Here is a 71,140-nt window from a genome sequence, read left to right as displayed (position 1 = left end):
CAATGGGTTTCACCTGGACTCACGGATCACCCATCATTCTACTTCCAGGGTTACTTCTTGACAGCCATGGCTTTGTTCTTCAAACCTCAGGTTACAGGCGAAATCCACTGAATTTCTGGGGCCTCGCCAGGAGCTACAGAAACTGTAAACCACTTCTCATGTGGATCCCGGGTAAGGGCTTATCCAAAAGAAATAAATGTCCTCCACTGACCAGGCTTATTAGCATGTCTGACAAAACACAGCAGTGGCTACATTTCCTCTTCTTTATGGAATGAGTTTTGAGGTGGTGGCAGTTGTCTCGCTCCCTCTGTAATCTTGGCCAGCACTGCAAAACAGTGCCAGCTCTAATCCTCTACTTTGAATGGGATTAAAATGGAATGGGCCAGGTAAAAAATGAATGAGGGAAGGCAATTGGATGAAATGTTGCTATTATTACCTTATATTTTATTATTTTTTCCTCTTTAGATAAAATCCATACAACCATCATTTTAAAGTAAACAATTTAGTTTACATTTCCTGATTAATAATCACAGGACCTGGAAAGGTGGGTACATAGTCCTTTTTGGAGAAAGCTCAGTTATGATCCTCCACAGGCAATGGACTTGTGGTTTTGGATACACTGGGCCAGAATTTCCTTTTGCTATTTTTTGTAAGAAAATATTTATTAAAAAAATTTTATTTATTCAAGAGACAGAGAGAGAGAGAGGCAGAGACATAGGCAGAGGAAGAAGCAGGTTCCATGCAGGGAGCCTGATGTGGGACTCAATCTCAGGACCCCAGGATCACCACCTGAGCCAAAGGCAGATGCTCAACTACTGAGCCACCCAGGTGTCCCTCCTCTTGCTATTGTATTGGAATATTGATGGGTCACACAAGCAAGGTATTCTTTGAGAAGTGAAGGGCTAAGAGACTGGTTTGAAAAGAAAGCTCTCTACCTCAGGAGGTACTATAGCATTTATTAAACATGTAACATTTACTCAAATGTAGCACTCGCTTGAATATGTAAATTAAGTCAGAAACAAAATATACTTCAGATATTTTTTATTTCTTCAAATTTATTTATCAGGAGTGACTGAAATAAAAAATATAATTGAGTCCCATCATCATGGAAATGGCTTTAAGAGAAAACTGGTCAGATGAATATTATTGCTTCCCATTTTCAACCAGTAAATAGTTGCCATTGATAAACAGACAGCCAGCAGTCTGTCAAGAATGCTCAAGATATGTTATATAATACAACATGCCTGTTCACAGGGGGAAAAACTAGGAAATAACTTATGTGAACTTCTTGATTTCATCATACAATACAAGCACAAAAGCACCACCCATGCCTCTGAGAACATTGGACCATGCCCCCTTGAAAAAAGCTTTGCCTCCTTCATCACGGGCAATCTTCCTCCAGCAGTCGAGCGTGCCTGTGTACATGATGTCAGCTGCAAAGAATAAAGACACGGAGTTGGTGACCAAAGGCTGAGGAGAGTCCCAGGATTTACTAAACTGGAGCCCCGCCTCCAAGAATGAATGGTAGTTCTAGGAAACCCAACATTTTGCACATTTCATGTGGGCGATCCTGAAATATTAATGGAGTGAATAGAGAACAATGGGGCTATGTATGTAGACTACTTATTGGTTTTAACCTCTATTATCATTTAAGCACCCTCATTCATAGGCATCCAAAGGGCCCACAGAGGGGCGGACACAATCAACCCCATTCTGGCCATTAGAACAGACTGCATTTTTAAAGTCAGGCATCACTAGCTTGTGGCCACAGCCTGTCAAGGGCCGCATCTTTATCTTTTTGCTCAAGTGGAACTTACTTCCTTTGCGCCCTGACTGCATCATCATCCGGCGACGAACAGTGTCAAATGGGTAGGAAGTCAACCCAGCCACTGCTGTGACGGATTGTGCGATCATCCAGCTGATGAAAATGTGAGTATTCTTGGGATCTGGAAGCATTCCTGAGGACAGGAAAGAAGATGCTTTTACTAGAAAGCAGAGTTTCAGTGGCTTGTTGATTTCTACACCCCATCCCCATCCCCACATCTCATCTGTACACTAAGTTTGCACTAGGTGACCATGACTTCCTACAGCAATTACAGAAAATCTGTGACTCTGGAAAATGAGAATGGTATTAATGATCTTTTAGATGAAAGAAACACAGCTTCGAAGCACATGGCAAGCTTACCCTTTGCAGTGTCATAGATACCGAAGTAGGCAGCTCGGTAGATGATAATACCCTGCACAGATACGTTAAAGCCTTGGTACAGGCCCCTAATCCCATCAGACTTGTAGATCTTAACCAGGCAGTCACCGAGCCCTCTGAATTCTCTTTCAGCTCCAGCTTTGCCCACATCAGCTGCTAGACGGGTTCGGGCAAAATCGAGAGGATACACAAAACACAAGGATGTGGCCCCAGCGGCGCCACCTGACGCCAGGTTCCCTGCAAAGTAGCGCCAAAACTGGGTTCTCTTGTCCACACCACCCAGGAAAATCTGCTTGTATTTATCTTTGAAGGCGAAGTTGAGAGCCTGGGTGGGGAAGTATCTGATGACATTGGCCAGGTTACCACGCCAGAAGGACAGGACTCCCTGCTCCTTGGGAATACGAACCACGCAGTCTATAATGCCCTTGTATTGCTTATCTGCAGTGATTTGCTTGCTGGCGTGCTGCACCTGAGAGACAAGAAGGAGGCCAACAGGGAGATTTACAACCACGGAGAAGGGGAAAAAGGAAGAGTATTATCCTGTCTCGCTGACCGCGCTTTAAGGTTTGCTACTTCCCGAATCTAATCTTCTAGATCCTAACCCTCTGAGGCCATCACCGAGGAAGTGCTCAGCACCCTTAGAAGGCATTAAGCCTCCGCCCCTTCGGGTGGGGAGGGGGCACGCTGGGGCGGACCCGTGACCTTTAGACCTGGGAGAAAGGTCATTACCTCAGGACCAGGTTCAGAGGCACCTGGGCCTGTCCCACGTAGGGCGCGGCCACCGAGGTGACCGTGTCCTAGGCCTCGGGTCCCGGGAGCTGCTTCCCTCCGGCTCCGCCCCTGCTCTCTCCTAGAGGTGACCCGCGGGCCACCACCCCTGCGCCCGTGCGGGCGCGCCCTCTAGAGCCGGAGCGGGCGAGAGCGCGACGCAGGGAGGCGGGCGGCGGGGACGCGCCGGCGGCTGCGCGGGGGCGGACGCAGCAGGCACACGCGCTTCCCGGCGCCGGCTTCCGGCCCCGCGTGGGGAGAGCGCGGCCGCCGGCAGCGCGGCCCCTCGACCTGCCGCATGGCCTCCGCGAGCCCGTTATCCCCTTGCCGCGACCTTGAGGCCTTCCGCACGGCCGGGCGTCCCTCCCTCCAGCACCTGCTTCCAGGCTTCGCCCTTGCCCTCCGCGCCCCGGGAAGACGGCCACTGCCGGGCCGCCCCCTCCCAGCTCGCGGTCCCCGGGATGCCAAGGCCCTGGGCCCCCTCGCCTCCCTGCGCCCCGACCGCGTCGTAGCTCCAGAAGTTCGGGTCACTAAAGCGCCTCCCTCGACTTGGCCTTTCGGCCCGCCTCCTCCGCCACCCCTGCCCGCACCGGGCCGCTTGCCGCCCGTCAGGCCGAAGAGTTGGCCCCCCTCCAGCCCCGGAACAGAGGCTTTCCGCGCGCCCCCTCCCCCACTTCCTGGGTCGGACTCTCCAGTCCCGGGACGTACCTGCAGCAGCAGCTTGACCCGCTCGATGGGCGCGACCGCCGTCTTGGAGATGGCAGCGGCCACTCCACCCGCCAGGAAGTCCTTGGCGAAGGACACAGCGGCATCTGTCATATTGAAAGGAACGAGCCGGGCGCCTGCGGGACTGCGGTAGGAACCGGCTGGGACTCCGGGACTCTGGGGCGGAGCGACACAAATGGCCGATTTATATAGGGCGAGCCGGCGCCCGGGCGGCCGGCGTCGGGGGCGGGCCGGGGCGGGCCGGGGCGGGCGCCGAGCCCCAGCGCGCGGGCCGGCGGGTGGCTGAGTGGCTCGGCGCGCGGGGGGCGGAGCCGTGAGTCGGGCCGGGGCCGCCCTCCGCGCCCGCCGCCTGCCGTGGCACCTGACCTGGCCCCGGGACCGGCGGCCCCAGGGGATACCCGGGCCCGGCAGCTGGGCTCCGGGAGAGCCCTGTGAGTGGGGAGGGCGGGTGAGGTCCTGGCGTGCCCGCCTAGAGACCTCTGCAGTATTTAAGGGGACGCCGACAAAATCTCGGCAACTAACAGAAATAATATTTAATGCAGTGTCTCTAAAAAGGATGTGGGCAGACTACGCCTGTCGCCTGTTTCTGTTAATTAAGTTGAATTGGAGCCCCAGGGTTGGGAGTAGGGTGAGGCCGTAGAGGCAGGGTCCTGCCAGTGCAGGGTGCGATCCTGTATTTTAAATTTTGAGAATTTGCTCATCATGGAGTTTTGCCATACTTTTTGACTTTTTAAAAATGGTGCACTAAAAATGGTCTGCTTTGATGACTGAGTTGTTTGGCACCTCTTTGGTGCCCCTCATTCTTTTCACTCTAGACCTGGCACTGCTCTGGAGCTTCCCCGGTGAAGCCAGAGGAAATTGAGGGAACAGCAGAGTTGGGACACTGTCAGCGTGCCCCAGACTCTGGTTTGCAAAAACTAACGCAAATCTTACCCGAAATTGGCGGAGGAGAGTCCAGAGGACTCGGCTGGGGGTGGGAAAAGTATTTTAGCCATAAGCCAAATAAAGAGGTTGTACCAGGAAGGTTAAGAGGCTGTGTGAACCAGGTTGGCATTTAGCTCCTTGGACGCAAAGTAAAGTGCTCTTGGATTGAGTAGCTCCTGAACTCCAGAAGCTTTTAGAGGAATCAATAGAATTTGATTGACAGCCATTGTGTCAATGGACAAGTGCTTAGTGAGCCCCTTAATCCCTGCAGTGGGTAAGCATTTGCCAGACAAGTCCTTAAAAACCTACTTGCCAGCTTGAGTGCACTCTCTTGGGTTCAGAACAGTAGCTGGGAATGTAATCACATATCATATATCTAAGTAATCACAACAGTGTTTATGGAAAATGAGGATACTGTTGCAGACTGCAACTGCTGCGGATGGGGAAGTGCCCAGCACACTGAAGACACGCAGGCGTATTCCTCCCTTTCCTTTTCTGCCTTTTCCCACCTTCTCCGGATCTGCCCATGGAAAGGCCCAATTCTAGGGTTCCTCTAGGAACATCAGGTCCTTCATTTAATGATACTTTGCATTTTGTAAGTCTTCCCAGGAATCTGAAGTGGTGAGCACACGCTGAGAGAGTTGAAAGAAGAGCAGTCTTGAATCCAGCTTTGCTGATCCTGGGTGAAATCTTGACCTGTGATCATGAGAAGCGGCTCTGTTTCTCATTAGTTGATTAGAACGGTGATGCAGCTGGATACAGAAATGACCTTGCTGTAGAGTTTCGGTGATGAAGTATATTCTCTGAAAGTGATAGTGAGTCCTCTTACCTTTACTGGTGAGAGAATTAACAGCCGAAACAAAACTCTATGGAGCATTTTATTTAGAGGGAGGTGGTTTTTTGTTTAATTTTATTTATTTATTTATGATAGTCAGAGAGAGAGAGAGAGAGAGAGAGAGAGAGAGGCAGAGACACAGGCAGAGGGATAAGCAGGCTCCATGCACCAGGAGCCCGATGTGGGATTTGATCCTGGGTCTCCAGGATCGCGCCCCAGGCCAAAGGCAGGCACCAAACCACTGCGCCACCCAGGGATCCCAAGAGAGGTGGTTTTTATTTTTTTTTATTTTTTCTTTTTTTTAAATGTTTATTTATTTATGATAGTCACAGAGAGAGAAAGAGAGAGAGAGAGAGGCAGAGACACAGGCAGAGGGAGAAGCAGGCTCCATGCACCGGAAGCCCGATGTGGGATTCGATCCCGGGTCTCCAGGATCGCGCCCTGGGCCAAAGGCAGGCGCCAAACCCCTGCGCCACCCGGGGATCCCGAGAGGTGGTTTTTAGAATGCATTTCAAACTACAATTCAGGGATGCCTTGGTGGCTCAGTGATTGAGCTTCTACCTTCTTTCTGCTTAGGGTGTGATCCTGAGGTCCTGGGATCAAGTTCCATATGGAGCCTCCTTCTCCCTCTGCCTGTGTCTCTGCCTCTCTCTCTCTCTGTCACTCATGAATAAATAAATAAAATCTTAAAAAAAAGAAGCTACAATTCAGAACCTTTCCAGTTTGAACTCTTGGCATTCTGATTAATGCATTTTTATTGAAAAATTAAATTACTCTATGATACCCCTCACCAGTCACTTAGGTGCCCTTCTTCTGTCTTACACTGGCCACATCTGCTATTCCCTTTGAGCATGATGTCCCTACTGTTTTCTTTTTTAAGATTTTATTTATTTATTCATGAGAGACACACAGAGAGAGGCAGAGACACAGGCAGAAGGAGGAGCAGGCGCCCTGTGGGGAACCCAATATGTGACTCAATCCCAGGACCCTGGAATCACAACCTGAGCCAAAGGCAGAGGCTCAATCATTGAGCCACCCAGGTGCCCCTTCCTACTGCTTTCTTTTATTTTTTTAAAGATTTATTTATTTATTCATGAGAGACACAGAGAGGCAGAGACATAGAGGGAGAAGCAGGCTCCTCGCAGGGAGCCCGATGCGGGGCTCGATCCTGGATCCCGGGATCATGACCTGAGCCAAAGGCAGACAGATGCTCAACCACTGAGCCACCCAGGGGTCCCTCCCTACTGCTTTCTATTCCAAAACTCTTTTGCTGTTTCAAGCACTTTCACATTTACTGTTCTGTCAGATTTCTGTCTTACCGCAAAAAGATGATCAAATAATGTCATAGAATTCGTCCCTTTTCAGTCTTTGGGTGCCTAAGTGTAGTTTTATTGAAGATGATATAAAAGGTCATTTCAAAGCAGCTTCATGATTTGGTATTTTGCTAGATCTACTGTAGGCAGGAGCTTTCTTAGTTACTTATGACTTCAAGGAGTTGCTTAGTTGCTTCAAGGAGTCAGAAAGATGTTCTCAAAAGTGTCGAGGTCATAAAAGACAAAGAAATACTGAGGAATTGTCACAGATTAGGGGAGGAGAATGACAGCTTAATGCAATGTGTGATCCCAGGTTGGATCCTGGACCAGAAAAAGGACATTGATGGTACTATTGGTGAAATTTGAATATCTGTAGATTAGTTACTAGCATTCTACCAATACTGTTCTCAGTTACAGTGATTATGTAAGATGTTAACATTTGGAAAAGCTGAGTGAAGGAAATATAGAAATTCTTTATACTTTGTGTGTGTGTGGGCAAAATGTTCATGTCTGAAAGTTAAAAAAAAATTAAAAGAAAAAAGAGAAAAAAAAAAAGGAAGAAACCAGGAGCAGGAGCACAGGAAAAATAGAGACTAATATTAATGATAATGATGATGTTGATGGTAATATATGGCTGGTCAATTCATTAAAAACTCCTCCAGTGAAGCATTGGTGGGGGCTCTGCATTAGTAACTACTGTGTCTCTGGAAGATCTTCAGAATACATGTATAATTAAGAAAGAGGAACTAAAACTAAGGCAATGCCTAGTAATTCTCAAGAAAAAAACTAGGAAGGTCAGAAATGATACAGAAGGCCTCAGACACACACCCAGAATAGGTAATAAAGTGAATGTAAAATGTTAATACAAGCAAGAAAACCCAATTTATAGGTATCCTGCAAACTTGGTAGATCAGGACTTCTGACTGGTATCTGGAAAAGGAGGAGGAGGCCTGGTTCAGAGAGATACCATGTAGAAGGAGAGCAGAGTAGTAACATATCAAGAAGGCATAACCAGTAATTCATTGGCTGGAGGGGAAAAAGCATCCAGTGAAAATGAAAGGGAGAAATGAAAGTGGTTGTGGTCGTGGAAGTATACAAGGAACTGCCTGGTTAGATAACAGCTATGAATAATACTTCATAAAATCGTCACATAGCTGAGAGATGGGGATCAGAAGCAGAAACCATCCGAATACAGGCTGGAAGTTTCATTATTCTGATAGCAGTACATTGGATATGTTCTGGACTCTCTTGTTGATAATTACAGTTCTCAGAAGACAGAAGAATCAGTGAGGTAAATTGCTAAACTGGGCTTAATCCTGACAATAAATAAGGAAGATCCAGTTAGCAAAGTGAAAGTGACAAGAATCTTGGGGAAACTGCCCATACCATCTGGATTTGTTAAGCAGAAGAATTCTGGGCATGGTCAGAGAGGTTAACTAATGTGTGTGTGTGTTGGGGGTGAGGGGGCAGGTAGACATCAAAAAGATCAAAGATAAATAGATTCCCTGGCTAAATACCAAAAGAGAAAAAGGGAAAGAGATTCTAAAGATAAAATTCAAACCTATACACTTCAGAAAAATTCCAATGAGAAATTACAAAGGGAGAGATGAATGTAAGTGTCCTTATAGATTATTCTCTGATGAGCTCAGATTTTAAAAGTGCATACATATATAGATGACAGGAGGGCTGGACTTCCAAGGATAAAGACCAAAGAATATCACAAACCTCTAGGAACTGAGTCAGAAGGGCTAAAGTCCAGAGTAAACCCAGGCTTATAAAATAGGATGGACCACAATAAAGGGTTCTAATGTTCTATTTATTGCAAGACAGTTAAGGGATGAGGCCCTAGAGCTTAGTGGTAGCATGTATGGTAAAGAATTGGGGTGGGGGGAGTCTTCATTGACTATGAGTTGGCAATGCCAAAAATTGGTAATGAGTCTTGCGTTGGGCCAAGAGGATGGTGGTGAACAGATCAGGGCCTCTGCTGGCCATCCCAGAGAGATTTATGCTTACTTCTGGATGCCGTGTTTAAGATGACATCAACGAACTAGAACATATTCATAGAAGGCATTAGGCAATAGAAGTGCTTATAAATCATGTCGCATGAGAAATGGCTGAATGAATGAGATACTAGGAGAGTTTTAGGTCAAGGAGGGACATCGTGACTGTGTTTGTGGGGTGCCTGACGGGCTCAGTGGGAGGAGCATGCAACTCTTGATCTCAGGTTGTGAATTTCGAGCCTCATGTTGGGTATAGCAATTAGTTAGATAAACTTAAAAAAAAAAACTGTGTTCATAATGAAGGACTATCAGGTAGAAGATGATTAGACATTTTATATGGTCAGTCAACACCAGCCTGGTATCATGAAGGTAGACTTCAGCTGAATAAGAAATAACTTCCTAAAATATGAGTTATTTATGGGTACCTAGGTGGCTCAGTTGGTTAAGCATCTGTCTTCAGTTCAGGTTGGGATCTTGGGGTCCTGGGATTGAGCCCCTGCATGGAGCTCTCTGCTCAGCAGGGAGCCCGCTTCTCCCTTTCCTTCTGATGCTCCCCCTGCTTGTGCTCTCTCTGTCAAATAAATACAATCTTTAAAAAATAAAATAAAATATGAACTACTTAAAGGTGGAATGGATTGCTTTAGGATGTGGGGAACTTCTCATCGCTGGAGATGTTAATAGTTGAGGCAGAATGGTCACTTGTTAGGGACACTGTAGAGATTGTGTTGATTGAAAAGAGTACTGCCCTCTTCCAATTCTAAGAGTCTATGTATCTAATTCTTATGTTTCTATCTATCTTATGTAGTCTTTGAATCTATACATTTGAATGGCTTTGAGCATCTAAGTTAGGGACTCTGAGGCAAAATAGGGAGAGAGAGGTAATTTAGCCCAGTGGTGGGAGGGTGGGCTCTGGAGACACTGCTAGAATTCAAATCTGGTTCTCTCACTTGATGTCAGGCCTTGGGTAAGTTGCTTAAACCATCCAAACTTATTTATTCTGGTGTAAAATGGTAATGATAACAGTACCTATATCTCAAAGTATTAAAGGATTTCTTTTTCTTTGTGCCCATGATTCTCGGTTATGCTGCTTCAGAGAATAAAGAGGTAGGCTAGACAGAGTGGTGGGCAGCAAAGCAAAGCTTGCTGAGTGATGCTACAAAGCTCTGGAAGAGGGAGAGGACCCCAGAGAATTGCCACCAGAGTTTGGAAGTCTGTTTTTTTTTTTTTTTATGGGCTTGTTGGTGGGCTGTTTTAATCTGATTAACCCTCATGGGCCTGTCACCCAATCAGGTTTTTGTCATCTACCTGTCACGTGGGAAAGGGCGGAGGGCTCCTTCCAGGGTGCTATAAAGTCCTTTTAAGGGTGGTTTCCTCTTAGGGCGGGGCCCCTTGTCCCTGCTTGCCTTTCTTCCAGCTATCCTTCATTAGAAGGACATAGGGACAATTAAATGAAATAATGTATGCACAAACAGTCTGGTACATAGAGAGCATTCAGTACATGTTAGATTTTGTAAATACTAAAAAAACACTGGGCACCTGACTGGCTCAGTTGGTAGAGTGTGTGATTCTTGATCTCCGGTTTGGGAGTTCAAGCCCCACATTGGGCATACAGTTCACTTATAAAAAATAGAAGGTTAAAAAAATACTAAGAAAAATACTAATAAAAAAAAAGGTTGAGTAACTCTGAGTTTTAATGGACAAATCACTCCTTGCTTAAGTAGGGCAGTAAGCCAGTTCTTAGTCCCAGATAAGGACCCTACCTATAATCTGGTAACCATATCAGAGACCATTTAAACAGCATTTGAGTGCCTAAGAGGTACCCAGAAGAAGCACTCTCAGTTTTGCCACCTGGCTTGCATTTGTACTATGGAAGACTGTAATATCAATCACACTGGTGTTTGCCATGCAGTTAGGAGAAAACAATGCTCACTGTCGGCCAATCTTCTTGTCTCTAGTCTCTCATTACTACTTCAGCTTCGGGAACAGTCTTGCTCACATCCAGCTTGCTTTCTTTCTTTTTCTTTCTTTCTTTCTTTCTTTCTTTCTTTCTTTCTTTCTTTCTTTCTTTCTTTCTTTTTCTTTCTTCTTTCTTTCTGAGAGAGAAAGACAGCAGAACAGAGTGAGCAGACAAGTTGGGGAGAGAGGCAGAGGGAGAGGGAAAAGCAGGCTCCCCGCTGAGCAGGGATTCCCAACTCAGGGCTTGATCCCAGGACTGCAGGATCATGACCTGAGGTGAAGGCAGACACTTTACCAACTGAGCCCTGCAGACACCACGAAATCCAATTTTTATCACATCTCTTGTGTTGTTGAAGAAATAAGTGACTCCTCCCTCCTTGCTTCGTGGGTCAAACCTAAACTCTTCCACTTAGCGTTTGAAGCCTTTTTCATTCCCATGCCCACCAAGGATTTTATTTCTAGCTCCCCTGGACAGGCTTAGAAAGAATTTGATGGATTCTAGCCCTGGGGTAGCTGCTTAAGACAAAAAGCAAAACAATCTTATTGAGATATAATTGTCATACGATAAAACTGTACTTATTTATTTATTTTTAAAGATTTTATTTATTTATTTATTTTTATTTTAAATATTTTATTTATTTATTCATGAGAGACACAGAGAGAGGCAGAGACACAGGCAGAGGGAGAAGCAGGTTCCATGCAGGGAGCCCAATGTGGGACTCAATCCTGGGTCTCTAGGATCACGACCTGAGCCAAAGGCAGACACTTTAACCGCTGAGCCACCCAGGCATCCCAAGATTTTAATTTATTCATGAGAGACAGAGAAAGAGAAGCAGAGACATAGGCAGAGGGAGAAGCAGGCTCCCTGCGGGGAGCCAGATGTGGGACTCAATCCCAGGACTCTGGGATCACGCTCTGGGCCAAAGGCAGAAGCTCAAACACTGAGCCCCCCAGGCATCCCCAAAACTGTACTTATTTAAAGCATACAGTTTGATATGTTTTTTACACATGTGTACATCTATGAAATCATCACAATTAAGATAGTGAATGTTTCCATCACCACACTCACAAGTGAATGTTTCCATCACCACACATCACAAGTTCTCCCTCTTTCCCCCAAACAAGCACTGATCTGCTTTCTATCACTATAGTTTGCATTTTCCTAGAATTTCATATAAAACAGAATCATAATGGGGCAGCCTGGTTGGTTCAATGGAAAGAGCATGTGACTCTTGATCTCAGGGTCATGGGTTCGAGCCCCCACATTACTAGAGATTACTAAACAAAATAAACTTAAAAAAATCAATGGTTGGGGCACCTGGGGGGCTCAGTCGATTAAGTGTTCGACTTGATTTCAGCTCAGGTCATGATCCCGGGGTCGTGAGATCGAGCCCAGTGTCAGGCTCTGTGCTGGGTGTGGAGCCTGCATAAGATTCTCTTTCTCTCCCTCTGCCCCCTTACTCTGCTCCTCATGCACACACTCTCTCTAAATAAATAAATAAACCAACAAATAAATAAATGGAACAATACAGTATGTACCATTTTTTTGGGGGGGGCTCTGCCTCTCTCACTTGAAATCAATATATCAATATCTATGTATATATATTTTCTGGACTCATCTGTGCTTTTTTGTGATTCAGTAGCCAGTTCCCTTTCATCGCAAAGTAGTATTTGACTGGATGGATATGCCACATTTTGTTATCTATTCATCAGCGGATAGACATTTGGGTCATTTCCACCTTTTGCCCGTTATGAATGATGCTGCTATAAACATTCCTGTACAGGTTTTTGTGTGGCCCTCTTTTCATTTCTCTGGGGTACATACCTAGAAGTGGAATTGTCAGACTGTCTGTTCCCGCTGCAGGGATGCCACCCTATGGGCTGGTAAGGAAGGGGTGGAAGCCCTCCAGCCCTGCACAATGGAGAACTCAGCCAGAATGTGAGGCTCCTGGACACAGGACTCAAAGTTCCTCTCCACCTTGCTCTCCTGTTCCTGGGAGCCTTTCCCCATACCTGCCAGGGACTTGGCCAGAGGAGGCCCTGGAAGGTGGGAAGGGGCTGGGGAGGAGTAGGCGGGGGTTGGGGGGTGGGGGCGTCAACCTGCTGTTCTTCCTTTAGCAAAGCCCTACCCTTAGCTCCTGGCTTCCTGGCTTCCTGGGAGAAGGCTATCCCAGGAGTGAAGAAAGTCTCTGGGGAGAGAGTATTCTTGTGGCCTGCTGGGAGCCCCACTTGGAGTAGGAGGGAAGTAGGAGCTTGTGCCCTTGCCCTATGGGGCCCAGTGCCTCTGATATTCTGGGGGGAAGGTAGAAATAAAATTGGGTACTTGCTCCAGGAAAAAAAAACCGGGAATGATTGTACCATTTCACATCCCCAACAGCAGAGTACAAGAATTCCAGTTCCTTCCCAGCGTGAGGTCTTAGCCACCACCTCTTCAGTGTCATTTCTTGTTGCCTCCCCCTCCACCAGGACTTTCTATCCATCCACTCCTTCGGTGGCATCTTACAGTCTCTTGGTTTTAAAAGCCATCTATATGTTGATAACACCCAGATTTCTCTCTCCAGCCACGAGTCTCCCTGCACTCCACCCAGACTTGTCCAGATTTGCCCAGGACAGTCCTGGTTTATGTGTTATTATTCTGACATAATTATTAATACTGTTATGACGTATTACTTTCCTACTGCAGCTGTAACAAATTACCACAGACTCAGTGGCTTAGGCAACACAATGATTATCTTACAGTTCTATAGGTCAGAAGTCTGACATGGTACTTACTGGGCTAAAATCAAGGGGTTCTAGCATAGAGGCCCTTTCTGGAGGCCCTACGGGAGTGCCTGTTTCCTGGCTCATTCAGGTTGTGGCTGAATACAACTCCCTGTGGTTGTAAGACTAGAATCCTCTTTCCTTGCTTGTAGTCAGCTAAGGGTTATTCTCAGCTTCTAGAGGCCACCCTATGCCCTGGCTCATGGGCACCTTTGTCTTCAAAGTCAGCAGCAATGAGTCGAGTCCTCCTCATGCCCCATTCCTTCTGCCCCTTTTTCATCTTTCTGACCTCTCTTCACCACCTCCGTCTTCCATGGTTAAGGACTCGCATGATTAGATTGGGCCCACCTAGATAAACCATGATAATCTCTCCATCTCAATGTCCTTAACCTTAATCACATCTGCAAAGTCCCTCTCACCATGTGAGATAAATGGTCACAGGCTTTAGGGATAAGGATGTGGATACCCTTGAGTGGGGAATCATTATTCACAACTGGTCGGACAGTTACATGGCTAGCCTATGCTCTAGCCAGCTGTCTGCTTGACTTCTCTATTTGGATATTTCATGGGCATTTCGAATTTAACTTGTCCAAAAGAGAATTTTTAATTCCTTCCCCCACCAAAAGTCTACCCTACGTTATCAAATGGCAACATTGTCTACCTTGTTAATCAAATCAAAACCCAAAAACCTAAGTGCCATCTTTGATTGCTTCTTTTTATTCCCTACATTCACTTGCTCCTCAAATCCTGCTGAGTTCAACTCAAAAATATGTCTTGAACCCATTCTCAGCCTTTCTTCTCTCTAATCTATTATCCACACAGTACCCAGAGGGATATTTTTAAAATGAAAATCAGATTATATTGCTTCTATACATAAACCCTTCAATGACTCCTGACTGCATTAATTTTTAAAAATATTTTATTTATTCATGAGAGACAGAGAGAGAGAGAGGCAGAGACACAGGCAGAGGGAGAAGCAGGCTCCGTGCAGGGAGCCTGACGTGGGACTCAACCCTGGGTCTCCAGGATCACGCCCTGGGCCAAAGGCGACGCTAAACCGCTTAGCCACCCGGGCTGTCCCTCCTGACTGCATTTAGAATAAAATCTAACTTCTTTTTCTGAGATATTTTATTTATTGGACAGAGAGCTCATGAGCAGTGGGGAGTGGAAGAAGCAGGCTCCTCACTGAGCAGGGAGCCTGATGTGTGGCTCAATCCCAGCACCCCGAGATTAAGACCTGAGCCAGAGGCAGATGCTTAACCAACTGAGCTACCCAGGTGCCCTAAAATCTGACTTTCTTCCATGGTGCCAAGGCCACATATAATCTCAAATATCACCTCTCAGAGCAGCCTTTCCTTACTCCCTGACTTAAAATATTTCCCTCATCCCTGCAGAATTCTCTGTTAAAGCATCCTGTTTATTCCCCTCACAACATTACAGTCTATAATTACCTGACTTGCAGATTACTTTTTTTTAAAAAAGATTTATTTATTCATGAAAGACACACAGAGAGAGGCAGAGACATAGGCGGAAGGAGAAGCAGGCTCCCTGTGGGGAGCACGATGTGGGACTCGATCCCAGGGCCCCGGGATCACAACCTGAGCCAAAGGCAGACACACAAGCACTGAGCCACCCAGGTGCCCCAGAGATACTTTTTTATTGACTGTCACCCTCCTAGATCATAACCTCCATGAGGGCAAGGACCTTGTCTGCTTCATGTACCACTGTGTCCAGAGGGCCTAACAGTTGTTGAATCGATGTGCGAAACCCAGTCTTCTTACTGTATTCCACTTTTTGCTTGCTTCCATGTGTGTGACACCACCTAGGTCCTACCTTCAACCTGCAATCTCTCTGTGGCTTATTCTACCTCCAACCTATTCTTGACCAACTAATATCTTCTCCCCTCCTTCAAAACTTAATTCAAGACTCATTACTAGCTTCTCTCACCTATGATGACCCCTTTCTTTCTTTTTTTTTTTTTTTTTTAAGTAGGCTCCGGAGCCCAACATAGGGCTTGAACTCATGACCCTGAGATCAAGACCTGAGCTGAGATCAAGAATAAGACACTCAGCGAGCTGAGCCACCCAGGTGCTCCTTTGATGATCCCTTTAATCCTTGATTCAGTAGGTATACAGGGAGCCCCTTGGTGGTCTTATTAGATAGACAGTTGTTACCACATTATCATGTCTTCACTTGTATTTGCTTTGTAATCAGAGTCCTTTCCTGTATGTAGGGATGTTTTGTCCTTAAAACTGTGCTGCTCCTGGGTTAATATTGTATCACATGTCTTTCTAATCCTCCTAAAGTACTTAGTCCAGTTTAGTGTACTCTGCCAATCATAAAGCAGAAAAGCAGAACACTCCTTTCATACCCCTGAGAAAATGAAAATAAGCTGGAAGTTTTTTTTAGGAACAAAACTAGAATTTTTTTAAAGTTAATTAATTAATTATTATTATTTTTTAGTAATCTCTATACCCACCATGGGGCTTGAACTCATGACTCTGAGATCAAGAGTCGCACGGTATTCCAACTGAGCCAGCCAGGTGCCCCCAAAACTAGAGTTTTAAGAGTTGTCCTGAAATTAGAAAAAACGAGGCATTCCTTTTTCCCCACTTAACTTTATTGAAAAAGCCAAAACTACAGCTCAGAAAACATTCCTGTGTGTGATAGTAGCTGGAGCGTGGCTGTCCCTCTCATATATGGGTTGAAGAATACACAGAAGATATTAATGTGATGTAAGTAACCTGAGTTAGGATTTTAGATCTAGTATAAAAACATATTTTTTTTCCTGCAGATTTCAGAACTTTAAAAAACCTGTTCACTGAAAGGAAAATGAAGAGTTAATAAATATGGCTATCCGCTGTGGGTAAAGAATGTGCCACCCTCCCAACTGTAACAGATTGGGCTACAGATGAGATCTTCCTGTGTGTATTAACTGCTATTCCTCTGCTATCACTTACCTTAGGTATCAAATGACCAAACAACATTTTTCTTTGGAAAATAAATTTAACATGGAAAAATACTTTCAACATACTGAAAGCCCGTGTGTGTGTGTGTGTGTGTGTGTAAATTAAAAATTTAATATTATTGTTTTTAATGCATAGGTAAGTATTTGAAAGTATGGTTATATAAACTTGACATGGGGGGATCCCTGGGTGGCGCAGCGGTTTGGCCCCTGCCTTTGGCCCAGGGCGCAATCCTGGAGACCCAGGATCAAGTCCCACATCGGGCTCCCGGTGCTTGGAGCCTGCTTCTCCCTCTGCCTATGTCTCTGCCTCTCTCTCTCTCTGTGACTATCATAAAAAATAAAAAAATAAAAAAAATAAACCTGACATGGAGTTCTCAAGGTGGAACAATCTAAAATTTGATTTTTAAAGCATCGAGTAGAGATGATTAGCCTGAAGTGTTTCTGTTCAGTTCCATTTCTCTTTCTGATATGTGTGTCAAATGTTCTATTTGATCCTTTCTAGGCAATTGGGACATCTTGTGAGAATAACTTAAGTTGACTAATTTATTTTCAGGTTAGGCTTGCAAAGCACGTTAAAAAGGCAGAGAATAAAGGCCACTTCAACTGTACATGACTTCAATTGGAAGAAGGTCTTTGGGGGCATTAAGTGGTCAGGGTAAAAACTGCCTTCCTGAAAAAAGATTGAGATGCTTCAAATTTAAATACAGAAGAACCACCGTTCTACGATGACAGTGATGACTTTTAAATGTTAAATGCTTTAATTCAGTTTCTGATAAGGCATAATTTACACTATAGTGTATGCACTCAGAACTCCTCAAAGATTAGGACTTTCAGAACAACTGTATTAGGAGGACTTGGGTCAAATAGAGCAAAACTAGGCCAGTGTGGGTTAGTTAGTTCAAGCTGTGACCATGTGGCTGAGCTCATGATGTGGTATTTGCTCAGCCACTTCTTTTTTTTTTTTTAAGATTTTTTTTATTCATGAGAGACACAGAGAGATAGGCAGAGGGAGAAGCAGGCTCCATGCAGGGAGCCTGATGTGGGACTTGATCCCAGGACTCCAGGATCATGCCCCGGGCCAAAGGCAGGCGCTAAACCGCTGAGCCACCCAGGGATCCCTGCTCAGCCACTTCAACTGCATGTCACTTTGAGGTCATGGCGATGCCCTTTCTTTGGTGTCCTGTGAGTTGCACATTTACAGAGTGTAAATTGCACATTTCGTGAATGCTAGATTTTATTATAAAATCTGGTGGAATGCCGCCACGAAACAGTCCTGTTGGGAAGCTTTCCTGTGGCACGGGTGTGCACCAGGTCATCAGCTTGGAGCTTGGAGCTGGTATGTGGCTGAATCTTCTCATTTCCAAGAGCAGCAGATGGGCATATTCTCTTGTCATTCCATGAACACAGGATTATGAAGCTACATTTTTGTATGATTGTAACATGCCCTAACTGTGCTTCTTGTTCCATTCAGTTTTAAAGGGTTGGTTTTTTAGACTTTAGCTGTCCAGTTTTGAAGAACTTTTTAAATTCCCGTAATTCCTGGGGCTTCAAACTCTGATCCACCCCTGGGGTCAATTTATAGCTCAGAGGAGACACAATGTAACCATTTTGGTAAAGACAGATTCTCTTGCAGAACTCAAAGGTGCCAAACATAACTCCAAAATATGGAACTATCTGTTTAAAAAGAAATGAAAATCATGTTGAAATCTTAAAAAGACAACTGTCAGTGCATCTGCAGTCAATCTGGACCATGGTAAATGAAGGCAAAGGCTGTGGACAATTCTTTTTGGCATCAGGGAAGATGGCAGAATGAAAGCTGGCACAGTGTGGGTGGGGGGAGAGGAAGGGCAGAGGTTAAAGGGCATGCATGGCCAGGATGAATATGCCTGAAGACAATCTGATACTTGTGTAAGGTTAGTCCAAAGTTCTTAACCTTTTTTTTGTGGGGAGGGAGGGTGGGTCATGAAATTCTTTGGGAATGTGATGAAAGCTATGGATCCTCTCCCCAGAGAGATGCACATAGGCACATAACTACACGTTTCTGCATACAATGTTGGGCTGGGGGATTAGGTTCCCCTTAGGAGTCCATGAGCCCCCATGTCGGGAACCTCTACACTAAATGCTCAGTTCCTCTGGGATGGGGTGTCAAATGCCCCACCACTGCACAGGGTCCCCCTGTCTCAGGGCTGACCCCCAGCCTGCACTCATGGGCCTTGTGCCTCCATCAGTGCTAGACGGGGGGTCTCCAGGCCACCTGTAGGGGAGTGGCAAGGGAACAGGCTAGCATTGGAAGCAAGAGACTGACCACCCTTCTCACCTTCAGCAAGTTGGCTGTCAGTCCATTCCAGAGGGCCAGGACTCCTTGGGCTTTGACTATCTGCCGGAAGCAGTCCACTGCTCCTGAGAAATGGACATCCACTCCTCCGTGGTGGGGAAGGTGTGGGCTCTGAGCCTGGCAGGAAACATAGAAGATGGGACATAGTGATTTTGTCACCAGGAAATAAATGTTCTAGTCCAAGAAGCCAGGGACTCGAGTCTGGGATCTGCTTGCTGTGTACCTGGCCCAGATGCTGGCCAAGAATGGCTGCCACAGGGCGCTTGCTTAATGGGCTCAGAATGAATATTACCACACAGTGAAGTCACGACACTCCGTTCACATATTTGTGGCCTATTTTGCTTGGAAGGAAGCAATAATTCAGGACAGACAAGCTTCATACTTAAAGTTGGTTCCCAAACTATGCCCCCCTGGACGTGATAAACATTCTCCTACGCCCTTAACCTTTTTAAAGGGCCCTCGCCCCAGGTCTCCTTTTCTTAACTGATGCCTCCTCTGTGACGCTCTCAAGAGTGGGCTGCTCATTTCTCCACACCACAGGAGGTCCCAGGGTGAAGAGCAGAGTGACAGCAGCATTCTTCTAGCTTCTTGCTGTCCCCGGACTCCTTACTCCTTCACGCTCATGCCAGAATTCTCCGCTGTGGCTCATGGCCCTCAGCCACACTCCTTGTTGCTGCCATGTGACTCTGGGCACATACCTAACCCTCCAGATCCTCAGTTTCCTTCAACCTGCTTCATGGGGCTGTTGTGAGAATTCAATGAGATATGCATGTAAAGCGATCAGCAGTGTCAGGCACATGGTAGGGATCAGTAAGTATGAGCTAGCATTGCTATTACTATTACATAGATAGTATGCCAAATCGGGGTGCCTGGGTGGCTCCCTTGGTGAAGCGTCTGCCTTCGGCTCAGGTCATGATCTCAGGGTCCTGGGATTGAGCCCCCATGTCTGGCTCCCTGCTGAGTGAGATATCTGCTTCTCCCTCTCCCTTTGCTGCTCCCCCTGCTTCTATGCTCTCTTTCTTTCTCTCTCTCTCAAATAAATAAAATAAAATCTTAAAAAATTCAGTATGATAAATAGCAACACAATACCTTACCTAAAGGACTAGTCCTCCACACCCACCTCTGAAATCTTGCACTTCAGAACCTCTGGGTCCACAGTGTCCTCATCCATCGGCCCCCTCCCTTGCTGGTTCCTGTTTTTCATTAAGGTTAGATCATTAAGCCCCCAGGCACTTGCCTCCTCATGTATCCCCCAGGGCACCAGTTCCCTGCTGGCTTCAGTGGCTTCCTTTTCCAATCTTAGCTGTTTTTTGTGCTCCTACCCTCCAGATCCTTTCCCCTGGTCCTTCAGTTGCTCTCATCCACACATGCCTTCTCTGCCCCAAGCCACTGAAGACGAATCCACAACAGGGTACATGGGCACCACTAAAGTTTCAAAGTTGCCAACCTATGCTGGGCCTTCATACTGTGAACTAAACCTTCAAAGCTTCCTTGCCTGTTCCTCAAGGTGGCTCCACCAAGCCTTCCCACACCCCTTGATGCCCAGCACCCCGCACCCGTTCCTCTGCTCTAGGTAGGTGACCTGGTCTCCTGGTTCATAGAGAAAACAGATTGTACAGGGACGCAACTTTTGCTTCTTTGCATAAATATCTTTTCTTCCCACCTCTGCCCTGGACTTCATACCTTTGTCTTTTTGTTTTGTTTTGTTTTGTTTTAGATTTTATTTATTTGAGAGAGAGAGAGACAGACAGGCAGGCAGACAGACAGACACAGAGCATGAGCAGGAGGAGGAGGCAGAGAGAGAGGGAGAAGTGGACTCTCCACTGCGAAGGAAGCGTGATGTGGGACTTGATCCCAGAACCCTGAGGTGATGACCTGAACTGAAGGTAGACGCCTGCCTAATTGACTGAGCCACCCAGGTGCCTGATCTCATACCTTTGAACTCCTCTTGGGCATTCTTCCCTAGAGACCTGACTTTTCTCCTTAGCAAATGCATAAACACAAGTCCCTCTCATTTACAAACTCCTGCCTCCAATCTTTATCCTTTAGATACAGTCCAACCTCTCATTCCCACATTAATATATAGTAAAATTATCTTCCTGCAGGGTAGAGTTCTAAGAGTTTTAACACACATACAGTTATGTGACCACCATCACAATCAGGACACAGAATTGCTCCTTCTGCCCCCACAGTTCTCATGAACTGCCCCTTTGCTGTCAAGGCCTCCCCCATCCCCAGTCCTGGGAAGCCACTGGTCTCTTCTCTGTCCCTATCATTTTGCCTTTTGAGACTATCATCTAAATGGAAGCATATAGCATGTGACCTTTTGAGACTGGCTTCTTTAAGTGGTTTTTTGAAAGTCTTATTTATTTAATTGATCTTTACACTCCATGTGGGGCTTGAACTCACGATCCTGAGATCAAGAGTCATACACTTTTCTGACTGAGCCAGCCAGGCCCCCCCTTGAGACTGGCTACCTTCACTCAGCACGTTTCTGAGATTCATCCATGTTGTGGTCATCAATAGTTTCTTCCTTTTTATTGCCGAGTAGTATTCTGTTGTGTGGCCGTAGCACCGTGTGTTTGGCCACTCATCTGGTAATGGACATCCATTCCTCTTATTGTTTGCGCTTCTTCTTGAAACAACAGTAGACTCTGGCTGACTCCACTTCCGCCCTCCCTACTCACTGCTCTACTCACTGCAGTCTGGCATCTGTGCCCATTACTCTGCTTGCTGTTTCCAGCCAGGCCTGCATTATTTCCCTGACTTTCTTTTTTTCCAGAGCACTCACTGCCTTGTAAGATTTGGTATTATTTACTCATTTCTTTTCTTATTTGTCTGCTCCTCCAACTAGAATTTTAGCTCTCTGGGAGAGGGGATGATTGAGTGTTTGGTTCACTACGTGTATTTCAGTCTCCTTAACACATAGCAAGTGTTCAAGGAGTATTTGAATAAATGAAATATATTCACTTAGGGCCTCTTACCTGCCAAATTCAGTAGATGGTTTTTTGTGGATATTTTCGTATTGGATTTTTGGGGCAGTGTTTGGCACGAATAACCAGTGACTTTTTGTCCTCCTCAGTTTATACAACTTCTCTAGGAAATGCTACCATAGCCATGGCTTTAGGTACCATCTACAGTTAGATGACTTCCAGGTCTTTCTCTTTGGCCCTGACCTCCCACCCTGAGCTCCATAATCAAGCATCCAGTTGCCTGCTGGACATCTCCACCTGTATAGCACACAGGTTCTCAACACTTGACACACCTAGAACTCATTGTTGCCTTTCACCTTGGCCACATCAAATTTATGCTTTCTTCTGTACTTCTATCCAGCTAGCTAGCTAGCTCCATGCCCAGCACGGAGCCCAGTGTGGGGCTCAAACTCATGACCATGAGATTAAGCCCAGAGCCAAGGTCAAGAATCAGACACTTAACTGACTGAGCCACCCAGGCACCCCTCTTCTGTATTTATCTCAGTAAATGGTACCACTGTTCAACCTGCTACCCCAGGCCAGGGACTTGGGATTTGCTCACTTTAACTGCCCTAGCCAATCAATCATCAAGTACAATCAATGTTATCTTTTAGGGGTACCTGGGTAGCTCAGTCAGTTGGGCATCTGCCTTTAGCTCAGGTCATGATCCCAGCATCCTGGGATCGAGCCCCACATCAGGCTCCCTGCTCAGCAAGGAGTCTGCTTTTCCCTCTCCCTGCTCGTGTGCTCTGGCGCCTTCTCTCTCTCTCCCTCTCAAATAAATAAATAAAATCTTAAAAATAAATTTCATCTTCTAAATACAGTACTTCTCAGATCCATTCCTTTTTCTACATTCTCAGCTGCCACTCTCTTAGTTCAGGCTACCACTATCTCATGCATCTCATGCATGGATCACTGCAGCAGTCTCTTCCTGGCCTCCTGGACCCACTCCTGACCTTTCCAGTGCATTCAGAATGCATTTCTAACATTTCAGTAGGGACCACTGACTCCTTCACTGACTTTTCTACCACCTATAGGATAAAATCCAAGTTCCTTAGAATGACATACAAAGCCCTTAAATGACTTTTCCTAGCATTAAAAGCATTGTTCACCCCCTGCACTCCTTTGTAATATTTCTGTACTTCTATTAGCTCCCATTATCCCCTATGAAGACTTTTCATTTATTCAAATGTTTATTGAGCACCTACTATGTGCCAGGCACTGAGGATAGAGCAGTGAACCAAACAGGCAAAAGTCCCTGTTCCCCACAGAGCTGAAATTCTAGTTTTTTTGGGGGAACAGACAAAATAAATAATGATACCAAATATTAAAAGGCAGTGAATGCTCTGAAGAAAATAAAGGCAGGGAAAACATGCAGGGAGTGCCTTGAGAGTGTTGAAGTCTTTATTAGGGTGGTCAGGGAATACTCAGCAAGAAGATGACATTTGAGTAAAGAGCCAAAGGAAGAGAATTGTATAGTTATCTGCAAGGGTCCTGGGGCAGGAACATGCCTGGGATGTTAGACAAAAAGGAAGCCAATGTGGTGGGGATGGAATGAACAAAAGAGAGAGTAATCAGACATGGCATCAGAAAAGTAACTGACGACTAGATCATGACCGGATTACGATTGCATCACGACTGGATCCCATAAGGCTGGTAGGCCGTTGTAAGTATTTCAATTTAATGAGTGAGAATGGGAGATGCTGCTGGGTTTTCAATAGAAGAGTGACATAGCCTACTTAATATTTTAATAGGATCACTTTGGCTGCTGTGTTGAGAAGATTCAAGGCTGGGGTAAAGGGTAGAAGGATTGAGAGAGACTGGTTAGGAGATTATAAGCAGGGGTAGATGACTTCAAAGTTTCTGGAGTCAGTGGGGGTTTATGACTCCTGAGCAACTGGTAGATGGAAGCACCATTAACCAAGATGGGAAAAACTGGGAGAAGCAGGTTTTTCTTGGGAGGGTGTGTGGAGACATCAGGAGCTCAATTGTGTGATACCTCTGACATCTAAATGGAGATAGGGAGTTGGCTACACAAGTGTGCAGCTCAGAAGAGAGAGGGTCAGAACTAGATGGTATTGAAATCCAGGAGACTAGATGATATCACTCACGGCTCAAACTTGGGGATACCCTGACATTCAGAAGCCAAAGAAAAGAGGAAGACTGGCAAAGAAGACTGAGAAGGAGCAGTCAGCTTTTAGAAGGGAAACTAGGCAAGGTGATATCTCGGAAGCCAATACAGGCACTGAGTGCATCACAGGGAGTGGTGAGCCCTTGATGGCCACAGAAGATGATGACTGAGCCTGACCATTGGATTTAGTGACAATGGAGGTCACCATTTTTACCTTAAGAAGAGAAGTTTCTATTGAGTAGTGAGGGCAAAAGTCTGATTGGAATGATTCAAGAGAGATCACAAGAGAATGGCTGGAGATGGCGAACATGGACAGCTCTTTCCAGGAGGTCCCTTTCACCATATCTGATCCACATGCCTGTTTTTCCCAGGGGGCTATGCACTCTATAAGGACTGGTCTTATTCATTTCTGTATTTCTGGTGCCTTCCCTAGCAGCTGGCACATGGCCGGTGCTCAGCGAACGGTTTGCTGAATAAATGACTGAAATGCTCAGTACAGGAGTGGTCTGGAATTTTAAAAGCATTTTGACATAATGTTCTGCACAAACTATAAAAATAGTGGGTCAAAACCTATACGATAGAGAATCCTTTTAGAAAACAAGGATCACCAAAAAAAAAAAAAAAAAAAAAAAAAAAAAAAAAAAGAAAGAAAGAAAGAAAAGAAAACAAGGATCAGGGCAGCCTGGGTGGCTCAGCGGTTTGGTGCCTGCCTTCAGCCCAGGGCCTGATCCTGGAGACCCGGGATCAAGTCCCACGTCGGGCTCCCTGTGTGGAGCCTGCTTCTCCCTCTGCCTGTGTCTCTGCCTCTCTCTCTCTGTCTCTATGAATAAATAAATAAAATCTTTAAAAAAAAGATTTTATTTATTTTTCACGAGAGACACACACAGAGAGGCAGAGACACAGGCAGAGGGAGAAGCAGGCTCCATGTAGGAAGCCTGATGCGGGACTCGATCCGGGGTCTCCAGGATCACACCCTGGGCTGAAGGCAGGTGCTAAACCGCTGAGCCACCTGGGGTGCCCTGGGCTAAGTGATTTGATCAAGGTCATATGGCTAATAAGTTACACATTTTATTCTAGTTCATGTTCTTTCCCCTAGGAGACTGTGATCCCTGATGGCTGGGACTATGTCTTACTGAGCTTCTCTTTTCTCCATCCTCCATAAAACTCTGTAGTCTGCATGAACAAATTACAACCAGAGAAGTAGTGCTAAAACTCAATTTTAATCACTGAAACAAACTACCCGGAAGTTCAGGCCTTATGAACTGTAGATTTTTGTTGTTTCTGACCGTGAAGCCTGGCCCTTCCTTTGCTCTCATTTTGGTTCCTAGATCTCATTACTCCAGGCCCCAATAACCCTGAACCCCCAAACCACAGACTCAGATAAAAAAGGGACCTTAAGATATTCTAGTCCAATGGGGAAACCCGGCTGGCTCAGAGGAGCCTGCGACGCTCGATCTCTTGGTCGTGAGTTCGAGTCCTACATTGGGTATAGAGATTACTTAAAGATAAAATCTTTAAAAAAAGATATTCTAATCCAAGGACTTCATTTATAGATGAAAACCCAAGATCTTGAGAGGAAGACTGACCGAGAGTGACAAAAGCTGAGACTCGAGCCCTTGGGCCATTGCAATCTGCCCTCTGGGACCCTACCTCTCACTGATGCCCTGCTCTTGGTCTCTAGGTTTCAAGACATAAAATGACAACGTGTGCTGCACCTGACACCTACCTAGCTTGTGCCCTTGCAGGACACCCCACCCTGCCACTTGCTGTTGCTTGGCCCTGGCAAGGACAGTCATCCTCTTTCTCATCAGACTTCAGCCTCTCTCATGAACCCCCACCATAAGGGCATTCGGTAAACAATAAAGAAAATGTCACTAATTCCAATGTGTATGTACATGTGTGTGTGTGGGGGGGGTAGTTTAAATTAGTGAAGCCTAAATATGAAATTTCGGAAGAATATTCCATTTGATTATATATGACTGAAACTAGATTGACAGAGGGCAGCAGAGTGTTGAAACTTTCTGGGCGCCTATGTTCACGTGGAGCTGAGCAGTTTGTGGAAGCCTACCTGGAGCATGAGGTCTCAGGCATGGGTTTTACCATCACACAGATCTGGATTGGAACCCTGTCTCTTCTCCTCACCAGCTCTGTGATCGTAAGCAAGTTCCTTAATGTCTCTTAACTTCAATTTCCTCATTTCAAAAATGGGGGGAATAATACCTCATGCTGTTTATATTATTAATTTCCTTACCAAACCCTGGGTTGTTATTATAATTTTAGTGCCATGCAAATTAATTAGGTTCCACGGTTCTTCATTTTATATGAAAGATTGTTGTATCTTTCCTCATTAATCCAGCTCGAAGGATTAACATCTTTTTTTTAAAGATTTTATTTTTACTTTGATTTTTATTTTTTAAAGATTCTATTTATTTCAGAGAGAGACAGAGAGAGGAAGACAGAGAGAGCACACTTATGTGTGAGGGGGGAGGGACAGAGGGAGAAGCAGATTCCCTGCTGAGCAGGGAGCCTGATGCAGGACTCGATTCCAGGATCCTGAGATCATGACCTGAGGGCAGACGCTTAACCAACTGAGCCACCCAGGTACCCATAAAGATTTCATTTTAAAGTAATCTCTACGCCCAATGTGGGGCTTGAACTCACAACCCTGAGATCAAGAGTCGCATGCTCTTCCAACTGAGCCAGCTAGGTGCCCTTAAAGGGATCGATGTTCTTTGCTTTAACCATATAAAGTCCTGTATCAAGGTGAAGGGTGAACCTCTGGGTTAGCCCTTCCCTTTGGGGTACAGTAACAGTCAAGTACAGATCAGAGTATGAGAAACAAAACATGAAATGGACAAGCTGAGTCTCCCAGCCTGGAGTTTTAGGAGTCCAAATGGTCAGGGGTCTTTGGTGAATGTTTTACTTTAAAGTGTTTACTTGGACATTGTTGTAACCTGGCCTCCTTTACTTCTTACCCCACCAATAAAGAACCATGGCCAAATAGATAGTACAAGCTTCCTTTCCCTTTAGAATCTGCCAAAGACTTGAAGTTCCTTCTGCTACTGTGAGACTGACATATTGAAAAGAGATTATGTTCATGCAGGAAATTAACCTTCTTATTCTGTTATGAAATCATATGATTGATTTATCTTCTGCTGGTTTCCAGTAAAACTACAAAAAAAAGCTCTGAGTCATGAGTCAAGGCAATCATTATGTAATCTGATGCCCCTCCCCAACTAAAACAAAAAAGACACTAAGCAAGCTATATGAGTTACAGAACAGGGCAATTATAATCAACTTGTGATGAATCAAGGACCACCTATATTCAATCTTAGGAGCTTAACCATCTTCCACATGCCTTTACTTCACTCCACCTTTGCTGCCAAGCCACCATCATTGCTGACATGGACCATTATGCCGCTCCCTTTTGGTCTCCTTGGGACAGAGGGTTTTGAGACTACTTGCCTGGCCCCCTATAGTCCATTCTCTTTAGAGTCACTGGAGAGATTAAAAAAAATCAGATCTTTTTATTCATCTGCTGAAAATATTTCAATGAAAAAAAAAAAGAAAATATTTCAATGACTTTATAGAACACTTAGAATAAAGTCTACATTTATTACTGTTACCTACAAGCTGTGGTGGTAATGTAGTGGTAAATATTTAACAACTGATTCTCTGGGGAGAAAAAAAAAGCCCTGAGCTGTAGCATTTGCCAGTTTCAATGGTGTAAATACTCCCACATGGCCGATTTCAAGCTACCATCTGTGAGGTCCACCAGCTCCTGGATTTCCTGCAATTCAATAATCAGCTCTCCTGAGCCAATAGGAGCTGGCTCTAGCACACTACAGAAAGTTGTAAGCCCTACACGATCAGCTCCTGCATACTTCTTCAATGTGAGCAAGGGATTGACACGATTTCCTTACCCATCCCTACACCTCCAGTCTCTGCCCTCTCCAGCCCATCCTCCACACTGCAGCCAGGTATTATTCCAAACTCACCAGGTGGTTTCATTGCTTTGCTGCGAAACCCCTCACCAACTCCCAATTTTCTAAGAAAAGTCTTCTAAAGAGAAAATTAACAGAATTCAAAACCCTCTACAATTTGGTGGCCACCTGTCTTTCCAGTTTTATTTTCCACTACCAGTCTGTGATAGTTAATTTCATGTGTCAAGTTGGCTAGATCATGGTATCTAGATACTTGGTCTAGCACCAGTCCAGATGTTGCCATAAAGGTATTTTTAAGATGAGATTAACATTTATTTATGTATTTTTTATTTATGTATTTTTTACTTGAAGTTTTAATTTTAATTCCAGTTAAGATATAGTGTTTATATTAGTTTCAGGTGCACAGTATAGACATTCAACACTTCCATAAACTCTACATCCAACATGGGACTCGAACTCACAACCCTGAGATCAAGAGTTGCATGCTCTACTGACTGAGCCAGCCAGGAGCCCCATCTCTCATTTTTTTTTTGAGTGGTGGAGGAGGGAACAGAGGGAGGAGAAAAAATCATTTTTATTTTTATTTATTTTTTTTGAAAAAAATCATTTTTAAAAATTAAAAAAAATTTAATGAAGTTTTCTTCTTTTTCTTCTTCTTCTTCTTTTCTTCTTCTTCTTCTTCTTCTTCTTCTTCTTCTTCTTCTTCTTCTTCTTCTTCTTCTTCTTCTTCTCCTTCTCCTTCTTCTTCTTCTTTTCTTCTTCGGGGGCAGAAAGAGAGGTAGAGAGAGAAGCCCAAGCAGGCTCCATGTCCAGCATGGAGCCAGACGTGAGGCTCAATCCCACCCACAATTCCAAGATCATGACCTGAACTGAAATCAAGAGTCCGATGCTCAACTGACTGAGCCACCCAGGCACCCCTCCTATCTCTTATTTAAAAAAAAAACTTTATTGTAGGGGTGCCTGGCTAGTTCAGTTGATGGAGCATGTGACTCTTGATTTCAGGGATGAGAGTTTAAGCCCCATGTTTGGCCTAGAGTTTACTTATTTTTTTTTAATTTTTATTTATTTATGATAGTCACACACAGAGAGAGAGAGAGAGAGAGAGAGAGAGAGAGGCAGAGACATAGGCAGAGGGAGAAGCAGGCTCCATGCACCGGGAGCCCGACGTGGGATTTGATCCCGGGTCTCCAGGATCACGCCCTGGGCCAAAGGCAGGCGCCAAACCGCTGTGCCACTCAGGGATCCCTGGCCTAGAGTTTACTTAAAAAACAAACAAACAAACAAACAAACAAACAAACAAAAACCCAACCCTTGGGCAGCCCGGGTGCCTGCTTGACTGACTGAGCCAGCCAGGTACTCCGGAACTCATGGTATGATTTTTAAAGATTGATTTATTTGAGAGAGAGAGAGAGAATGGGCAGGAGAGGCAGAGGGAGAGAGAATCTCAAGCAGACTCCATGCCAAGTATGGAGCCCAACACAGGGCTCAATCTCATGATACTAAGATCACAACCTGAGCTGAAACCAAGAGTTGGGCACTTAACCAAGTGTGCCACCCAGATGTCCCACTCATAGTATTTTTGAATAAATGCCTTTTCCAGTCTCAAACTAAAGGACTATAAAGGCAAGCACAGATTTCTGGCTGTCCCTTCCTATGGACAATATTTGTGTGCCCCAACATTCATTATGTTGAAGTCCCCATGTGATGGTATGTGGTGGTGGGGCCTTTGGGAGGTGATCGAGTCCTGAGTGTGGAGCCTTCATGAATTTGTTTATGCATATCTTTGCATAGGCCCTCTTTGCAGAGATTCGGAGGAGATACTGGGGCCCTTACAAAGAAAGACACCAGAGATCTCTCTCACTCCAATCTGTGAAGACACAGCGAGCAGGTAGCTGTCTGCAAACCAGGAAGTGGGTTCTCACCAGACAACCAATGTGCCACTACCAGAACTGTGAGAAGTAAGTTTTGTTGTTCCAGTCACTGGGTCTACGGTATTCTGTTATTGTGGCCCGACTAAGATACCTTTGGAGGAAGAAGGAATGGTAATGGCACGTATGGGTGCTTCTCAACCCATTGCTGCATATGAGACTAACCAGGGAGGCTTTTCAAAATCATCAGTGATCGGGATCCATCCCCAGAGATTGTGATTTAGCTGACCTAGGGTGAGGGCTAGACGTGGGCAGTTTATTTCGGATGTGCATACAGGGTCGAGGGTCAGCACCGTAGGCCCTCCCCAGCACAGGGCAGCTTGGGGTGCAGACCTGAGACCACCTGCCTGCTGCTGACACTGACAGCACATGGGCCACTCACCATCTGTGATGACCTGGAGCTAATGCTATGACCCTTCCGGGCCTCAATCCCCTCATCTGTAAAATGGGGATAATCGTAATATCTACCCTGTAGGATTGTTGTCAAGATTAAATGAAATCCACATAAAGCCCTGAGGCCAGCATTCGACGTGTAGCAAGTGCTACGCAAGTAACCATCGTGATGAATGCCATTATTATTTATTATCTGAACTTGGAGAAGAGACAAGTTTACTGAAGACCAGGCCAACTCACCAGACTGAAGCTCAAGACTACCGTTTGCCTTAGCTGTAGCTTACTAGGAAAGAGAAATGAAACCTGTCAGGCTGCTATTCACGAGGGCCTGAACTTGCATCTTCCTGTCACACAGACCCGAGTAACTGTCGTGTACAACTATCCCAGGACAGGCATGCTGCAGAATGTGCCGGGGCACCATTTGGAAAACCACAGAAGACCTGGCCCTTCATTCTGGCTCTGCCCATATCTGGATGATCTTGCTCAGCTCCTGAAGTTCTTTGAACCTTGGTGTCCTCACATATCAAGTAAGAAGATTGGCCCTGAGAGCCTCTCTTGCTCCTCCGATCCCTGCTGCTGGCCTGCTCCACACTCCTTCCCGCCTCTAGGACTTTGAACCTGCCCTTTTCTCTACCTAGCCCTTACCTCTCTTACTGATCAGAATACACATCGCTTCTTCAGGGCCATCTTCTCAGACCCCCTACCCCCTGGCCTAAATCAGAAGCCTAGGAAACACTTCTGATGCCCTGTGTTTCCCCCTCAGGGCCTGTGACACAGTTTGTCATGATTTAGTGTATAATTATCTCATCCATGTCTTTTCCCCTCACCCCACCTCCAGGGCTGGAGACACCACAAGGGCAGTGATCATGTCTGTCGTGTTTGTGGTTTTATCCCCAAAGCCAACCAACAAACATGCTTAGTACATGTCTGTGCTTAACACAGTTTGTGCTTAATGCATATTGAAGGAAAGAAGGAATAGACCTGCAGTAAATGAAAATAAAAAACATTTCAAAGTGAAGCATTTGATTTTTTCTGTGATAAAGTCCACAGAGGCCTTCCAAAAGAGGTAACAGGTTGGGTTGTTCATCCTTTCCATGAGGACTGAAATCAGTAAATGGGATTTCTAAAGATGTAAAAGTCATACATCCTTTGACCAAAGCAATCCTATTTCTAGGAATTTATTCTACAGATATATTTGTCCGTGTGGGAAACGATGTTTTGTGTTACAAAGATTTTTGTCACAGCATCATTAGTAGCAGCAGAAAATTGGAAATAATCTAAATGTCTGCCAATAGGGGGCTAGTTAAAGAAATCATTGTACTATGGAATACTATGTCCCCATTTACAAAGATATGGCAGCTCCATCTCACCGATATGGCACCATCTCTGAGACACATTTTTAGGAGAAAAAAAAATGGTGCGGAAGAGTATATGCTGCTGCTGATCTAAAAGCAAAAAACATAAATGCGCATGTTTATGCATATCTTTGCATAGGCCCTCTTTGCAGAGATTCGGAGGAGATACTGGAAACCGGGTTGTCTGCAGAGAGCTGAGAGGCCAAGGGGCAAAGGTTGGGAAGACTTGCTTTTCAATGTATACTCTTTGCACCTTATGGGTTTTCTACCAAACGCATGTTACCTATGCAGAAGGTAGAATAACTGAATTTTAAAAGAACATTCATCAAGAAAATGAGAAGACAAGCCACAGACTAGGAGAAAATATCTGCAAAAAGACACATCTGAGAAAGGACCATTATCCAAAATATTCAAAGAATTCTGAAAACTCAACAATAAGAAATCAAACAACCCAATTAAAAAATGGGCCAAAGGCCTTAACAGACACCTCACCAAAGAAGATATACAGGTGGCAAATAAGCATCTGAAAAGATGCTCCTTAGCACATGTCATTAGGGAAAGGCAAATTAAAGCAACACTGAGATACCACTACACACCTACTAGAATGTCCTAAATCTAGAACGTTGACACCACCAAATGCCTCTGAAGATGTGGAGCGACAGGAACTTCTCATTCACTGCTGGTGGGAATGCAAAATGGTACTGCCACTTCAGAAGAGAGTTTGGTGGTTTCTTATAAAACTAAACATACTCTTTCCACATGGTCTAGCAATTGCACTGATTAGATTAGATCTTGGGATTTACCTAAAGGAGTTGAAAGCTTATGTCCATACAAAAGCCTGCACATGGATGTTTAAAGCAACTTTCTTACAGTTGCTAAAGCTTGAAAGCAACAAGATGTCCTCCTTCAGTGTGGGAATGGAGAAATAAACTATTGTCTGGCATATCCAGACAATGAAATATTATTTAGCATGAAAAAGAAATGAGGCATCAAGCCATGAAAAGACATGGAGGAACCTTAAATGCATCTTACTATGTGAAAGAAGCACGCCTGAAAAGTCTATATACTAAGGGGTACCTGGCTGGCTCACTTGGTAGCACGTTTGACTCGATCTCAGGATTGTGAGTTTGAGCCCCATGTTGCAGGGTAGCGTTTACTTAAAAAAAGTCTGTATACTTTATAATTCCAACTATGTGACACTCTGGAGAATGCAAAACTATGGAAACAGTAAAAAGATCAGTGGTTGTAGGGGTTTGGGGGGACGATGAGTAGTAGGCAGAGCACAGAGGATTACACTGTAATGATGGATATACATCATTACACACCTATTCAAACTCATAGAATGTCCAACACCAAGAGTGAACCTTCAGGTAAACTATGGACTTTGGGTGTTGATGAGGTGTCAGTGTAGACTCCTAAGTCGTGACAAAGGTACCACTTTGGTGGGGGATGTCGATAATGGGGGAGCCTGTGCATCTGTGGGGCCAGAGGAGGTATGGGAAATCTCTGTACCTTTCTCTCAATTTTGCTCTGAACCTAGCAGCTTTATGCTTTTTTAAAAAGTCAAGTCTTAATTTTAAAAAGAGTATTTAAAAGGAGAGACCAAAGAAAGAAAAGGGGGAAAAAAGGAGTCTTCTAGCTGGAGCAAACAGGAGCTCAGAACCTTTTGTTTATTACTGGAGACAACTTTTATCTTCCAGAGACGTTTGAGACACAACCTGAAGACCAAGCTGTCCAATTGCCAAACCATCTAAGGACATATACACGCGGAAGGCAATTGTGGTAGGAAGCTTTTGTCTTTTGGCCCATCCCCAATAATCAAACACCAACAAGAGGCCAATCGTATTGGAGTAAAAGGACCTTTCTGTCCTGTGAAGCACATGGCCCAAGTTTCTGGCAGAGACAGCCCTCCAGGAGTTATCCTTACACAGCTGGGAAGCGCCCCAGCTCTGCAGTGGGGATATCTGCACAAGTGGGTGTGGGTGGCCACCCCAGCGTGGGCCACCTACAAGCTACCCTCCGCCCTTGTGGCTGTCCACACCTCACCTCTCAGCAGACCCTCTGGGGACCAACTCACTGGCCAGAAAGTCCGCAGTGGTCGCCATGATGGCGGGGAAGCCAGCAGAGGGCCAGCCAGTTAGTATTGTGCTTGGGGAGAGAGAAGAGAAACAGCCAGTTGGTGTGTGTGCCAGTTGGGGGGTCAGCGGTGAGGAAGCCAGAATCGCAGCCAGGCCAGACTAGAGGAAGCCATTGAGATGCCAGTGGAGCCGCCCAGGCTAAGACTCTGGGAGCAGCATGCAGAGCAGCAGTGGCCCCAAAGAGCCAACTTGTAGTGTCACCCTGATGGGGCTGAGGGAGAAGACTGTAAGGCCATTTTCGGAAGGCTGGGAATATGCCGATTTGTGCAGTGCTTTCACATGGGGGCCTCTAGGTAAGTGCCTGGTAAGCTAACCGAACAGATGAATAATGAACTCTCCTACCATCCGTGCTCACCATTGTCTCCAGAGATCAAGGGTCCTTTGAGGTTTTGTGATGCTAGCTAGCTCCTTTGTGTGTTTCCAGCAATCATGGGAAACACAGAAACACACCTGGGCTGGCTTTTATAGATCTAATCAGGCCTCCATGCCACGCATAGATTCTGAAGAGATGCTTCAGGAACAATAAAAATAGCACCTCGGCCTTATTGAGTGTCATGTGCCCAGCTCCCTATCTGCATGCACACAATTCGGGCACGTCCTCTCCTGTGTGTGAGTCAGGCACGACGCTCACCCCCATGTTTTTCAGATGAAGAGGAGGCTCCGAGAGGCCATGTGGCCCGCCCCGGTTCACGCAGGGGTAATGGGCAGGGCTGGCATCCAAAGCCCACGCTCTTGACCGCTGAGCTAGCATGCCCACTGAGCTAGCATGCCCACTGGAGCTTTCAGATAAGCACAGCTGTCAAAACCAAACAAGCAACAGCTCTGTGGGGGAAAGGAGGGGACAACTGGGACAGTGTGCGTTTCTGAGCTGGCTTGAGACTAGTGGGGGGCTGAGGTGGGGGGGTGGTCCTGACAGCAGGAGCTTTGGGTCTCTCCTGGCTGACAGCAGGCCTTTCCTGGGACCTAATTCCCTTTCCCTACCTCATTCTTCACCCTCATTGTGCAGGGGGGAGGGTGGGCAAGGCGGTCAGCTTCTGTCTGGGCTCTGTTACTGTCTAGCTGGAGCTCAGAGAAGCCTGCTTAGCCTGGGATGGCCATTTTGCTTCCCAGACTTGATCTGGAAGGAGTAAGCCAGCTTGGGTTGGGAGGGAAGGGCAGAGCGATTCTACCAAGAGTGGCAGGCTCCTCCCTACTGCCTGCTCCCCTGCCCTCAAGGGACAGTCTTGTTTCCAGGATCAACGACTGCCATCCCTCAAGTATTCAGGGCACTCTCCACCTTTTGGGAAAACGAGGGGGGAGAGTTCTCCTTTCCCTACCCCCAAACACCCAAACAATGATGCTCACACAAAGCCACCCGGCCTAAGGGATGTCCACACATCTCCCTGGATCCGACAAGTGTCCTTTTCTTGCAGACTGCCAAGACAATGCTGCTGATTTAGGCAGAGGTTAGTCCCCAGAGGGGCCAGACCCCAAAGTAAACTGGCAGAGGGCAAGGAGGTGAAAATGCAACAAAGTAAAGGCAATGTTCCCATCCTCTTCCGCTACTGGGGAGAGCAGAACTCGGCAGTGTTTGTACTTCTGAACAGGTGAAGTGGCTCTGCTGGGAAAATAGGGCTCTGTCCCTACTGGGAATAGGTTCTGTGTCAACCAAGAAATGTTGAGCTAGGCAGAAAACCTGAACCTGCTGGCACTTCCTAGGAGGCATGATGATAGTTTACCTCCTGCCCTGGGACCTTGTGCCTGCTCCCCCAGGGACTCAGAGAGCCACTGGGGCTTTCTTCCCACTGCCTCCGAACAGCCATGGTCAGTTTGTGGCCAGCTAGAAGCCCATGGCTGCTGAATGATCTATGGTCAAGTCTGCTGGCTGCAAGCCTTCCATTGTCAGGCTGCCAGGGACTAAAACTGAGCTGGCCCTTGGGTAGCCTGATTTTCTAAAGACTCCCCCCCCCATCCCCTTTTAGCTTGAGTTAACCATTTCCTGACCAAAGCCAGGCTCTTGCCTGTCCATTTCTTGGAGCTTGCACATTGTTTTTTTTTTTTTTTTTTTTTTTTTTTTTTTTTTTTTTTTTTTTTTTTTTTTTTTTTTGGAGCTTGCACATTGTTGTTGTTGTTGTTGTTGTTTTTTTCCAACCGCTCTTGCACTGAGACTTGTGAGCTCCCAATTGCCAAGGTCAGGTCTCCTCTCTCATCCTCTACTCCTGCACCCAGGGCAAGGGAATGGAAAGAAATTAAGAGATTACCTAGCATCTAGGAACTGTACTCCTTCTGGGAGTATAAAGGATGGGCCAGAGGAAGGAGAGACCACTGTTCAGTCCCAGCTCCACCACTTACTGGCTGTGTGGCTGTTGGGCAAGTAACTCAACACTCTCTGTGCCTCATTTCCTCATCTAGAAAATAGGAATAATAATGGCACTTATTCTATAGGCTTGATAAAGAGGATGAAATTGGATAATAAACTGTCCATATTAAATGACCAATAAGTGGTAGTTATTATCAGGTTATAATTTCTTAATCCCAGGGGAAGCTTTCTTTTTCATTCCCTCCTCCTGACATATTTTGTCCCCTGATGAAAGCCTCCCCATCACAAGAGAACACTAGTTTAGACCCCATTCATTTACCTCGGGTTGTGTTTACGGAAATCAGCAAACTAACACATATAAATTCTATGATGCCATGACGTGTCAAGCCCTTTCGGGCACCATACAGAGCAGTATGGGGTTGCCATGAAGAGGGCCTGTCCATCAAAATGGTGTCAAAATGGTTTTACTTTGTCCTTTGAGCTTATTTACCTATGTTGAAATGTGCACAGCTGGTTGGGCTGAGAGACACAGAACCTGACTGCTATGGAAGGCAGCGGAAGACAGTGAGTTATCAGTGGGAGGACAAGAGGCGCTTTGAGATGGGACTAGTGAAGGTGTGCCTACCAGCAGGCCGGGGAAAGGGCAAGCTGTCCTTACCCTCGGCATGGCTAGGGACAAGCACATGACTTGGAGCTCACCCCATGGCAGCTAAGGTTCAATTCTGCACCCACAGACAGATCTCCTAAGCCGGCCCTGAACTTCATTCATTTTTTAACAAGTATCAGGTGCTTGCTACAGGAGGCTGCGTGCTGTGGGGACATACAAATGGGTAAGTCATACTTCCCAAAGGCAAAGAGCTTACAGGCTCCGGGGAATCAGGGCATGGAAGGTTATAACACTGGGAAGCGGGGGACATGAGCCTGGAAAGAGCCAGAGTGAGCCCTGGGCATTCAGAAGGGGATGGCGCTGGTAGGGCGGACACAATGGAGTGGACGTGGGAGAAGGTGGGCCCGGAGAGAAAGGTGGAGGAAATTAAACTGGCTTGCTCTGAGAGCACTTATAGACTAAGGGCATCATTTAAAAGGGATTAGTCACCCACAAAGCTCTTGGAACAAAATAACTATGCCCTTGGGGGTGGAGGTGGGGGTGAAAGTGAAAACAGAGTATCTGCAATTATCGATAGAGCTCATTGTGAGTTAACTGGGCTTCTCCTGCCCAACAGTCCTCTTTCTCCTCCTCGGCGGTCTGCAACACCCCCATTGTGGTTCTGTAAGGGGCGAAACACCTGCCTTTATCTGTCAGGATAGGATAGTTGTTTGGGGGTGGGAAAAGCCAACTCATTTATCAAATAAAACCAACAGAGACATGCTACACTGGGTCAGAAGAGCCAGCCCACCACTGAGGCAAATCTCAGTGGAGCCTTTAAGAGGAAGACAGATGCTCCAGGCAGAGGTGACAGGAATGTGGAAAAAAAAACCACTCATTTATTCTTTAGAGCGCTGGCTGGGGAGGGGGCCAAGGTCATTGTGATGGGATTGGAGGCTTGAAAAGAACAGAGTTTATGAAAAGGTATGTTTTAGTTGGCCCACGCAAGATTCGACAGTTTGTACTCACCAACATTAAAACATTGGGAGATTTTACACAAAAATCTGGATTTTCGTCTCCCTTGAAAATCTGGGCCCACATTTCAAAATGGCATCCAACCCTTGCAGAAGAGGGGCCTGCCTTGGCCTCCACCGTCCTGCTTTACTCCTTCCTGCTGGAGGTATTTAGATGCTAATCACATTGTGTGAGAGCACAGAGCAAGTTAGCTCCCCAGAATGCTTTGCAAGCCAAAAGCCCGTGAAGGCTCAGAACGCCTTTGAAAGCTGTCTTCAGTGGGTGAGTGCACGTTATCTGGGTTTCCCGGCATTTTCTTCCTGTTACTGCCAAGTTCCTGCCTGCATTTGATTTGGCAACTCCTAATATAGGACCTCTGTGCAATGAGGGTGGCACAGTGGGTAAGGGCGGCACGCCAGGCCAAGGGGCTGAGCCTCAGCCTTTATTCTCTCGGGGCAATAAAGAAGGATGGAACATGGGCAGATCTTAAAAAAAAAAAAAAAATCAGCCTGGCAGGAGCCAGGAGCCAGGGGCCTGGGCTGGAGGGACTGAGATGAGTACTGACCTTGGAGATACACTCCCCGGGCTGAAGTCTCAGCCCAGTTACAGGGTGCATGGACTGGGGTAGGCTCCAGGCCTTTTCAGTGCCTCTGTTTTCTCATCTGTAAAATGGGCTTGCTATGACCAGTACCCACCTTGTAAGGTTAAATGAGATAAGGAGCCTAAAGCCTTTAGCACAATGTCTAGTACATTAGTGCTCCATGATTATCATTTTTAGAATTAATCCTGGAGACCAACTAGAGGATTACTGCCATAGCCTGGGTGGGGGCAGCAACAAAAAGACCACTGTGGGAGGAGTAGGCACGCAGAATCAACTGGGCTCAAGGTTGCCTGGGGGAGGGCAAGAGAAAGAGTCAAAGACAACTTCTGGACTTCCAGCCTGGGTGACTGGGTAATGGGGGTGATGATACTGAAATAAGAAACTCTGGGCAGGAAGTTTCGGGGGAAGAAGTCAGTTTGATATATATTAAGTTAGAAGGGGTGGTGTAGAGGTACTAGCCAAAATGGTGCCGTGCAGCAGGCAGTGAGAAGCGTGGTTTGGGGCTGAAGTTGTGGAGTTGAGCACGAGAAACCAGGAAGGGAGGGCTGCGCTGGGAGAGGATGGATCAAGTGCCTGTGTGCCCAGTTTGGCTAAGGCAGCCCACAGTGTTAAGCATCTTGGGCCGGCCCAGCATCTCTGTTTGAACAGGCTGGGGCCTCTCTTAGCTTGGGGACCATGTGTATTCTGCTTGGTCAGCTGTGCCACTTGGATTCTACCTTTGTCCTTCAGTTTATGTACTTTCAGCTCAAATGCTGACCTGGCCCAATCCTGCTTGCCTTGTGAGCCTTGATGGGGTCAAAGTCCCCCTGGAGTATAGAGCAACAGGCGGACACTTGGTTTTATATTTGATAAAATGGAGACACCTAATATGGGCCGCAGGGGAGGGGTGTCCCAGGTGTCTTGTGCCTGGTGTCTCTGATATGATCCTCTCCAAGGGCCCACCGGGTTCCAAGGCTCCCACGTTCTCAGCTGCTCCCTGGAGTTTCAGGGCAGCTTTTCAGCTTTTCAGTGCTACAAGCCATTTCAGGCCCACGCTCTGGGCCAGGTGTGGGAGATAATGAAGATGAAAAGACCAGGCTATACCTGCAAGACCTTGGGCCACAATGCACTCAATCGTGGTTAAGGCAATTTCAGGCAGGACTGTCTGGAGTTCCGTGAAAGCACACCAGATTTGGTGTGTGAGTGTGTGTGAGGCACCTCATTCCATCTGTGCACAGGGCTAACCCACCCCCCCCTTCCTACCAGAAACCACTGCATCAAAACATGCACATACATAATTTATTTACCTCTCCATTCTCTAGCATGCCAGCCAGGGGTCAGGGCAAGAAAAAGAGAAAGGAATAAAATGAGTGGAAGCATGGAAAGGAAGGGCTCAGCTGGTTAAAGACTTCTGATTATTGTCATTAATGTTCAAGAGAGTTCCAACCTGATGCGGCATTAAATGGGCAGATTGAGTGTGTGTATACATATGTGTGTGTGTATATGTGTGTCTGGACAAAAGTGTATTAGAACAAGACATTCAGATAAAGTGGCCAGTCAGTGTGGGAGTTGGGACAACCCTTCGTCCAGCTGGTTACCTAACACACCTGACGTTGATTTGCTTCGATTTGCTTCCGGATGGGCCGTGCAAGGAGGAAAGCCAGGGGAATGCAAATATTACCATTAAGTGTGCTCAGTTCAGAGCAGCCTGGTTGCTCTGCAAAGTTCTCTCATTATAAATTCTGTTGGCTCCCGCGGTGGAGGGCGGGGACTGCTACTGAAGCTCTCTCTTGGAGAAGCTGGATCGTGTGCTTTGCAGGAACACACCACGGCAACAGAATTTAGGGTTAGCCTATTGTTTCTGGGCTCCTTGTCCTCCAAACTGAAAGTGTGTTTCAAGCAGGGATTAGGAGGTTGTTGACAGAGATCACTGGCTGCTGGCTGCAAGGCTAATAACCTCAGGGTGCTCAGAAACGCTCCGTTTACTGCAGCGACATCTAATGGTCAGAGGAAGCAGTGCATGTTTTCGTGGAAAAGCCGCCTGTGGGTTCTGTCTAGGGAGTTACTTTTTTTTTTTAAAGTAGTGTGGCTGAGGTATTATTATGTTTATTAATGCCTGTAAAACAACGCCGTGGCCGCAGCCCTAGGAATTCACTTCTTTTGTCTTTGGATGATATTTATGATATTCATAATTGGATGCTGATCATATTTTATGAAAACCATGCAATTACCTCTTTCGGATTTTTTTTTTTTTTAAATAACCATCATGACTTTGCATCTATTTTAAAGCTTCTTGTTGCAGCTCTGGGTATCTATTATCAAGAAGGTTTCCATACCAGGGAAAGATGATCAAGTTTATCCCCAAGCACCCACTACTAGGGTCTCTTTCCCCAGTGTATAGTAGAGTATCGTGGTTTATAAAAAAAAAAAAAAGAATTATAGTAATCACTGCTGATTGTTGAGGAGATGAACCACTCACAGCTGGTACAAGTGTAAACTTACAACCTTTCTGGGGTGGAAAGTTCATTAAGAGCATCAGAATGATTTTTATCTTTTTCATAATTTAAGTAGGCTCCACACTGGACGAACTCACAAACCTGAGATTAAGACTTGAACTCAGATCAAGAGTCTGATGCTTAAGCAACTAAGTCACCTAGAGGCCCCAGAATTATTATTATTTTTAAAGATTTTATCCATCCATTCATGAGACAGACAGAGAGAGAGAGAGAGAGAGAGAGAGAGAGGGAGGCAGAGACACGGGCAGAGGGAGAAGCAGTCCCCTGACGTGGGACTTGATCCCTGGTCTCCAGGATCACACCCTGGGCTGAAGGCAGCGCTAAACCACTGAGCCACCCGGGCTGCCCTCCCAGAATTATTTTTATCTTGTGCACTGTTAGTCGATTTGTAGGAATATAGCTGAAGGGTGTCATCACAGATGTGAAAAATACAAGGGTTTTTACTGCGATGTTATACTGAGGAATGAGAAATAGCCTAAATATTTAAAAACTGAGAAATTATTATTTATGGCACAATGGAGACTGAAGCTACGCAGCCACAAACCAAGGAATGCTAGGGCAACTAGAAGCTGGAAGAAACAAGGGAGAATCCTCCCCTACAGCCTTCAAATGGGGCATGGCCCTGCCAACACTGTGATACTAAAATTCTAGTCAGCAGAACTTTGCAAGAATAAATCATTGTTTGAAAAAAAAAATTATCTGGAGCATCTGGGTGGCTCAGTCCGTTAAGCATCTGCCTTTGGCTCAGGTCATGATCCTGGGGTCATGGTGAGCCTGCTTCTCTTTCTGCTTCCCTCCCTCCCTCCCTCCTCTCTCTTTCTCATGAATAAATAAAATCTTAAAAAATCTATGGGACATCCATATGGTGGAATGTTATGTGAAAATTTAAAAAGGCATTCTCAATATTTGATGGCCTGGGGCAATATCCATTATATAATAAATGAAAAACAAAGGATATTAATTTTTATATATGGTGGGAACACATTTTATAAAAAAACAACCTCCCATATACATGTATTATATATATTTATGTACACCCACAAACATGCAGAAAAACTATTAATCGTAGTGCATAGGTGTTAGGTTGAGAAGTAATTATTGTTTTTTTATACTTTTCTGTATGTCCCAAATTTTCTATAATCTATGTGCATTTACTTTTTTATTGTGGTAAAACATTCATACTACACTTGATCTTAGCCAAAAGGCCAAGAAGTGAATGTGGTGAAACATTCATAACATAAAATTGATCATTTTAAAGGTATGTACATTACTTTTAAAATTAGGAATAATGGGAGTACATGAGTGGCTCATTCAGTTAAAGTTCTGCCTTCAGCTCAGGTCATGATCCCAGGGTTCTGCTTGGTGGTGGTGGGGGTGGGTGGGGGGGAGAGGGTAACCTGCTTCTTCCCCACCCCTATGCTCTCTTTCAAATAAATCTTTTTAAAAATTAGGAATAATAGGTTTTGTGAAGAGATGGGCACTAAGCAGGTGCTAAACTTACACCTACATTATAATCACAATATGTGACCATCATTTATTTGTTTGGAGAAAAGGACAAGAAAAGAATACAACCCAGACAGATGAACTTTGATGGATTAGGGCACAGAACTGAGGTGGGGTGGGGTGTGTCATTGTGATGTGTATTATTCTGAAGGCAGTTTTTCTTTATAGGTTGAGATTGGTAGTTTCAGACTTTTTAGTGCGGAGGAGGGTGAGACCCAAGCCTCAACCAAGAAAGATGCAAGGGGAAGAAGCCGGCGGGAGGTGGGGGTGGGCTGGTAACTGAGCCAGCAGAGGGACAAGTTAGAGACCGCAGACAAACTCAGCTGGGACCAATCACTTAGAATTGTATTCAACTGAATTATGATCGGTAGTTCTTGGCTGACTTTGGTTCTTTCCAGTCCCTTTCATTGAGACCACTTTAGGAAGAGAGGATATAAAAGTGGGCCTCATCTGGAGGCTTCATCAAATACCTAAAAAAGCCGGGTATGGGAATAGGGAGGCTGCTTGGGCTGGAGCCAGCAGCCCTGAGGTTAGCAGCAGAAATGCCCCGGAGTTGGGAGGTGTGGGGGTGGGGTTTGCATCATATTTGTGTAGCCTTTATGAGCTCCCTGGAAACCTGGCATCACTCAAGGTCACTGTTCTTTGCAATCACTATAGCCTGCAAACACGCCAAGGCACCCCTCCTACCTGATGCCCCCCCTGCCCCTCCCGCTCCCCCAGATAACTCCTCACCTGCATCTTTCTCTTCACTGTGTCGAAAGGAAAGGAGAGTGTCTGGGTTACAGCAGCGGCCAGGCAGACATTGGCAAAGTTCTGGAGGGGAGAGAACCGATCTCGGGGTCCTCGGGGTCCGTTCCAGAGTTTCTCCAGGTTTATGTAAACTAGAAGGGAGCCAGCGGAGAAGGGGAGAGCACCTGCAAAAAGAAGAAGGAAGGCTTCAGAAAGAGGCTGCTGCCACCTTGGGTGCCCCTGGCTTGAGAACCTAAGCGCCTGGCTCTGAGCTCATTAAAGGCACTTCGGCCAGAGCAGCCCGAAGCAGCTTTTCTTCGCTGGTAATAATGTGCTCCGTTTTAATAGGGGATGTGTTATTGGCCAAAATGCATCAAATCGTTCACCAAAAGTTTGTGTGCTTTACTGTGTGTAAAGTTTATGTTACAAAGAACCACGGATATTGAACTCTAGGTAATGAGACACATGTTGAGTAGCTGAGGGGTGAAATGCATTGATATTTGCAAATTATATGGAAGTTATCCAGAAATCAGTATGATGGACTGATGAATGGCCAGAGAGGGATGGACACATACATGACAAAGCAAGGTGTTAACTGGAGCATCTGGATGGTGGGCATGTGGGTATTTCTGAATCTTGTCCTTTTTCTGGGTGGTAAAAATTCTAAAAAATAAAATTTTGGGGAAAAAAGAATCGTTGCCATAAAGAAAAAGTCTGCGAGTGGTATTTGTCAGATTTTGGAGGCTGGGAGGGACTGGTTTCTGGCTGAGAAGGAAGCGTTCTGTGCGGACTAGAAAGCGAGACTGTACTGGTGAGGGAGGACACTTGACCTTGCTTTTGGGAATGATGTGACCGTATCAGGGCCCAGGGGGCCACCCTACAATGCGTGGCATGCTCACCTTTCCCAGGAAAAGATGGCGAGCCAGCAGTACAGTAGGTGGCCCTTTCAAGAAACTTCTAGAAACTGTGGGAGCTATCTTAAGTTTACAGCGGGTCTAAATTTCTCTTATAATGAGATTTAAAAGAGGGGCTAGTGGGATCCCTGGGTGGTGCAGCGGTTTGGCGCCTGCCTTTGGCCCAGGGCACGATCCTGGAGACCCGGGATCGAATCCCACGTCGGGCTCTCGGTGCATGGAGCCTGCTTCTCCCTCTGCCTATGTCCCTGCCTCTCTCTCTCTCTGTGACTGTCATAAATAAATAAAAATGTTCAAAAAAAATTAAAAAAAAAGAGGGGCTAGCATCAGTGGGGTTGCTTGTCTTTAGGAAAACATAGTATGTATTTAATAAACACATTACAAGTGAAGTACCCCCCCACCCCATTTACTTTCATTCAGAAATTATTTGTGGAGTTTATGTGATGTGCTGGGCCCTATGCCAGTTGCCAGGAATACAATGAAGAGTAGGCTAATTCCTGGAGATGCTCACCATCTAGTGGAGGAGGCAGACAGATGATATGTGCCGTAATGGGGTGGGAGTGGGCAGTGGCTATACAAAGTGCTTTAGGCACACGAGGATCAGGGGGATTAATTTTGCCTAGGGGAATCAGGAAGGACATCACAGAAGAGAGAACTTTCCCATTGGGGTTTTGAGGATTGAGTAGGAGTTTGCCAGATATCAGGAGAGTGGACAGGCTGTCCAGGCAGAGAGAACAGCAGGTGCAAAGGGATTGTTCTTTCCAGGAAACTGCAAGTTTTTCTGTTTTGGCTGGTGCATGAGTGCAGGTGGAGGTGTGGCAGGAGATGAGGTGGGACAGGCTGGCCAGAGCCATGTCTGAAGGCTCTGATGGTGTGCCATAAGGAATTTGGGCTTTTTCCTGTAGCTCGGGAGTTGGCCAGGGCTTTAATGGAGGACAGTGGAGTGAGGGTGGCAAAGTGACTGATGTGGGTTTGGAAGGGTCGCCAGGCCCCAGCAGCGGTGCACAGGGTGGTCTGGGGTAGGAGAGACCTGGGACTGGGACCAGGTAGGAAGCTCTCCTAAGGTCTGTGGGAAGGATGAGGGCAGAGGGGTTGGGGATGGGGGAGGGCCACAGACTGAGAATGAAAAGGTCAGATTGACAGTACTTGGTGACTGAAGCCACAGCGGAGAGAGGAGAGGAGCTGAAGCGGGTCTAGGTTTCTTCCAGCTTGGGCCACAGGGTGAAGGGCCGGCGGTCTCACTCATTAGGGAACCCAGGAGGAGCAGGTGTGAGACTAACGAGGACATCAGGTTTAGTCTCGAGTTGGATGTGCCAGGGGAGCAGCAGATGAAGGTGTCCAATAGCAGGTACTCATCCTGCCGTTGGGAATTGGTAGCAGTCAGTGGTTAAATCAGAGGGCTCTGGGGTTACATTGCTAGGTTCTTCCACTTTCTATCTATATGATCTTGGGCAAGTCCCTTAGTTTCCCTAAGCAGCTCTTTCCTTGTCTGTAAACTAAGGCTTAAATGACAAACCGTAGGCAAGGTGCTCAGCACAGTAGCTGGCACAGAGCAAGCGCCAATAAATGTTAGTCACCGTGGCTACAGGGTTGAGGCTGGGAGTTATTTGAGTATAATGATGCTTGGTTAAGCCAGTAGCTTAGCTGAGGCCACCTGGGGAGGGTAGGGAGAGTGAAAAGAAAGCTAAGGAAGGAGCCTGAGGGAACAGTGACACGTGGAGGGAGTGGCTGGCGGCATCAGATGAGCCAGATAAGACAGCTGCCAGAGAGGTGCGAGACACATCCAGAAGATGGTGGGGGTCCTAGAAGCCAAGTTTCCAGAAGAAGGAGTGGTCAGTCTCATCAAATGCTACAAGAGATCAGATATTGGGTGAGAGTCTGCCGGGTTTGGCAACTAGGGACTGGGGTGACTTGTGCATGTGTAGTCCTGGCAAGGCTTCCAGAGACTGGAAGCCACAGTTGCTACCCTGGTTGTGCTCACACGTGTATGCATGCACACTGAGACTCCTTCCCGCAGTCAGATGGGATGTGGAGGATAGTCTTCCTATCAGTTTGGGCTGGCGACACCTTCACTCTCTCTCCACTCCTCCCCTCCCTGGGATGTGATAAGCCAAAGTCAGGAGTGGGGTACATGGCTTTGGAATAAAATGAAGCTAATTGGCTCTACATGGATTGAATCCATATGACCTTGACCTCAAAAAACTGGTTTGTAACCAGTTAAATGGGTATACAAGGTATAAAATATTCATATTTATCAAAGAACACAACATTTCCTTAGGTGAAAAGTTCCATCTTACCTAGAACAGTAAGGGAAACCCCTCGATAAAGGGCTAGGAACCCTTCCTGTTGATAGACAGTAGAAAAAGCATGGAGGATCCCTCTGTAAGATGGCTCCAGCAGGTTCTGCACAATCAACCGGGTTTTGATGAGGTCTGTGGGGTACATCACAATGGTAGACACCATGCCCGCAAGACTCCCAGCCATGATGGAGCTCCACTGGGAAATATGGCCCAGGTCATCCGTGAACAGCATGACAAACCTGGGAGAAAATAAAAGGGAGGGGGGAAGACCAAGAGAATCAGCTATAGGGTGGGCTAGAGTGCCCTATGACTACTTATTGCAGTGCCTCCCAGTATTTGGAAATGGTTTACAAAGTGAAAATTATTGATGTATCAAGATTAATGAATAGCACGTTCAGTTCTACATTTACAGAATTTTGTTAACTATAAGGAGATGCCCAACCCTCTTCTTTATGCTACGCTGAATTCTTCCTGCTTCGTTTTAAGCATTTCCCCCTTTATCTGTATAACTGCTAACCCTGGCTTGCTGGTGGGGTATAAATGCATAGGAGCACTTAGTAAATACTGAATTGGAACGTGCTCCTTTGGTTCTGTTGAACTTAAATGAAACCCCTTGAGATGATGACTTTGAGCATCCTCAGTAATTGAGGCTTTTTTTTTTCCCCCACAGTAAGTTCAACATGGGGCTTGAACTCAACCCCGAGATCAAGAGTCTCATGCTCTACTGACTGTACCAGCCAAGTGCCACTGCACCCCTCCCCCCCATAATTAAGTTTAAAAAATGTACTGGTTTGGGCACCTGGGTGGCTCAGTTGGTTAAACGTCTGACTTTGGCTCAGGTGGTAATCCCGGGGTCCCATTGAGCCCTGTGTCGGGCTCCTTGCTCAGCAGGGAGTCTGCTTCTCCCTCTCCCTCTGTTCCTCCCCTCACCATCCTGGCACCTGTGTTCTGTCTTTCAAATACATAAAATCTTTAAAAAATGTATTGGTTTAAAAGTTAGAAGATGTGCCACCCCACTAGTCTGGGAAATGACAAATAAAAATAAGATACCATTTCTCACCCAGCAGACTGGCAAAGATGAAAAAGTCTGTTAATATCAGATGATGGGGAAGATATGTGGAGACAGGAATGCTCACCCACTGCTGCTGGAAATGTGAATTGGTACAGCCCCTTTGAAGTATCTAGCACAACTGAAAGAATGCCTCCTTTCATCCTAGCAATCCCATTTCCAGGTGCATATCCTAGAGAAGCCCTTGCACACGTACATGTGAAGATATATACAACATTGCATGTTAGTGTGAAAAGTCTAAAAGTCCATTCATAGGGGAATGGATAAACTATAGTAGTCATACAATGGATACTACAGTTAAAATGAGCTTGTGACTATGTGTTCATACGGATAATCATGAAAGTATAAAGTGAAAAAAGCAAATTGCAGGGTGACCTATAGTGTATGACAACCATTTATATAAATTAAGAAACACATCCATAAAAGCATACATTATATTAATTGTGGGCAGCTATAGCTACATATTTTTTTTAAAAAAGTGTAAAATAGACCTCCAGGAAGGTTGGGGGGGAAGGGGCTGGGAATAAGGACCTCAGCTTTCTCCAGAATCTTTTATTTCTTGTATTAAAAAAACTACGTGAAGTATCTTTTATACTGTCTTCCATGCTGTTTCTTCTGGATGGTGGGTACAGGAGCACTCTTCTTTGCATTTCTCTACAGTTTTGTAATGTGGTCAGAATTGGCTTTGTGTGGATTTTTCCAAACGCAAGCCAGAAAGCCACTCTGTTACAGTCCCCTTTTTTTGGAAGCAGCGCGTCCCCAGTCATGAGGACCTACCTTGGCAGAAATTGTTATAAGGGTACTTTTACATGGTACACATTCCCTGCCCAGGAAGCAAAGGAATTTTACTCCTTGCCTACGAGGACAAAAACAAGAAGGGCTTGGAAACCAGGAAAAACAATATTTTCTACCAGAGAATGGGGTAGGGGAGAGGGAGAGGAATAGCAAGGGGTGTGACTAAAAGGAAAGTGATCAGGGCTAGGCTAGAAGACAAGCATCTTTTTGTTTATTTTTTCCAAGATTTTATGTATTTGAGAGAGAGCAAGCACAAGTGGGGTAGAAGGGCAGAGGCAGAAAGAGAAGCAGGCTGGGCCCCACTGAGCAGGGAGTTGGGCATGGGGCTCCATCCCAGGATCTTGGGATCATGACCAGAGGCAAAGCACCCAGGTGTCCTGTGTCTTTCTAAAAATGAGACTGTCTCCAGTTCTTTGGCTTTCAAATCTCCCATGAAGAGGTGTGTCCTCCTTTAGCCTGGCAGGAAGCTAGGACCCTCTGCGTGATAAATAAGACAAGTGGGTATTCAGGTGAAATCATTTAAAGGGTCCTAGGACAGTTTCTTTGCTCCCAAGTAAACACTCATTGACTAAAATCCTCTCCTTAGAGGTGCCTGGGTGGCTCAGTTGGTTAAGTGTCTGCCTTTTGCTCCGGTCTTGATCCCAGGGTTCTGGTATGGAGCCCTGTGTTAGGCTCCCTGCTCAGGGGGGAGCCTTCTTCTCCCTCTGCCTCTGCACGGGAGGGGGGGGCTGGACCGCCCGCCCACCCACCTTGTGCTTGCTTGCTTACTCTCTCTCAAATAAATAAATAAAATCTTGTTTTTTTAAAAAAAAGCATCTCTGGGCGCCTGGGTGGCTCAGTTGGTTAAGTGTCTTCCTTAGGCTCAGGCTAAGATCCCGGGGTCCTGGGGTTGAGCCCCATGTCAGGCTCCCTGCTCAGTGGGGAGTCTGCTTCTCTCTCTCTGCCCCTCCTCACTGCTTGTTCTCTCTCAAATAAAAATCTTTTTTTTTTTTAAAGGAAAGCATCTCCTTCAAGCTGTAGGAAAGTCTTAAGTTCATTTTGTCAACCTACCATTGACTACTGTTAACTGCACTAATTGAAACAGCCATAAAAAAAATCAGAACAGTCATGAGTTAACCAGCTACCTTTGAAAGATGCAGGTAACTAAAGCAGGCATTCACCAATGGGCCACTGGCCTGTGTCACTGCACACTTCCTTCTTCCTCCCTTTTCTCTCCCCTGGCCGGTAGAGCTGGAGGGGAACATGAGGAGGGGCAGGGGAGACAGGGGCATGCTTGACCAGAGGGGTGGTCTGCAGCAAGCTCGAACAGTCTAGATGATGGTGGGACCTCAAAATGCCAAAAGAAACACCCAATTCATTCTCATCGCCTTGCCCTATTCTCTATCCCACCCGACCACTTCTGGGGCACGAATGATTACCCATTTATCGGACATCTACAATATGCCAGACACAGTGCTAGCACTCAGCATAGATCCTAACAGAGCTCAACAGTCCTCCCAAAGCAGTGGTGGAGAGGGGCAGTGGGAGAGGACAGAGGGCCCTGGTTCACTGCACGACTTGATAGACTAGGAATCGGAACCTTATATCAGGTTGGTTTATAAGGTAGGGTCTTACTATTAAATATACAAAATTCAAAAGAACCAGAGAAAGGCCTTTCTTCTTGACTCTTATCTGATAGAGACAAGGACTACCAACCCTTCCCCTTAGAATTGCAGAGTCAAGGCAAGCAACCCTGATAGGCCATCAGTGACATCCTCCTGGGCCCCATGTCTTAAGCTCTTGTCTTATTGGCTGGGGCAGCAGTGTTCCCCTTTCTGCTCTTCTCCCCAGCACCCTCTCCCCTACTAGCACAGAAGCTTTTCCCAGAGAGACTGGATAAGCTGATGAACAGCAGTAACCCCTTCCTTTGAGGCACAGGGTATCACGCGTGCCTTGGGTATATGCACTTAGAACTGCCAACACTTCAGCCTAACACAGCTTAGCAGCCAAACACAAGCTCATGAAGTGGTTATATAATAGGAAAGTGGTGCTGGTTATGAGCTATTCCAGAGCTGCAGGGACCCAAGCCAATGTTATACAGCTAGACAAGCAGTTGTGGAGTAAAGTTGGATGAGGATTTACTGGTTGATGTATTTGAAAGCCATCCACTGTGTTGCATACTATTTATTGCAAGGGTCTAGCTCCTAATAGACTCTACTGAGTGGACTTTTGATCATAAATCCAAGTGAGAGGACATGTCAGTATCACAATGGTGGGCAGAGCCCTGGACTAAAAAGCCAGAAGACCTGGTTTCAAGCTCCAGTGCTGCCATTAATTCTATGTGCTACAAGTCAATCACTCTATTTCCTGAATATTCTAGACGTTTATGCTTTGTTCAAAATCCTAACCATAGGCTATACCATTACCCTCAGCCAGCTGTTTTTGCAAACTCATGGCCAGTAAAGAAGAGACCATGATTGATCAACCACTTTGCTTTCTATGCCTAGCCATTCATTGATATACTCTCTTTTCATTTCTGGAAGGAACATAATCTCGCAGGAAACATTAGCAAACTCAGGCCAAGGAACTCTTTCTTCCTCTCCCAGTCACCAGCCTCTGTCAGGTGCCCTCAGCTGCCACATGGACCAGCACAACAGGTTCCTAACTGGCCCTGCCCCCCCCCCCCCAGTCTTCCTCCTGCTAGTTGCCTTACCCTGCTACCAGGTGACAGTAATTCCTATTGAGTTGCTTTAATCACCCCCCACTCCTACCACCTCCTCAAAAATCTCCCACAGCTAACCTTGGCCATACTGAACCAAGTCCAAACTCCTTCACCTGGCCCTCGGAGATTGCATTCCAATCTGCTTTTCTGGCTGTACCTTCCCATTGCTGCTGTGGGCACGCCTCATGTTTCGGTCAGGCTGCATGCCTTAGCTCATGACAATACCTGCAATCTATGCCCGGAAAACTCCTACTCATCCCCCCCCCTCCCCCCCCCCCGCGACCAAACTCAGGTGGTTTTTTTTTTTCTTCTGTGAAGTCCTCACCTCTTCTCCTCCTCATCAGAAGTGTGAATTTCTTGTTGTTTTTAAAAATATTTTATTTTTTTCCAAGTATAAAATGCCCCACAAGGAGAATTTTATTGATGCCACTAGTTTATTTCCCTCTTAAAAGACCAACTGCAACCAAATGAAGTGAACATAACCTCAAGGTTTTATTGTCTTGATAACAAAATGTGAAGCTTAGAACTGGATCACTTGGCCCTTTCTTTTCTTATCTCCTCCCAGCTCTAAATGCTTGTATCTCTTAATAGCCAGCATTCTCTTAAGATCTGCAGTTGGGCTCAACACATTCAAGACTCAGCACAATCTTCTTTGTAATTTTAGCTTTTTTTTCCAGAAAATTGGCTTAGTCGACCCACCATGGCCACCCTGCTTCCTGTCATAATGCTGCTTTCCCTGGACATAAAGAGAATCTCTGCCTTGTACTGTGTCCCTTTGTGGGGTCAGTGCTTGCCATACTTCTTGCAGCGAGTCCGGTGGGTTTTAGGAATGTTCACCATGTTTGCGACAGTGCTGTTGGCACAGAAAGCTAAAGACTATTTTTAAGTGAGCTCTACACCCAATGTGGGGCTCGAACTCACAAGTCCAAGATGGAGAGTCGCATGCTCTACCTACTGAGCCAGCCAGGGGCCTCAGAAGTGTGAATTTCTGTAGCACTTTGGCCACATGCTGTTGTCTTCTATTCCTCTATAAGCCCTGGGGCACAAGGACCATGCCCCTTCCATCCCTGCATTGTCCCCAGTGTCATGCCTGCAGGGGGTACTTAATGAAGTCTGGCTATGTTAATGTCGAATGAATGTGAGAGAAAGGCAGCAAGATGTAGTAGAGTAATGGATTTGGAGGCAGAAGGTCAGGTGATGGGGCCTTAAGCCCCATCCCTGAGGAGTGGTGTGGCTGGTCTGGGCCCAATTCTGCATCTGTAAAATGGGCATGATACTTCCCACCCAATGAACCTTACAGGGCAGGAGTTGTAGAAATCCAATGATGTACACACCTGTGTCTGTGCATGTGCACGCGCGCATACACACACAAGGGTAAGTATGTAGAGGTGATGGCTATATTGATTAGCTTGATTGTGGTGATCATTTCACCATGAATATGCATATCAAAATATCAAGTCGTACACCTTAAATATATACACTTTTTATATGTCGAAGATATCTCAATGAGGCTGTTAAAAAAATCCAATGATGCATATATACTAAGTGGTATTGGGGCCAAAGGCAGGCCTCCCCAAGGTAGGCAACAATGGTATGTAGATTATTTTGAGCTGAAAACAATCAAGGCCCAAGACTCAGGCAGAAATTCTGACCTCCCCATCAATTGCCTAAAAAGCATGAAGATACAGGATCTGCTCCAGGAAGAGAGTGATCATAAACAACACGCGAACTAGGGGTGGTAGACCCAGAGGGATTTAGCAAAGTCTGTTAAAATTCCGCTCTAGGTCCTCTCGGTTTTGAGTGGCCCAGCAAACACTTGTTTACCAAACATTGACTCCTTTTCATCCCACTGTGGGTTGCATTCCTTCCCTTTGAAGTCCCAGACCCCACCTCCTCCTCCTCAATTCAGAATGACACAGAGACCTCATTTTGCCATCTTTGGAATCTTGTGCGTGCGCGTGTGCATATCCCCCACATGTAGGAAATTGTTTGATTTTCTCCTGTTAATCTGTCTCGTGGCAATTTAATTCTTAGGCTAGAAGAACCTTGGACAGAGGGAAAGCTCTTCCTCCCAGACAGTGATTACCAGAACAGCCGTGTACTTAAACTGGCCAGTAAAGTTCTGCCTCCTAATCCTACTTGGTATACATTCCAAAGGAAGATTTTCGTAATACTTTGTGGAGAATAGGGGGAAGAGGGGAGAACTGTTTACAGACATCAGGCCAGATGTGGCTGAGGAGGAAAGAGAGCCTTGAGGCAAATGCCCCAGGATCTCACCACCTTTCTTCTCCACGGGAAGAGAAGAGAACTTCTCCCAAGCCTGGGTAATTTGTGCTGGCCTTGAGGGCTCAGTGAGGAGGAGGATTCCTGGTTTGTCAGATGGGGGAACCTTCCAGCACCAAAGGTGAAAATCCTAACTGTTAATCTCCAAGGCTTGAATTAGGTGGTGAAGACTGTGAATTAGACTCTGTCTAATTCAAAGCCAAGGCCAGTCTTCAGAGTTGGCACTGTGCCCACGGACCATCCCCCCAAGCACAGAAACTTCACTCTTCCTGAAGTTCCATCAGTACCGGTTCATTCTTTTATGCTTGTTTTCAGTTAAAATGCAAATATCTCTGAGCTCTGAGGAATCTTTGAAGACTCAGCTGGCATTTGCATGTTTAGATAGTTTCCAAAGGAGCAGCTGGGTTGAGAGAAGGTGAAAGCAGCACAAAGAATGAGGCCAGTGGGTAGAGGGTAGGGTGAGGCTAAGTTGAGGGACCTGCTTGCAGCCTCCAGTTGGGCCCTAAAGGCAAAGCTTCATTGGTGGGAGGCGGGGGTGGTTGGGCAGAAACCTGTGGCCTTCTGCGGCAATGGTTGGGCCCCCTCCCCCCACCAAGCACTTTCTGGGGGTTTGCTCACAAAGGTATAACCGCACACAGAGACCTTCCAAGGGGTCTGTCTCTCCTAAGTCAGCCAAGGCAAAGTTTCCAAGTTAGTGGACGGTGGGAATGGTCAGGAGCCATCTCTCACTCCTTCCCCTCGGATCTCCTTTTGCGCCATTCTACCTCCTCGCCCGTGCAACTCTGGTGAGCGTCTCTGGGCCGGGGCTGCGTCCCACAAAACCGCACCGGGCGGGGCGGGGAGCTCCGAAGTGCACCCCGGGGCCTGCGCAGGTGCCGCCTCCCGGCCCCACTGCTCGGAGGGGGCTCGCGCGCGCCTTGGGGCCCCAAGCTCGAGCGGCCCCCACCTCCCGCCCCGGCCGCCGCTCGGCTCTTACTTGCGGTAGGCGGCGAGCTGCACGGCGCTGCAGGGGAAGAGGCGCAGGCAGGCCACCGCGTTCCCCTTCCACAGGGCGCGGGGCCCCTCGGCGCGCCACGCCCGGAGCCCCGCGGCCCACGGTCCCCGGGCCGGGCCCCGCGCGCCGCCGACCTGGGCCAGCACGGTGGCGAGCTCGAGCGGCGCGGTGACCGTGAGGCTGAGCGCCCCCGCCGCGCCCGCGCACAGCAGCCGCTGGCCGCCCGTCAGCCGGCCGTCCCGCCGCCACGTCGCCATCGCCCCGCGGCCGCCCGGCCCGGCCCCGGGGGTCCGCGTGGCTGGGGCTGCGGCTCCCGCGAGCTCCCAGCGAGCTCCTGGCCGACTCCGGCTCCCGCGGAGGCCGCAGATCCGGGCCCCGCCCGGCGTGGGGCGGGCCGTGGCCCGGACGGGAAGCCGGGTCCACGCCTGCCCGCGCGGCCTCGGGCTGGGGCTGGGGGTAGGGGTGGGGGTGGCGAGGCCGAGGCTCCGCACCCACCGCACCCACCGCACCCACCGTGCTCCTCAGCCGGCGGGATTCTGTTGCGATCGAGAGGCGCCTCACTCTCCGGCCCCGCCGGCTCCCTAAGTCTTTAGCGCCCCCCCCCCCCCCCCCGCTCTTGTTTACCCCCCCTTCTCCCTTCTCCCTTTCCACATTCCACCTCGCCCTCTTCCTTCCCCGGCCGGGCGGGGCCCCTCCTCCCTCCGACCTCTTATATTCTGCCCCAAGAAGAGGCCGTGCCAGTTGCGCAGTGCAGAGGGGAAAAGAAACCTGTCATACAGGCCTGCTCCCTATCACACTTGTCAAAACGTCGAGCTTCCTGTGCATTATCTCATTTAATCCTCAAAGGAGCCCTTAATAGGTATGTCCTCATTTACTGCCCTCGTTTGGAGAGGCTGGAGGTGTGGCCTGGACTCTGGAACCTGCCTTAGCATCTTGGCTCTGCAGCTCACCAGCTGTGTGACCCTAGGGAGGTCACTCCAACCTCTCTCTCCGCCTCAGTCCCTCATCTATAGTTTCTTCCTCCAGGGGGTGGTTGTAGGGATTAAATGAGCAATGACACAGGGAAGCACCCTTGGGCAGCAAGAATTTGCAGTTCCCTTCCGTGTCCTTCTACACTGATTAAGTATCAAATTGACATGAGACAGATTAACAGGAGAAAACCACAGGCGTGGAAATTCCAAAGACGGTCGGGCAAGACAAGGTATATATGTAATCCTGGACTAAGGAGAAAGGGGGTAGGGGTCTGGGACTTCACAGGGGAATGCACTTCACAGGACAATAAGAAGAGAAGATTTTGGGGGCACCTGGGTGGCTCAGTGGGTTGAATGGCTGCCTTTGGCTCAGGTCATGCTCCCCTGGTCCTGGGATGGAACCCTGCATGGGGTCCGTGCTCCACAGGGGCCTGCTTCTCCCTCTCCCTCTGCCTGCTCCTCCCCCTGCGTGTGCTCCCTCACTCTCTGTCTCTTTCTCTGTCAAATTAATGAATAAAATCTTAAAAAGAAGAGCAGATACTTGGCAATGAGATGTTTGCCCTGCCAGACAGATGTGTCACTCAGATAAGATTTATCTCTGGTAATAACCTTTATCCTGGAAAAGACCCCGAATTTAGACTCTTTTGTATAGTTAAGGGAGGGGCAAAAGTTTCTCCTGAGCTCCTGTGGTTGTGATTGCCTCAGCTCAATACAGTCCACATTGCCAGAGTGGCCCATCTTGGAACCGCCTGCCCTTGGTGCCTACAGCATGACGTGTACGTGTTAGCTATGATTAGCTACTATTTTGCAGAAGAGGAAACCAAAACAGCGAGCTTGACCTACTCTAGCTCCAAGCTCTCTAGCTCGTAGCTGCTAGGGGCATCCAGGATTCAAATCTAGGTCAATTTTGTGCCAACTAACAACTACGCATCCATTGTGACTGCAGAGTATAACTCAAGTAGGGACATCTTCAGTGGCTCTGTTAGCCTGAGAGGACAATGGAGGCACAGAAGGGCTGAAAGGAATTTGGCCAGAATCCAAGAAGATTTATGCCAAGTTCAAGAAGACTTCCAAGTGTCTCCCTGTCTCTTTTTGTAAAGCCATGTTCATAATAACAATGCAAAGGAAAGGGTCGGTTGGCAATCTGTGAGGATAAAACATTCAGGTACACAGTTGCTTTCACACTTGTATAGTTATTTCCCACAATTTACTAACAGGTGGGACGATAAAGGAGCCTTTTCTAAAAGGCATCATAGGGCCTTGATTGAGAGGGCTTGCTCTGCTCACAAAGCCTTGCTCTGCTCTCAGAGACTGGAGAACTCTCTCTCTCTCTCTCTCTCTCTTTAAGATTTTATTTATTTGTTCATAAGAGACACACAGAGAGAGGTAGAGCCATAAGCAGAGGGAGAAGCAGGCAGGATCCCTGGGGGGAGCCCGATGCAGGACTCAATCCCAGGACCTTGGGATCACGACCTGAGCTAAAGGCAGACACTCAACCACTGAGCCACCCAGGGGTGCCCCTAGTATAGTATGCTAAATGCTCTGATGGAATTGAGCACAGGATGTTGTGGGGAGCACAGAAGAGGGACCCCAACCTGAGTTGGGAGGATGGAGGAAAGTATTCAAGAAGCCTTTTCTAAAAGGGGCTTTAATGTGCCTCTGATTATCTTTTTTGTCTTTTTATCAAACTTATTTATACATGTATGTAGTTCTAAAAACTCAAATAGTTCTATAAGCTTTTTGTAAAAAAAGATTTTATTTACTTATTCATGAGAGATGCAGAGAGACAGAGGCAGAGACATAGGTAGAGGGAGAAGCAGGCTCCCTACAGGGATCCCAGGACCCTGGGATCACGACCTGAGCTGAAGGCAGACGCTCAACCACTGAGCCACTCAGGCGCCCCAGAACACTTTTCTTATTTTGTGACTTCTCCTGTCTTACCATCAGCTAACCTCACGGCCGAGGGAGGCCAGAGAAAGGAGGATTATGACCGAGGACTTGAAGAGAGAGGCCTTGAACCTAACGTGGGGGGACAACAGTAAGGAAACTTTCAAGTGGCGCTTTGTCCCTCAAGTTCTTTCAGGGTGCTCTGCCCTGAGAATGGCACAGTTGATGCGATAACTCCATTGTATGAAGATTGGCTCAACCCAGTGGTTTTTGTTTTGTCTTGAGGCAGCTTGTGTGAGGGTGTCAGCTGTACCCGTCCTGGCGACAGGGGACGGACATGCTTTTCTTTACACTGCCATTTTTTGTGTCCTTGGCAGGAATGAGATGCTCAGATGAGCCAGAGGCAAGAAAAACTGCTTTTCTGTTTCATAGCTGTGGGCCAGGAGAAATCCTGAGCTGATGGTTTGTTTTTTTTTTAAATATTTTTAAAAAAGATTTTATTTATTTATTTGAGTGAGAGAAAGCCAGACAGGGCATGAGTGGAGGGGGAGGGGCAGAGGGAGAGGGAGAAGTAGGCTTCCAGCTGAGCTGGGAGCCCAACACAGGGCTCGATCCCAGGACCCTGGGATCATGACATGAGCCCAAAGTGGACGCTAAACCAAATGAGCCACCGAGGTGCCCCACTGATGGTTTATTTTAACCTAGAAGGTAAAAATGTACATATTTTTTTCACTACAGGTACGTTGAATGGTAAAACGAGTAATAGCAAGGTGTATATTTGTCACCTTCTATCTTTTCGTGATAGAACACTAACAGAATGAGGTGCGTTAATATTTTACTCAACCAGAGCCGCATTCATTTACTAACCATTGGGAGCATTATGTATATTGATCTTAAACATAAATCAATTCCTGACTGTGTCCCGTATTTGGACTGTGCCTTGTAGACTCAGGCTAACCTTACTGCTGCTTTTGCACATTTGGTGAAAAGTCTGTGAAGACACACAACTGGTTAAGGACCCACAACTTTGGAAAAGGCAGCTGATGTGAGAATAAATGTATAATTGCTTTTAAAAAGTGAGGCAGGGGGCACCTGGCAGGCTTAGTCGGTACAGCATGCGACTCCTGATCTTGGGGTTGTAAGTTCCAGCCCCATGTTGGGTGTAGAGATTACTTTAAAATAAACATTTAAAAAGGGGGCAGTTAGTAAAACAGTCATTTAACATAAGGAGAAAGGTGGCTGGCTGATGAAAGGCAATAGGCAGCCTCCTGTCACCCTGGTCAGGCCCTGGGAGATGCTAAGAGTTTTAAATTCAACAACTGTCATTTTTTGCTTTCTCTTCTATATGATATCTTTTCTCCATTGTACTGTGAAAAAAAATTCAACCGAATAATTTTGAAAATCTAATCGGCTTTCTTTCATTCCTTTTTTTTTTTTTGAGAGAGAGAACCTGCACAAGGGTATGAGCAGCAGAGAGAGAGAATCTTAAGCACTCCATGCCCAATGTGTGGCTTGATCTCAAGACCCTGAGATCATGACGTGAACCGAAATCAGGAGTTGGATGCTTAGCCTACTGAGCTACCCAGATGCCCCTGGAGATCTCTTTGGCTTTCTTAAGTGATTCTTGAATGGAGCAGCATACACTGTGGCAAGTAGAGATGCTCAGAGGAACTATACAAAATAAAAGGTTGTTCTGGGCAGGAGGGTGGTAGGGCAAGAAGTTATTAGCAAAAGAAAGGATCATTGTAGGCCAAGACATTTTCTTTTTTAGGGGAAGGGAATGGTGGGGTGTTTATCATGCAGATTACTAGTGCTGATCAGCACGTTTCAGACTGACTATTAATTACAGGTGGAAACTGTAGTTAAATGTTGGCATGCTGTCATAGGGGGCCAGTGACACCAATTTGCACTTGTTTTTCTTTTTTTATCACTATATTACCTCAGTTTGACTTGCTGATGTTTCTCAGATTATAGTTTATCTTGCTATAATCATACCAATGTTGGCTGATTCCTACTCTCTTAATTTATCTTTTATTCTTTAGCCTTATGGAATTTCGCAAATTACAAAAGTAGTATATACCTACCATACACAGTACAGAAGCGTATTAAAGAGGGTTAAGTCCCCTTGCATATGCTCTGAGGAAACCAGTGGTAAGAGCTTGGTGCACACGTGTGCATCCTTCCTTGCATTTTTTTAATGCTCAAATATTCGTTTACATGGGTTTTTCCCCTCCCTCCCTTTGTTCCTTCCTTATGTTAAAAATGGAGTTACTTGGGATCCCTGGGTGGCGCAGCGGTTTGGCGCCTGCCTTTGGCCCAGGGCGCGATCCTGGAGACCCCGGATCGAATCCCACATCGGGTTCCCGGTGCATGGAGCCTGCTTCTCCCTCTGCCTGTGTCTTTGCCTCTCTCTCTCTCTCTCTCTCTCTCTCTCTATCATAAATAAATAAAAATTTAAAAAAAAGGTTAAAAAAAATGGAGTTACTTAATGCTAAACCTCACCAGAACTTAGTATCTAATCTAACTGCAGCTTCCCAGCTTCTCCCAGAAATGTGATCTTTAACCAGACAGCCTGGAATTTTTCTGGTCAGCATTAGTGGGTAATCGGCTGATGGAGCCTTCCATGCCCCTTAGGAGGGCCACCTTGCTTAAAACAATGCATTCTTTGCTAATAATACCACCCTGCCCGACCCCCATCTTGAAGAAAACTTTTCTTTTTGGCTGCTCAGGGGAGCTCCTTACTGTTTGCTAGATGGGATACTGCCCAATTCACAAATCGCTGGATAAAGCCAATTTGGCCTTTAAGTTAACTCAGTTGAGGACACCTGGGTTAAACCTCTGCTTTTTGCTCAGGTCATGGTCTCAAGGTCCTGGGATCAAGTTCCATATCAGGCTCCCTGCTGGGTGAGGAGTCTGCTTCTCCATCTACCCCTCCCCACTGCTTGTGTGCTCTCTCTCTCAAATAAATAAATATAATCTTAAAAAATAAATTTATTCAGTTGAATTTTTAAAAATTATTTAATTAATTTATTCATGAGAGACACATAGAGAGAGGCAGAGACATAGGCAGAGGGAGAAACAGGCTCCCCACGGGGAGCCCAATATGGGACTTGATCCCAGGACCGTGGGATCACGCCCTGAGTCGAAGGCAGATGCTCAACCGCTGAGCCACCCAGGCATCCCATCAGTTGAATTTTTACTATTGAATCTTTCCTTCCCTCCTTCCTACCTTCCTTCCCTCTTTCCTTCCTTCCCTCCTTTTAAGCAAAAGTGATAAAATTCCTCTGGAGAGATATCCAAAAAAGCTGTGAATCAGGTTATCTGTAGGAAAAGAAACTGGGAGACTTGGGAACAGAGGTGCCAGGGAGATTGACTTCTGACTGTGCCCTTTTGTGTTGTAGGGGCCAAGGCCCACTGCCCCCAAGGTGTGCCACTTTGGCATTGCAGATTCTGCTGAGCTGAAAACAGTCAAGGCCCAGACAATTCAGGAATCAACTTTCACTTTCCCCAAAAAACTGCCTGAAGGAATTTGGCCTGGGGGTCTGCTCCTGGAAGGGAGCTATCACCAGATATACTTACGTTGCACTAATATGCACGAGGTGTGGTAGACAGGGAGGAATTTAGCAAGGCCTGTTTGATCAAAGTCCTCTCTGTGTTCCATTGTTTCTAGATGGACCAGTAAACGTTTGTGCACCAAACCTTTGCTCTTTTTCATTCTTCCCTTCCCTTTGAAGTCTCAGACCCCTTTCCCCTTCTCCTTAGTTCAGGATGACTTCATGTTGCCTGACTGTCCTTGGAATCTCATGTATGTGTGGATTCCCTTTGCGTATGAAATTAAATTTGATCTCCTGTCACTGTGCCTCATTGTCCGTTCAATTCTTAGTCCAGCTAGAAGTATCCTGGAAGGCAGAGATCATTTTTCCTCCCCCACAGTACTGTTTGCTCTGCCCCTCTCTTGTCTTTTTACCAATAAAAAAAATCTTTTTATTAGTTAAAAAACCCTCTTGTCCACCATCACTTTCCCCTGAAGCATTTCCATTTGGTGCAGTGTTTTCTCTGACATTTGCCTTGCCCTTGGGGAGGGGTTGGTTTTGAAATGTTGAACAGCTCTCTTTTTCTTTTAAAGATTTTTATTTATTCATGAAAGACACAGAGAGGCAGAGACATAGGCAGAGGGAGAAGCAGGTTCCATGCAGGGAGCCCGACGTGGGACTCGATCCAGGGTCTCCAGGATCACACCCTGGGCTGAAGGCGGCGCTAAACTGCTGGGCCACCCTGGCTGCCCCCTACCTTCTCTTTGCATGGTACTTGTATTCCTTGGAAAATTCTGTGTACAGAAACACTGCGCAAAACACGCTTTTTCTTTGAGGGTTAAGCAGAATTAAGTTCTCAGCTCTGATCATTATTAACAGCATTTCCACCTCCACTGGTGTCTGGTAGGATCTATGGGCATTCTGGAGCATTGCAGATGTGCAGCATCCCTGGCCTTTGCCCACTAAATGCCAGTAGAGTACCCCAATTGTTGTGACACCCCCACCTCCAACTTGCAAGAGGCCCCCTGTAAGGCAGAGCCATTCCTTTTGAGAACCATTGCTCTAGCAGCTGCTCCCTCTGCTTGGAGAGTTCTTTCTCCAGATGTTTGCAGAGCTGGTTCCTTCTTGACATTTAGAGATCAGCTGAAATATTACCTCCTCTCATGGTGTAGGCTTCTCTACCCAATCTACAGAGGGCCCCGTTCACTCTGCCACATTGCTCTATTTCAATTCTCTGTATAGCATTTTTCCCCATCTGCTGCTTTTCTTTCCTCCCCTGTGCCTGGAATGCTGGTTGACACATAGTGCTCTGCAATTGTTAGTTACAGGAAGGGAAAAAGGGAGGGACAAATGGGATCTCTGTCAGTTGTACAATTTAGCAAAGATTAACAAAACACAATGTCTTCCTGAAGTTTTTTATGTCATGTATGATAAATAGCAGAAGATTAGCTAAATTCACAAGATCGATGGATTCCTCCATTTGCAGTGAATAAACATTTAGCCTTGTCAGAATTGGCGATTTGCCATTTTATGTGTATAGCCACATCTGGAGTTCAAAAATGAACTGGAATTTGACAGAGCCACTTGCTTTATCCCCAGTCATCATTTCCACCATGTCTTTGCAGCAGTGTGGGCAAGTCAACAATGACTTCAGCATCTCTAGCCTTTGCAATGAAATGTAAACACCATAGGGGCACTTGGCTGGCTCAGTTGGAAGTGCATGTGACTCCTGATCTCAGGGTTGTGGGTTTGAGCCCCATGTTGGGTGTAGAGATTACTTAAACTTAAAAAAATAAACACCATAAAATGTGGCTTCTATGGCTTTTGCATTTTTTTATTCCTTGGCACACAGTATTTAGGTGATGCACAAATAGCCTTCCATTTTGCTTCAAAACTTTTTTTTTAGGGGATCCCTGGGTGGCTCAGCGGTTTGGCGCCTGCCTTCAGCCCAGGTCATGATCCTGGAGTCCCGGGATCGAGTCCCACATCAAGCTCCCTGCATGGAGCCTGCTTCTCCCTCTGCCTGCGTCTCTGCCATTCTCTCTCTCTGTCTCTCATGAATAAAATCTTTAAAAAAATAAAAAGTTTTTAAAAAAAATATTAGAGCAAGACCAGGGTGGGGGGAGGGGCAGACAGAAAGGGAAATGCAGACTCTTTGCTAAGTAGGGAGCCCCATAGGGACTTGATCCCAAGACTCCGGGATCATGACCTGAGCCCAAGGCAGATAGATGCTTAATGGACTGAACCACTCAAGTGCCCCTGCTTCAAAAGTTTTGATGGGCACCTGGTGTCTCAGTGATTGAGTGTCTGCCTTTGGCTCGAGTTGTAATCCTGGGGTGATCAAGTACCGTGTTGTGGTCCCTGTGGGGAGCCTGATTCTCCCTCTGCTATGTCTCTGCCTCTTTCTAGGTCTCTCATGAATAAATAAATAAATAAATTTTTTAAAAAAGGTTTTGATGATGTTTGAAGCAGGAAGGTTTCATATTAAAATATGTGAGCCTTTTTTATTCAGTCCATCAATCACTCATTTGTTCCACAAATATTTATCCAGTACTTATTCTATATCAGGAATTATGTTGTCACATAATGGAATATAATTAACTCCCGTTACCAGACCTTAGTAATCCAAATTTCAGTAGTCCCATGATACTTATAGTTTCCTGGCTGCTAGTATTTTTACAAGTCTAGGAGATGGTCCAAGTGATAGAGTGGTACATCTCTAGTACCTATCTGAAGACCTAGTGTCAGTGCAAAAAGCATGGTGTCTCAACTCTTAGTACCCACGTAATAAAGAAGTAAGGATCAGAGGCGCCTGGGTGGCTCAGTCTATTGAGCATCTGACTCTTGATTTTTGGCTCAGGTCATGATCTCAGGGTCCTGGGATTGAACCCCATGACTGGTTCTGCTTTCAGTGGAGAATCTGCTTGAGGATTCTCTCCCCCTCTCTGTCTTTACCCCCACCCCACTCAAATGCTCTCTCTCTTTCAAATAAGTAAATAAATAAATCAATCTTAAAAAAAAAATTAGTGATCAGTGCCCAAAGTGAAAGCAGAAAGCAGTTTTATTAAGGCCAGTACACTTTCAAGGTAAGGGAGCTAGAGTAGGCAGGCACCAGAGGTGGCAGCTGCCCTGCGGTACGGCGGAGGTCCTCTTCTTTTCTGTGAGTGGGGTCTTGCCTCAAGGGCAAGGTGGTTTCTAATGGAGGCTGCTTCCAATCACTTGCAGGGCTCCTCCCACAGGTTGGGAGGGAGAGTTTCTCACCCTACAAGGTTTTTTTAAAAAATATTTTATTTATTTATTCATGAGACACACAGAGAGAGGAAGAGACATAGGCAGAGGGAGAAGCAGGCTCCATGCAGGGAGCCCGATGTGGGACTCGATCTTGGGACCCAAGGATCACGCCCTGGACCAAAGGCAGTCGCTCAACCGCTGAGCCACCCAGGTGTCCCTGACCCTGCAAGGTTTGTAGGGAATTGGAATCAGCATGGCAGCCTTTCCCCACGGAGGGGGCTATACCCACAAAGCAAATGCATTATAATGAGTCTAGGGGTTACCCTGGGGCAGAGGTGGAAGAGGATTTGTACCCTTGGGCTGCTATTTTAAAAAGATTTTTTAATTTATTTGAGAGAGCAAGAGGGAGCACAAGTAGGGGGAGCCACAGAGGCAGAGGGAGAAACAGACCCCCTGCTGAGCAGGGAGCCCGATGCTAGGCTTGATCCCAGGACCCTGAGATCATGATCTGAGACAAAGGCAGACGCTTAACCAAGGGAGCCACGCAGGCACCCCTCGGGTTTTTTTTTGTTACCATAGCAGAGACTGATCTACCCTGACTAACATATCTACACACGGTTGTCCCCAGAGAAGCCCTCCACCTGAGCTACTCATGAAGATATAGGGGAGGCACTTAATGCTTGTCAGTTACCTTCAGAATTTTTTTCCTTCAGCTTTATGAAGAGACAGGAGATGATTATAAATAACTGCTTTTGCACTGACTTTCATAAGTTAAAGTTGTCACTTGACTATTTGAGCTTTAAGAAAAATCTGTGTCTTTCTGGGAGGAAGAACCAGTCTTCAGTCTGAATGATCGTAAATGTGACGAGGACTGACTTTGAACAACCCAAATTTACGACAGGCTTCATTGGTGTTGTGCCACGTGAGGGAAACTAAATGCCAGGATGGCAAAAGCCATATAGCGGTAGCACATACGCCTGGGTGGAGACAGGAGTTTGGAGTGTTAAATGGTTTTCATGGTCTGAATTACCTAGCTTTGAAATCAACTGAGGAACTTGCTGCAAACATTTTGATCATAATGAAGAGACTCTTGAAATGCTTGATTAAGTGTCTTCTGCAGAATTTCTCCAAAGTGGATGGCAGTGGTGAGTGGCTAATTGTGCCAATTTGGGTCCTCCAGGAAGCAGATGCTAATGGGGAGTTAGGAATGCAAGATGTTGACTGGGGACAATGCTTGTGAAAGAAGCAAGGGCAGGGAGCAAGAATGGGCAGGGAAAGCCCTTAGACCATAAGGGGATCTGACGCGCACGTGCAAGGGATGGGGGAGTCAGGGAAATGGGCAGAATTACCCTAGGCTGCAAGGCAGATGTGGCAAAGTCTTGGTCAACCCAATGGGGAGTTCTGGAGGAAAGACCGCCTGTTAGAAGGCTCCCATGTTGGGCAGAAGTGGCTAGGCCCTGGTACTGCCACTGTGCTTGGTCATTGGCTAGAATTTTCCAAAAGGACATGTGGTCTTGTCAAGAATGCTGCAGCTGATCTTGCCAGGTTCTGTAGCTGGAGGCCATCAGCTCATGGCGCTCCTCAGAGGTATATGGCACACTCTCACCCGAAGAGAGAGCCAGTGTGCAGCCCCACCCACCACAGCCCACCCTTGGTGCGGCATGGATGCGCTTCTCCGAACATGTTCAATGCTCCTGTGGACTTCTCTTCCTGCGGAGAAACCTAGAAGAGGTGAGTGCCAAGCGCTACACCGTGCTCTAGTTACTCTTAGGGCTTCCACTGGTTCTCAGCCTCTCCTTTCTCCCGTGTGCATTCTATACTTGTACTGATTTTCTGTCTACTTGACCTGTAATTACCGACAAAAAGGTGTTGAAGTCTCCAATTATAGTGGTCGGTATATTTATTTTTCCTTGTAGTTCTGTCAGTTTTTGCCTCATTTATTTTGATATACTATGGCTAGGTACAAATACATTCAGGGCTGTTAAGAATTTCCAATTGTTGGGGTGCCTGGGTGGCTCAGTTGGTTTGGCATCTGACTCTTGATTACTGCTCAGATCATGATCTTGGGTCCTGTGATCGAGCCCCACATTGGGATCCATACTCAGTGGGGAGTCTGCTTGAGTTTCTGTCTCCCTCTTCCTCAGACCCTCCCCACTGCACTCTCTCTCTAAAATAAATAAATCCTTAGGAAAAAAAAAGAATTCTCGGGACACCTGGGTGGCTCAGTGGTTGAGCATCTGCCTTTGGCTCGGGGCGTGATCCTGAGACCTAGGATCGAGTCCCATATTGGGCTCCTTGTGGGGTGCCTGCTTCTCTCTCTGCTTGCGTCTCTGCCTCTCTCTGTGTCTCTCATGAATGAATAAATAGAATCTTTTAAAAAAAGAGAGTTCTCAATTGTAGAGAATTGACATTTTATCATTAGGTAATGCTCTTCCTTTTTTTTTTTTTTTTTTAAAGAGGGCATTCTTTCTTTCTTTAAGATTTTATTTTAAAGTAATCTCTACACCCACTATGGGGCTTGAACCTACAACCTCAAGATCTAGAGTCACATGGTCCTCTGACTGAGCCAGCCTGGTGCCCTTCTTCTTTTTTTTTTCTGGGTGTGTTTGTAAGGGTGTTTCTGTATGAAGTTAACATTTGGTTTTTTAAAAGTTTCTATTTTAATTCCAGTATAGTTAACATGCAGTGTTATATTAGCTTCAGGTGTATGAATAGTGATTCAACAATTCCATACAATACCCGCTGCTCATCATGACAAGTGCACTTCTTAATTCCCATTACCTATTTCACTCCTCCCCTCACCTCCCCTCTGGTGGCCATCAGTGTGTTCTCTATGGTGAAGAGTCTGTTTCTTGGTTTTGTATCTCTCTCTTTTGTCCACCTTTGCTCAATTCCTTTTTTTAACTTGCTTGATTCTTTTGTTTTTAAAATTCTACATATATGGGCAGCCTGGGTGGCTCAGCGGTTTAGTGCCGCCTTCAGCCAGGGCGTGATCCTGGAGTCCCAGGATCGAGTCCCACATCGGGCTCCCTGCATGGAGCCTGCTTCTCCCTCTGCCTGTCTGCCTGTGTCTCTGCCCCTCTCTCTCTCTGTCTCTCTCTCTCTGTCTCTGTCTCTCATGAATAAATAAATAAAATCTTTAAGAAAAAAAATTCCACATGTAAGTGAAATCCTATGGTATTTGTCTTTCTCTGACTTATTTGGCTTAGCATTATACTCTCTAGTTCCATCCATGTCATTGCAAATGGTAAGATTTCATTTTTTGTGCCTGAGTAATATTCCATTGTATATATAAACCATGTCTTCTTTATCCATTCATCAATTGATGGGCACTTGGGGTGCTTCCCTATCTTGGCTATTGTAAATAATAGTTTACAATTGGCTATTGTGCTGTTATAAACACAGTGGTGCATGTATCCTTTTGAATTAGTGTTTTTGTATTTGGCATAAGTACTCAGTACTATGATTGCTGGATCATAGGGTAATCCTATTTTTTAACTTTTTGAAGAACCTCTATATTCTTTTCCAGAGTGATTGCACTAATTTGCATTCCCACCAACAATGCAAGAGGGTTCCTTTTTCTCTATGTGCTTGCCAACACCTGTTATTTCTTGTGTTGTTGATTTTAGCCATCCTGACAGGTGTGAGGTGATAGATCTAACTGTGGTTTTTTTAAAAATTTTATTTATTTATGATAGTCACACAGAGAGAGAGAGAGAGAGAGAGGCAGAGACACAGGCAGAGGGAGAAGCAGGCTCCATGCACTGAGAGCCTGACATGGGATTTGATCCCAGGTCTCCAGGATCGCGCCCTGGGTCAAAGGCAGGCGCCAAACCGCTGCGCCACCCAGGGATCCCTCTAACTGTGGTTTTGATTTGCTTTTCCCTGATGATGAGTGATGATGAGCAGCTTTTCGTGTGTCTGTTGGCCAGTTGGATGTCTTCTTTGGGGAAATGTCTGTTCATGTCCTCTGCCCATTTTTTATTTTCATTCTCAACTGTTGAAAATTGACCCTTTATCATTAGGTCATCTGTCCTCTTTATTTTTGATTGTCTTCCTTGTTTTGAAGCCTACTTTGTCTAATATTAATACAGTTACACCAGTTATCTTTTGCTTAGTGTTTTCCTATTACATTTGTATCTATCCTTTTAGTTTTTAGACTATCTGTGTCTTTACATTTATTTATTATTTATTTTTGAAGATTTTATTTGTTTATTCATGAGAAACACAAGAGGCAGAGACGTCGGCAGAGAGAGAAGCAGGCTCCTCATAAGGAGCCCGGTGTGGGACTTGATCCCCTGACCCGAGATCAGGCCCTGAGCCAAAGGTAGACGCTCAACCGCTGAGCCATCCAGGCATCCCTTTGTCTTTACATTTAAAGTGAGTTTCTTATAGACAACATATAATTGGATCTTGTTTTTTTTAATCTACTTTATTTATTTATTTATTTATTTATTTATTTTTAAAGATTTTATTTATTTATGAGAGACAGGGTGGGGGCAGAGACACAGGCAGAGGGAGAAGCAGGCTCCATACGAGGAGCCCGATGTGGGACTCGATCCTGGGTCTCCAGGATCAGGGCCTGGGCTGAAGGCGGCGCTAAACCACTGAGCCACCCGGGCTGTCCCTAAAATCTACTTAACAATCTCTTTTACTTTATTTTTATTTTTAAGATTTTAAAAATTTATTTATTTGAGAGAGAGAGAGAGAGAGGGAGAGGGAGAGGCAGAGACACAGGCAGAGGGAGAAGCAGGCTCCATGCAGGGAGCCTGACATGGGACTCGATCCTGGATCTCCAGGATCGCACCCTGGGCTGAAGACAACGCCAAACTGCTAGGCCACCCAGGCTGCCCAACAATCTCTTTTCATTGGTGCATTTAGACTATTCTCATTTAAAGTGATTATTGATATAGTTAGATTAATATCTGCATCTTTATGTTTTCTATTTATTTGTTCTTTGTTTCCTTCCCACCCTCTTTTTCTGTCTTCTATGGTTGCAATTGAGCTTTTTTCTAAAAACCAGATTTTATTTTTAAGTGATCTTTATGCCAGATGTGAGGCTCTAACTTACAACACTGAGATCAAGAGTCACATACCAACTGAGCCAGCCAGGCGCCCATATAGCACACATTTTTAACTAATCTAAGTCTAACTTCAAATAATATTGTACTGTTTAACATGTAGGACAGATACCTTGTGACAGTATTTTTGTTTCCTACCTCTATCTTTCTGGCCTCCCAAGTGCATTGGTGACAGCTATAGCTTCTAGTTCAATGGGACTCTTGCTGTGCCCCTGGCAGGAGTATGTCACCTTTGGGGGCAAGGACCTCTTACATTGCAGACCTCAAAATAATAGGGACTAAAAGGACATTATCTTCTTCATAGTTATTGGGAATGAATGTATATGGGGCCACTTCTGCCTCCATCCCTTGGTTCCTGCACCCATGTGTTTTTCGTCTTGGGGAGATAGTGTCCTATAGAGTCATTGATTTAGCATTCACACTGGATCATGGAGGATGGTACCCCATCTTTGCAGGGCTGGTGCTTTAGCTACATCTTCAGTAGGCCACTCCATTGCTTTATCAAATCAGCCCCTTCTGAGTAGTGTGGAATGTGACATGCTCAGCCTGTGGTCACAGGCACACTCCCATACTTCCTTTGCTTTGAAGTAAGTCCCTGGTCAGATGCTGTGCTGTGTTTAATTCCATGGTGTAGATCGGGCATTCCTTAAGTGCTGGATAGTGGTGCTGGCCGAGGTCCTGGGGCCAGGACAGGCAAACACCGTGCCCAGGATAAGTGTCCATTTCTGTGAGAATGAATCGCTGGTCCTTCAAGGTTGGAAGATGTCCCATTATGGCTATGAGGCCAGCTCTGTGATTGCCTCTCCTACTGTCTGCCCTGACCTATGGAGAAGAGGCACTTGAACGTCTTAGTGCTGTTGGTATCCTTCTCACTAGCACATTCCTAATGGCCTTGATGAATGGTGTGTTCCCTAAGCTGTTCTGTGAAACCTAGTCCTCCTGTGACTGTTCTGGCCTTATGTAACTTATCCATTCCAGCATGCCCACCTCTGAGCTTTCTGATCACTGCCTGTCTGGGCAGTTCAGGCATTTCTACCCAACTTAGTATCAGCCAACGTGTTTTCTGTGTTTCTAGGATCCATCCTAGCCATGTGTTTCTGTCATCTTTCAGGGTCCTTGTCAGGGTGTTAAATCCTGTATCCCAGGGGGAATATTCCTCTATTAATAAGCTATCTCCCTGTTTCTTATCTACCCATTGCTAGAGAGACACTTTGGATCTCTCTGGTCATTAACATCCTATCATCCTCTAAATGTCTCCCCCTTCCCCAGTGTACAGTCACCCAAGTAACAGTTCTAAGTTACTTCAGGGAAGAACGAACTTTTAAAAAATTTTTAATTGCCAGTACAGTTAACATACAGTGTTGTATTAGTTTAGTTTCAGGTGTACAATATAGTGATTCAGCAATTCTGTACATGACTCAATGTTCATAAATCTAAGTGTACTTTTAATCCTCTTCACCTGTTTCCCCCATGCCTCACCCACCTCCCCTCTGGTAACCATCAGTTTGTCCTCTATAGCTAAGAGTCTGTCTCTTGGCTTGTCTCTTCTCTCTGTTTTGTTTCTTAAATTCCACATATAAGTGAAATCATATGGCATTTGTTTTTCTCTGACTTATTTCACTTAGCATTATACTCTCTCTAGATCCAGCCATGTTGTTGCAAATAGTGATTTCATTCCTTTTTATGGCTGAGTAATGTTCACACACACACACACACACAATACATGTATCTCTCACATCTTTATCTAATTATTTAAAAGATTTTATTTATTTATTCATGAGAGAGAGGCAGAGACATAGAGGGAGAAGCAGGCTCCTCACAGGGAGCCCAATGCAGGGATCGATTCCCAGACCTCGGATCATGCCCTGAGCTGAAGGCAGATGCTCAACTGCTGAGCCACCCTGGCGTCCCTATCCATTCATCTATTTTTAAAAAAGATTTTATTTATTTATTCATGAGAGACACACAGAGAGAGGCAGAGACACAGGCAGAGGGAAAGCAGGTTCCATGCAGGGAGCCTGACGTGGGACTCCATCCCGGGACTCCAGGGTCACGCCCTGGGCCGAATGCAGGTGCCAAACCGCTGAGCCACCCAGGGATCCCCTCCATTCATCTATTTTTTTTAGCAATTTTTAAAAGATTTTATTTATTTATTCATGATAGACATAGATAGAGAGAGACAGACACAGGCAGAGGGAGAAGCAGGCTCCATGCAGGGAGCCTGACGCGGGACTTGATCCTGGGACTCCAGGATCGCACCCTGGACCAAAGGCAGGCGCCAAATTGCTGAGCCACCCAGGGATCCCTCCATTCATCTATTGATGGACACTTGGGCTGCTTCCATAGCTTGGCTATTGTAAATAATGCTGCAATAAACATAGGTGTGCATGTATCCATTCAAATTAGTTTATGTGTTCTTTGGTAAATACTCCATCCTGCAGTTCCTGGATCATATGGTAACTATTTTTAAGTTTTTCAAGAACCTCCATACTATTTTGCACAGTG

At 46.1% G+C, this 71,140-nt stretch overlaps 2 protein-coding genes and 1 pseudogene across 2 annotated transcripts; all 3 read right to left on the bottom strand.

The window, feature by feature from the left end:
- Positions 1 to 1,024: 1,024 nt before the first annotated feature.
- SLC25A5 (solute carrier family 25 member 5) lies at positions 1,025 to 3,878 on the bottom strand. The gene is made up of 4 exons (XM_038588176.1): positions 3,680 to 3,878; positions 2,186 to 2,672; positions 1,818 to 1,958; positions 1,025 to 1,433 (listed from the first exon to the last, which is right to left on the bottom strand). The coding sequence occupies exons 1-4, from the start codon at positions 3,788 to 3,790 to the stop codon at positions 1,276 to 1,278; spliced, it is 897 nt and encodes a 298-aa protein (XP_038444104.1). The 5' UTR covers positions 3,791 to 3,878; the 3' UTR covers positions 1,025 to 1,275.
- A 12,205-nt stretch (positions 3,879 to 16,083) lies between these two features.
- Positions 16,084 to 54,189, bottom strand: SLC25A43 (solute carrier family 25 member 43). The gene is made up of 5 exons (XM_038588175.1): positions 53,915 to 54,189; positions 46,088 to 46,329; positions 42,880 to 43,061; positions 18,771 to 18,905; positions 16,084 to 18,127 (listed from the first exon to the last, which is right to left on the bottom strand). Exons 1-5 carry the CDS (start codon positions 54,187 to 54,189, stop codon positions 17,927 to 17,929), a joined length of 1,035 nt encoding a protein of 344 aa, XP_038444103.1. The 3' UTR covers positions 16,084 to 17,926.
- Positions 50,982 to 53,847, bottom strand: LOC111094752 (annotated as a pseudogene).
- Positions 54,190 to 71,140: the final 16,951 nt, after the last annotated feature.

This window comes from Canis lupus, chromosome X, assembly GCF_011100685.1.
Source record: "Canis lupus familiaris isolate Mischka breed German Shepherd chromosome X, alternate assembly UU_Cfam_GSD_1.0, whole genome shotgun sequence".
NCBI lineage: Eukaryota > Metazoa > Chordata > Mammalia > Carnivora > Canidae > Canis > Canis lupus.
Note: the sequence above shows the minus strand (reverse complement) of the source record. Positions and strands in the feature narration are given on the sequence as shown.

Coding starts and splice junctions, on each gene's coding strand:
- SLC25A43 (XM_038588175.1), bottom strand. CDS start 54,189: ATGGCGACGTGGCGGCGGGACGGCCGGCTGACGGGCGGCCAGCGGCTG. Junction 46,330..53,914: donor CAGCTCGCCGCCTACCGCAA/GTAAGAGCCGAG, acceptor ATTTTCTCCCAG/GTTTGTCATGCTGTTCACGG. Junction 43,062..46,087: donor GGTTTCCCTTACTGTTCTAG/GTAAGATGGAAC, acceptor TTCTTTTTGCAG/GTGCTCTCCCCTTCTCCGCT.
- SLC25A5 (XM_038588176.1), bottom strand. CDS start 3,790: ATGACAGATGCCGCTGTGTCCTTCGCCAAGGACTTCCTGGCGGGTGGA. Junction 1,959..2,185: donor TATCTATGACACTGCAAAGG/GTAAGCTTGCCA, acceptor TCCTGTCCTCAG/GAATGCTTCCAGATCCCAAG. Junction 1,434..1,817: donor GCAGTCAGGGCGCAAAGGAA/GTAAGTTCCACT, acceptor TATTCTTTGCAG/CTGACATCATGTACACAGGC.